The sequence below is a fragment of the Suncus etruscus genome, chromosome 6 (genome assembly GCF_024139225.1).
Source record: "Suncus etruscus isolate mSunEtr1 chromosome 6, mSunEtr1.pri.cur, whole genome shotgun sequence".
Lineage (NCBI taxonomy): Eukaryota > Metazoa > Chordata > Mammalia > Eulipotyphla > Soricidae > Suncus > Suncus etruscus.
The window spans coordinates 110,377,202-110,449,290 of record NC_064853.1 but is presented as its reverse complement, the minus strand read 5'-3'; the positions used below and the strand labels follow the sequence as shown (position 1 = coordinate 110,449,290).

Sequence of the window (72,089 nt, the reverse complement as noted above, 5' to 3'; positions counted from 1 at the left end):
AGAGTGATTACTGAGTACAGACACAGAAGTATTTCTGAAACACAGGTGGATGTGGCCCAATGCTAGCCTCCAAACAAATAAAATGTTCTATCTTAGAAATCAATTATACTGTTTAAAATATTTAATTTAATTTTCTAAATTGTGTTAGTGATTTAGCAGTGTTGAATTCTTTAAAATACACTAACTTGACTATATCTTTATTCAAAAACTATGAATGAAATATGTGTATACTACCGACTAAAATTTTCCTTTTATAGTATTGAAAAATAATTAGTTATATATCTATATTACTGTTTCTCTCTTTATGTAATCTATAAACTTAAATTTTGTTTAAGAAATTCTATCAGATTTTTTGTAGCTTGTTGAAGATGTAATATTTATTAAAATTCTATTTTTAGTTGGTTCAATTCCTGGAAATTGTATAATTTTCAGTATCAATTACACTATTAAATCGCTCAATCATTTATTTATCTTTCCTATTTTTCAATGATATTATTGTTAAGCACCAGAAATATTATAATAAGTATATTCCTTTGGAGGGAATAACCTGACAGGCCATGATAAAACTTTATGGAAATTTCTATTAAAAGTGTAGGTAGTTCTAATGAAACTAAAGTGAAAGAATATCTAAAATTTGAGAGAAAAAAAGAGATAAGTGTTGCCATTAAAAAGAGGTTATTGAAACTACATCATGATGAACATAAATGTTACTGATTATTTTTCCATCATTCTTTTATTGCCACATTGCACAACATGTAAAAAGAAATCCATATAATTTTCAGGTATTTAAAATATATTTGAGAAATAGACAAAAATAACTTTAAGACAGCTGGTTGTTTGGATACTGTTCTGTATGAACTGTATACATATACACATATATAATATAGAGAAACTACAGTCTAGTGGTAGGAAAATGTGTGGAAATTATGGAAAATATACAAAGCAGGAAAAAAGTGTTTTAAAAATGAAAGACTGGGCAATGGCCAATATATACAGAAAGTTTCAAGTGAGGAGCCGTTAAATGTGAAGCATCATTCAGACTTCTGGGGAATTTGGGCTCTGTATCTTTTAAATTACTTGAAAAGCCTGAATGATTCCATCTAGAATCATTGAACCTTTCCTGTGTGCTCTTCCATATCATTCTACAGTCACCATCAATCTGCTTTGTGCCACAGTTCAGTTGCAAGAGTGATCATCCATGTCCTTTGGCTTTGACCAAAGAAAAGTAGAGGTATAGGTGAAAGTAAGTCTCATACATGTTATTTATGTTTTATCCTAATCTTCTTGAATGAAGAGTAAACTTATCACCTAGGTGCAAAAATTGTTGACTACAAAAAATGCTTATATTTATCTTCAATGACATCATTGACTAGGAACAACTGAGGATTATCTTACCCGAGGACAATTCTAAGGCAAAGGTTTGAAGAGGATAACAATCCAATATGATTTATATCTTGGTAGTAAACAATCCAATATAATTTATATATTTGTAAACATTTGAGACTATAGGGCTTTTTGTGGGGTGACTGAAGATTAACTTCTGAAAACTAATCCTCAACTAGTTTCCTTCCTCTTCTTACCCTGATTTAATTGCCCCCTTAATCCTGATACTATTACCTGAATAAGTCTCTTGAATTAGATTATTTGCCCTAGAATCTGCTTTTTGTGTACTTCATTAAAAGTAGTTGGTTCAAGAAGTAATCTTGCAAACCAAACTTTAAAGAATTAATCCTGGATCATATACCAGATGAATGGCAATAAACAATCTATTTCTAGTGGTTAAAAGAGTTGTGATAGTTCTTTGTATGCTGTAGTCATGCAATTGCCTGGTGATGGTCATAAATCAGCATTATTACATTTCTGACATTTGAGAAATATAAGGAAAACTATAACATTAAGGAATTCTGACTATGGTGGCTACTGCTCATTTGTTTAAAAGACGAATGATTAAACAGCTATTTAAAACTAAATGTGGAAAGCAAAAATATTCATTCTCTTTAAAGAAATTCTTCTCTTCACCTGAATCTAGTGAACATACTGAACTGGTGAAGAGGCCCAGGGCTGAAGTGTGAAACTAGCAGAACATTGGAGATTTCATAACTGATTTAAGACTATGATCTCAAGATAAGATAGGTAGGATTTTTAGAGAGTGAGAGAGTTAAGTCATACAAAGGTTCAGTGGCCTGTCACATCTGTGAGATGTTTAATATTCTTTAGTGTAGGGTCATACTGGGATTTCTCCTGCAGTTAAAGAGACAAGTATTATATTTTGGGCAACTTACCATTAAAAGTGCAGTGCAATTCAGAAAATGTCACACTTAGAATTGGGGCAGTAAATGATGTAGGAAGTTATGCAAGCTAGTTTTCAGTGGAAGGCTTGCATAAGGGAGGGCATGTGTAGATTATAGTACAATCAGTTCTTTTGTTTATTTGTTTGTTTTTGGGACACATCCAGCGGCACTCAGGAATTACATTCTTGCTCTTCATTCAGAAATCGCTCCTGGCAGGCTTGAGGAATGGAATGCTGGAAACCGAACCCACCAGTTCTGTCCTGGGTGCATGCAAGGCAAACACCCTACCACTGTGTTATCACTCCAGCCCCCTGTACAAGCAGGTCTACCACTTGAGTCATCTGACTTAGAATCTAGTACAATGAAGCAAAATTTATCTGTAGAAGATAAATATGCACGTGGAATCTCTGACATGGTCTCAACAGAAAGTTTCAAATAAGGCTGAGATTCTAAATTAAAATAATCCTATAGGCAGCAGAGAACACAATTGGAAATGTAGCTGCTGTGATCTGGAGAGATATAAGGTAGAGTGCTTCCCTATATTCAGTTGACCTGGTTCAATCCCAGGATCCTATATGTTCCCCTAACCAGTTTTTCTCAAATAGTGGGGCGCGCCTCCAGGGTGGGTGCGAGGCTCCGTAAAGGGGAGCGTGTTTGACCCCGGCAAACACTGTCATATCTAGCTAAGCCCCGTGCTTCTGTCTCTGTATGTCTCTGGAGCTGAGAGTTGCCGTGTCCTGCTTCAAACCCTGCTTTGAAAAGCTATGCATTGCAAAATGTGCTCATTATAGCCATGAATCCAGACATCACCTCTGATTAAAAAGTCAGCTCAAATTATTCTATATATTTTTGTTTTTCAGGTTAAAGTTATTTTTTTTAATAAAGATACTATTTACAGTCACACGGGGGGCATGAAAATTGTTTTCTTCTTCCTGGGGGGGGGCATGACAGAAAATAATTGAGAAGAACTGCCTTAAACCTTACAAGGAGTTAATCCTGAACACAAAGCTAGGAGTAATTCCAGAGCATCAGTTGGTGTGCCCATCAAAGAAAAACAAACCAGATAACTTCTGGTTTGCTACTACACATGATGTAGTTCTCAGGATTCTCCAATGAATAGAACTAATATTATACATATAAATAAAACACATAATTATATGTTGCATCTATATATAGCAATTTAAGGTATATGATAAATAGGGAATAAGAGAAGAGGGAAAACAAGAATATATATTCAAGACATGCATAAAACTGAATGGTGATAAAATTAAAGAGAAATATTCAGGACTATTGGATTCTATTTTTCTATAAATGGCTACCTTATCATCAATAGTATTTATAACTTATTTTTTAGCATTCTGATTTATTTTGAATTTAGCAAATGTCTTTGTGATTCATTAATCTTTACCTGACAGGTTCTCCTAAACCTTTTTTTCTGAAGATTTAATTTTATAGTTTTCTCTTGATGTTAATCACAGCATTTGATATAAGGCAGGATTTCCAATAAATATATATACTCTTTCTTATCATATTTGTAAATAACAGTCCAATTTTTCTGTTATATTACAGATAGAGTAATATCAAGATGCCAAGCAACATAATTGCTCATGGTATGGTTAGTGGCTGTCAGACCAGCTCATAAACTTCAGTAGCCCTAGCAACAGCTATGTATAAAATATAAATGTCATATCTTGAATCAACTTAAAGCATAGAAAAGCAGATGAACAAATATTCTTCACTTCCTAAATATCTCAGGCACAGACACACACAAACACACACACACACACACACACACACACACACACACACACCAAAAAAAAAAAACTTCCACCTCTATAACCACAGTTCACATGTCTGGAAGTTTCAGCATGAGTCATTTAATTGTGAAAGAAAATCTCCCTCTCTTAGTTCATGGATTATTCATCTCATGTCATCTAATTGTGACAAAATAGCGCAACTCAGTGGTATAATTGAAAGATAGAAATAATTAAAAAAATAAAGCCATTAGAATTCTGGTTAATATTATTCAATCATTGTTGCAAATTTCTCACTTGTTGATTGGGTCAAATAAGGTTTCATATAATTGCATAGATAGTGGTAAATGACTTAGAACTTTGATTGTGTGCCAGAGCAGTGGCATAAGCCATAAGGCATGCCTTGCATATGCTAGCCTAAGATGGACTGTGGTTCGATCTTCCAGGGTCCCATCTGGTCCCCCAAGGCAGGAGTGTTTTCTGAGAGAATAGCCTGGAGTTACCCCTGAGGATTGACGGGTGTGGCCCCAAAACAAAACAAAACAAAACAAAAGAACTTTGATGGTTGAAGAAAAATGGTTAGATTATGATCAAAGTGATCTGTCAATGAATATATGGGAATGTGGCGAACATATAAAAGAGTTCCCGGGTCAGAGAAATAGCATGGAGATAGGGTATTTGCCTTGCATGCAGAGGGACGGTGGTTTGAATCCCGACATCCCATATGGTCCCTGGAGACTGCCAGGAGCAATTTCTGAGTGTAGACCCAGGAGTAACCCCTAAGCGCTGCTGGGTGTGATGGAAAAACCAATAACCAAAAACCAAAAATAAAAAAGGCTCCAAATAAAAAATATTTACTAACATATGTTATCATTTATCAGAGAGCAGTCAATGTTAAAAGCATATAAAACAATTGAAGAAATGATTTAATATAAATGAATGATTTAATATAAAGAATGATTTAATATAAAGAATGATTGGTTTATAAAGATAAATTGAAATTACTATAGTTAGAAGAAAAGAGGAAAATAAGAGTAATCACTCAATAAATAGGATGTGTTCTAACTAACTAATGCAATAGCTAATATCCAATTTACCCCGAAATTGAATTTTAACACTGAGACTATGATACATTGTAGTTTTACCTTTACAAAAACAAACACAAAAGTCAGAGGTATTTTTTTCACAAATTAATCTCATTACTTATAGTAATTTGTACTTGGCATCAGTAAAATGCCAAGTGTGTGTGTGTGTGTGTGTGTGTGTGTGTGTGTGTGTGTATATCTTTCAACTTTATAAACATTAGATATAAATAGTGACCTATTCGGGGATTTTTTCATACTGTATCACAGAAGAGGTCATCATTATTTTAAGAAGTATGGTAGTGGTGATACAATAAAGAAATCCTCAGATTCTACCATTCTATCATATATTGAATTATTTGGAGGTTCTGGCCTGATAGAGTATGGAGATATTTTTTTTCAGCTTGTTGCAGTACTATCTTAGGAAAAATACTAAGTAATATAGACACAATCCTTTACTAACAAATCAACGCCCCTAACCAATAACCATTGTATGTTGTGATGTGTAGTGTGTATATAAAACTATTGAATTCAAAAAACAGTAGATGGAGTAAGTGGTCTTACTCTATCATTATTGTATAGTTCATTGAGAGAATTTTTGTTTTATACCTTATTAACTATAAATCCTGTGATAACAATAGATCATATTTTTCAGAATAATGATTTTTTTCATTCAAAGATACTGCGAGGTTTTCGTAAAATTTAAGTCTTGTATGATCATTCTGATTTCTTCAAATTGGTTAATAACCAAAGGAAGGAGATTCCATACTGAAACAATAGTATAAATTAATTTATATTAATATTACTAGGATATTTTAGAGCTTGATACTAATAAGAATTATTTCTATTTAATAAAGTAGTGGTGAGTAATATCAGGTGAACAGCAAGAAATTTCAATATAATTTCTGATATAACATTAATTTTGAATGAGTAAGAACAGGAAGCATTTACCTTAAAGTGTGTGATTGAAAGGAAATAAAACTTTTGAAAGAATGGCAGTCTGATACATCTCAGCAAACTAGCAAGCTAGATCTTTAAATTTCCAAGGTAAGAATAACAGAGATCTGGAAAGATAAAAAAAAAGAAAAGAAGAGAAATATGTTAGAAAAATGGCTATAATTTACCCTACTGCTATGCCTCTTACAAAGTGTACACTGAGATTCACATAGGAATAGTTTCTCTGATTATGGTAGGTGGAATCTGAGACCATTCCCCCAAGCTGTGCTCAGTGGATTTAGGGTAGGCATTCCTTCAATTCCTGGCCAATTGAGCAGAGTAATAATGGTCAAGGTTTGAATACCCCTGGTACTCGAGTCCTGACCTAAAGGGAAAAGCTGAGATCTTCCACAGGTGCTCAGAAGCCTCCAGTGCTACAGCAGCAGTGCTCAAGACCTATGTAATATAAGAGATCAAACCAGGGTCAGGGATCAAATTGGGTAGGATACAAAAAGGCATATTCCCTAATCTATATACAATGTTCCTGACCATTAGATGAGAAGGTCATTATTAGAAGTAAGTGAAAGGAAAGTAATGAACTGTAGCTTAAGCTATTGAGTTTTGTACAAATCCTCTTTGCTGAACTAATGCACAATTTCCCAGTTGTTGCAAATCATACTGAAAACTACCTGAACTGACAAATTGACGTTATCATACCCAGAGATTTAAAAAAAAAATGAAGCCTTCTGCCACAAGAGTCAGTCAGAAGCCACTGACACTCTCTCTCTCTCTCTCTCTCTCTCTCTCTCTCTCTCTCTCTCTCTGTCTCTCTCTGTCTCTCTCTCTCCTCTCCTCTCCTCTTCTCTCTCACTCTCTCTTTCTCTCACACACACGTATAAAACAGTGAAATCCTCCTTTCTCTAGGAAGAAAAGCGCTGGCTATAATCTATGGTCTAGAGCATTCGGAAGATTACATGTATTGAAACTAATTCCGTAATCACATTTTGCTTTTACTTATTAGTACAGATTTCAATTTAGTGGACTCCATCATAAAATGCTTTCACAGAAAAATAAAAACTGCCATGTATTTTTTAGAGGATCTAGCTTTTATCATTTGGGTACAGCAATGACTGTTTCTGGAGCCCAACTTATTATCTAGAAATTATTTATTGTAGTTATAAATTTCTTGCTGGGTTTCCGGTAAATGCTTTCCCTACATGTTCACCAAAAGTGCTTTAGTTTTGGTGGCTTTCTTCTCTTTACAGTCTTAAAGCAACTACCATTTATTCAATCTTGCTCAAATCTCTAAATATAGTTTCTTCTCAATTTTTTCAACTCTTTCATTTTTTTACTCTTCAAAAATGTTCCTTTTTTGGGCATGTGATCCTGATTTCCTATCGTAAGTCTGGCTATTATGTAGGAAAAAATAGGGAGTCACAAGTCAAATTTACAATGAGAAAGATCAACTTGGCTGTGGAGTGGAAAATAGGTTATAATTATAATCATACTAATAGTTAATATTATCTTTTGTTGGGTTTAGGGTCAAACTCCATGGTGCTCAGGGCTTTTTTCTGTACCTGTACTCAGTGATAATTTCTAATGGTATTTAGGAGTCATATATGGTGCCTGGGGATGGTGGACAATGTACAAAAAAATTCTTAAACTCTGTACTATTTTCAGAGCCCTGAAAAACTATAAAATTGATAAGTCTAGGCCAGTTAATAGGCTATTAAATTTTTTTAAAATATTAACTTTAAACATCAGTATATATAGAAATAGCATGGTGGCTAACGTAGGCAGGCAAAAATTCTCTTAATGATTATTGTTCTCTAATAAATTAAGAGTACTAAAACCATAGAGCTTAGCTTATAAAAAATTCATTAATAGATACTATGGGGGGCCAGAGATATAGCATGGAGGTAAGGCATTTGCCTTGCATGCCGAAGGACAGTGGTTCAAATTCTGGCATCCCATATGGTCCCCTGAGCCTGCCAGGAGCAATTTCTGAGCATAGAGCCAGGAGTAATCCCTGAGCCTTGCCGGGTGTGATCCAAAAAAACCAACATTGATACTATGGCAAGTAATGGAATAGTGGCACTTTGATAGTGAGGGTGTTGTATACCATCCACTATACACCATAACCACAAACATATACATTGTACACAATACATTGTACACCATAACCCCAAACATATACATTTGTACTCTTGTAGCTATTGTTACCTTAATAAACTAAATACAAAAAAAAATAAAATTTTAAAATATGTTTTAGATATTAAATAAATTTATACCTACTTTTCAGGAGATTGTTTTTTTTCGGGGGGCCACACCCGTTTGATGCTCAGGGGTTACTCCTGGCTAAGCGCTCAGAAATCACCCCTGGCTTGGGGGGGCCATATGGGATGCTAGGGGATCGAACCGCGGTCCTTCCTTGGCAGCACTTGCAAGGCAGACACCTTACCTCTAGCGCCACCTCACTGGCCCCTTTCCAGGAGATTGTGATCTGAGTGGAAAATTATGTCTGTTTTACTAGGTATTATAGAAAAATAAAAACAAAAAAATTTATACAATAACTATAAGCAGATCATGAAAGCATATAGTATTGAATTGCCAACATTTGAGGATTATAGAGTATAACATTGTCCAACTTTTTTAAGTGAATACATGTATTCAAAGATATTACTATGATACAACAGAGTCTCTTAGTAACTTCTTTGTAAATTCCCTCAAAGGCAATTTTTTGTGAATTTTTTGATATTTATTTCCCAAGATCTCTGTTTAATTATCTCAATTATATTCACTACTGTTATTAAAAGAATTACAAAGAAATTGCCATTAAATATTATTTAGAAATTCATTAGCACTTGAGAATATAAATGCATATAAATTACTAATTAAATTTATATATAAAATAGCAGAGTAATGCATAATATTACTTTGTGTATATAAATTTTATATTTTTAAATGTTGCACACTTTATTATTATATATACTCTACATGTAAAAACAAATTAGGATTATATGTTACAATGAAATTGTCAATGGATTTATGATGCTAACACTAATTTTTATTTTGATAAAACATTTATAATTAAATAACATGCTTTGGTAGTTGTTAGTAATCATTAGTATTGTTCAACATGTAGATTTATCATTCAGTCTCTGCTTATATATTCACATGACATTCTTTCTGTGAATGACATCTTCTTTCTCTGTTTCCAACATTTTCCTCCATTTAGGAGGATTATAGTCATAAGCTTAGTCTGCACTCTAATCTCTACAATGACCTTATCCCAAGATACACACATTCTTACTAATCTATCCTTTTCTCTACTGGAGATGAATAATGGGAAAATATAGGGAAATTCTAAAACAAAATCTTAAATATTTTCAGAAAACAGTACGAGTAGAGTATCAACTAAGCATTAACAATTTTGTAATCATAATACCTTAACCATGATAATAATAACAATAATAACAAGGAGTATCATTATGGATTCTATTTCTAAATGTGTATTAGATGAGACCAATGTCTTATTGGTGGAGATTGTTATATGTGATGAGATCTGTAACTTGGTGGTGGATGATTTTGAAGGATGGATGATTTTAATCCAAACAACTGAAGAATGGAGTTGCCATCCACCAAGATAAACTAAAAATTGAACTATATTGAAAAATAAATATTTTGGTGGAGAAATTTGTTAATATTAGTGGATTCAGGTTCTATAATGTCCTTTATGGTAGAAATTGGGGGAGAACAACTGGCAGTAAATAGGGTCTTACTTTTGTCTCTGAATTTGGGGAACACTTCTCACACATTCAGAGGACCTTATGGTGAGCCAGAGATACAACACAAATAGGCAACATGCTAGGTAAGTGCCCATACTATGGTGTTCTGGAATCTAGTGATGCCATTAGATATTGTCAGAGGATATCAGTAAAATTGGTTTTTCCAAACTGGTAAACTGAATGAATATTATTGTATTTGCCCAAATGTATAAGTAGAGGGTTTAGACTAGTCTATTACTCAAAAATATGTGAGGAAGTAATTTACAGAATTTGAGATGAGAGGAAGTGTCCGCAGCAGTCTTAACACTGAAAATCCACTAAAATTGTTCTTTCCACTGTAATTCACACAAATGTTGCTATGTTGTCTTTAACTGTTTCATTGGGTACTATTTTTGTCTTACATGCTTCAACTGCAATGAGGGAAATTGAAAGATGGCAAGAGCACCTTGGATATGTAAGAAGATAGGATTTGGGCTTGGATAGGTACAACAGATAACAGTCTTTTCATAAATTTGGTTTTCTTTGTCGTTTATCTCAATTTTAGTAAACCTCTTCTTTTCTCAGTTCACACACCCACTGATTTTCAGGAATTTAAGTTAACCTCCCTTAGTTACACATTCTCTAGTTGCGTTTAAGGAATTTGAGTTTCTTTTTTTTTTTAATATCAGTTTTGAATCATTCTACTTGGCAATCCTGGAATCATTTTAACATAGTTTCATTGCTGTTTATGTTTACTTCTTTAATGAGTACAGCTTTTATTTTCTGGATATTTCCATGAGGTTTTTTTTTTTTTATATCTACTCTTCATTTACTTTGTAATATTTCTGGATCCATGTCCTTAGTATCATGGACTCCTTGATGAGGAAAGGAGATTTAGTTATAGTTTTGTCACTGGTGATACTTTTGTTTTATAAAAGTGTTTTGTCACATTGTGTTTCTAATTCCTCATTCATAAAATACAGGAAGGAACTAAATCAAGGGCTCCTTAATAACTTTTTCTTGTCATAAAATTATGTGCCTTTTAGTTTGTCCCAAATGGTCTGCCAGCATTTCCATCTGTTCTCACAAGAAGTCATGATTTTATCCTACTTACTGTATTTATTATGCTATATTTGCATAAGTTAATTCATTAATTTATGTGACAGGTATATTTAATTTACTGTTAATTAAGTTTATGTTGGACACTAAGAAATTACAAAGAATAGAGCAGTCGTAGTTAACACTTTTAGAACTCAGTACAGTTCAAGTACTGATGATAATAAAGAATGTAAGATAAAATATTTTTTTTCTAATTAGGAAAGCCTCATTTAAAGGATTTTACATACCGTATTATCCGGTGTATAAGACGAATTTTGAAACAAAAAAAAAGTCAATCGAAAATCGGGGGTCCTCTTATACACCGAGTATATCCCGAAAAATGTTTCAATATGCCACTAAACGAAAATTGTCTGAATATTGCCACAAAACGAATTTTCCTACTCGACCTACACCAATCACTGCAAGGCTGCTCGGACTGTCTCTCTAACTCAGCCAATCCAAGCATGCTTTTTATGCATGCAAATTAGACAGTGTGCTGGACCCGAATCTACACTGTAAAAAGCCTGCTCAGATTGGTCAGAGTCAGAGAGGACGTCTATTACAGTATAACCTTTGGACCTTTGCTTGTTGTGATTGGCTCACTGTGGAAGATACAGTTGCAGCACAGGAACATTTTGTCTTATACAGCAAATATAGGCCTAAACCTATGTTATAACTGTAAAATTAGGGGGTCGTCTTATACGCCGGAAAATATGAAAGATATCTAAGGAATGAGAATCCCCTGGAAAGGAAAAGAAGATAGCTTCAAGGAGCATAAGCAGCATGTTAGAAAGTTAATAAATGGGAAACACTGAATATTTGAAAGGTCTGTAAAGCTGGAGAAGAAGTCTTGAGTAGAAAAATATACATATATACAAGATATGTAGTAAGATTTTGCTCATGATATATGTATTATATAATATATTGGATATATTTTGGCAATAACAATCCTCTGAAAAGTCTTAAATATGAGACTGGAGTTATAATAATAAGAAGGGGATGTACCTTAATTACATACGACCCTGCTTTGATCCCCAGTAGTCTATCTAGTATCCCAAGCCTTGCCAGTAGTGATCACTTAGCACAGAGGGTGAAGTAAGCCCTGAGCACCCTTGTGTAGGGGCCAAAAACAAACAATAAAATGATGAAACTAAAAAAAGTCTTAAGTATGTACACAACTTGATTGCATTTACAGTGTAATTGTTTCCATCCAGACTGATAATAATAAAAATAAATTAAATTGTATTGAATACTAACTATAGACACAACTGTAACTTTTCCCCATAAAGTATTCTATTTAATTTATGAAAATGACCATATTCCTTTTCAATGACTGCTCTAACAAAATGCTTTAAAATGAATGATTCAGAGAAATAGAGATACATTTTTTACACAGCTCAGTACAAAAAGTCTGAAAAAAAAATTTTTTGCCATATCAGGTGACACTCAGGGGTAACTCCTGGTTATGCGCTCAGAAATTGCTCCTGGCTTGGGGGACCATATGGGACAGCGGGGATTTAACCAGGTCCATCCTGGATCTGTCTTGTGCAAGGTAAACACCCTACGCTGTGCTATTGCTCTAGTCCCAAAAGTCTGGAATTAAGTTTAGACAGTCTTGCTTTTTATGTGAGTTGTAAAGAGAAGCCTTACTTCTTAATTTTGGTAGTTAATGGCAATCAACTTGCTTTATAAATTCATCTCTATTCTCTGCTTTCTGAGACATTTCACTGTCTTGCATGTTCATGTCTTTATCTCTGAGTCCAAATTTAATCTTTTATTTGGGTATGGCCTATTCTTATTCATTCTGATGTCTTCTTAAAGCCATTATATCTGCAGTCTCATTTTCAAAATCACCTGCTTAGGGAATACATGAATTATGTGAAGAGACTGTTTAAGTTAACCTTAAGAGGTTAACCCAATTCAAGAGATAAAGAATAGTAGGGACTGTGAGATTAAAAATATATCTGAGGGCCAGAGTGATAGCACAGACCTGCGTCGATCCCCTACGTCTCATATGTTCCCTGAGTTAGGAGCGATTTCTGAGCACATAGCCAGGAGTAACCCCTGAGCATCACCTGGTGTGGCTCAAACCCCCCTCCCCAAATCTGAAGTCACAAAATTAATTTGTGGCCAAGATAGATCGGCGATAATCTATCATGAAACTATTTCAAATCAGTGATGGTAGTGGCAGTGAGTACAAAACAAAGATCTGATAAATATCAAGTCATAAAATAGTGGAATAGGAGCATTTCATAAATATTTTGATAAATATTGTTAAAGTAGATTCAACAACATTTATTAAAGCTGTGATTTAAAGAGGGAATAAATGAAAGAAGTGAAGATAAAAATACCAGCTTTCTGACATGAGCAATCGGATGTCAGTTCTCCAATTTAAAATAATAGAGAGCATTGAGCAGAGGGCAAGCGTAGTGAAAGAGAATATATTTCGAGTTACAGTTATTGAATCTGAGGTGATCGTGAACTAGCTCATTGAATTTGAATAAAATAATCTAGATTAATGGAATAAACTTTGGGTTATGTTACCAGAAAGTTCAATCATTTATTATAATTCACCAAATATTTGATTGTTTACCAATATATATTAGTTACCATTATAGGCACCAAGTGTTCAGCTATGAACACAATAGGCCAAGTTCCTGTACACATGATTGATAGTTTATATTAAGCTAGAGAAATGGAAACACAGGGTATATCATGGAAACAGAGCATAGTGAGAAAAAATATCTTGTAGTTGCATATTTCTTCTTAAAATTTAAATCTCATGAAGTGATTCACTTAAAGAAAATAATATGCTTTTACGTTTGTTTTCCAACATACTCCATTAACTTTAAAGTAATTTTCTCACTGCCATGATGAGGGTTTTGAACAAAACTGTGTTAATAATTATTTGCAAAATTAATCCCAAAACCACTGAAATGCAATAGTAGGTATAATCCCCATTTATTTATGATATTTTCATCAGTAGTAGAGATTTCATTTGTTGTCATATCCTTTTTCTCTCATATCATTATTTAAGTACCATGATTACAAACATGTTTGTAATTGGTTTACAGTTATATACATAAATAAAAAAGAATACCCCACTCATTTTCCTCCTTTAACAATAGTGCAAACCATAGTTTCAAAAAGGAAAGGGAGAGAGAGAAAGAAACAAAGAGAGAGACAGAGAGAGACAGTGAGAGACTAAGAGACAGAAAGAGTACAGCTGATCTATGTTCAATTCATCATCACTCCATATGGTCCATCGAACTCCATGTAAACCCTGAGCACAGTTGAGTGTATCTACACACACACACACACACACACACACACACACACACACACACACACACACACACACACACACAAGCTCATAAGAAAAGCCATACTTCTTTAAAGAGAGGAGAGAATCTGAGGAACCAACAGAAAGGAGTTACCCTAAATTGGGATGTGGGCTATTAAATGCTTACTTATTTCTAAATCAAAAACATGGGACACAAAATATGTGTAAAATAGAAGAAAAATAAGAAAGTCGGGATATATCAGTATAATCAATATATAATATTATTATACAAAATATACAATCAATGTAAATATAAGTATTTGAAAAAGTTAGACATGTCTGAAAATTTTTAAATCTGATAGACATGAAATTGAATGGTATTTAACTAATTTAAGGTGAAATGACCTGGTATTGTGTTATCTGGTCATTGAGCACTAATTTCTCTTTTGGTTATGAAAAAATTAAAGAGCTTTAGATTAAACTAGGCTAACTTCTCTCAAATACAAGTAAAATTGTAAGGGAGAGGTCCAGCATATACAGCCCAATGTTTTTCCTGGCTTGAATTACAGCAGTAATTACATACTTTCTATATTTTGCTTAGGCTGAGAGCACAGAGGTAATTAATGGTCTTCATTTGATAGTGCTTACAATTTGGGATCATGCTTTACCCAACATTATTTGTCTGAAACTGAAATTGGAGGGCAACTGAATTTGTAAGATTATTTCTTTTGGGGGCAGAGGGGCAATGACTTAATTAAATTTAATAAATGAGAAATAGAGATTAGCATTTTTTAACATCAAGCATAATTAAATTTTTAAGAATAAGGATTACCTATGGAATCTAATTTATCCTTTTCCAGACATTGTGCTTAGTATTCAATTTCAATTCACTTGTTACATTTACTAAGATTTAAATATTTTTATAATAGGATATAGTTTGTAATCACTTTCATGTTGATTTACCCAGCAGATCTACAATAGAAAAATGTAACTAGATGAATAAATGAGATGACATTCAAGGTCATTTCCAACTTTAGCAACATTTATGAAACTATTTAGGAATATATAATCCAATACAAAATTTCATTTTCTGTATCAGAGTGCAAATTTAAATTACTTATTCCAGACAGAGCTAAGCAGGATAGTTTCTAATCATGTAATTAGAAATCAAATTAGCTTTGGTTGAGAAAAGTTGCATAGAAAACCGCTGCATTAGAATTTGATGATTTTCTTTTTTAAGTGGATCATTAGTTAAACAAAAACTATAATCTGGACATCAAAAGAACCTTGAAATGCTGCCATTGCTCTCAAAATAGTTTGGCACCTCCAGGTAAGGGTTTATTCTAAAAGCATATGAGAATTCAGTTGCTTTTCTTGAGATAGCTGCCTCCAAGTATTAAATAGGTTCCTTGTTTTAAGAAATAATGATAGTGATAGATAATTTCATGTTTTGTTCTTGCCTCTTTTAATCTCAAGAAATAGATGTCAACTTGATATGAATGTGCTAACAGGTTAGTATCTAGAATTTATATAACCTCAGAAGGACCTTTCAACTTCATTTAATAACTATTTACAATTTTATATGGCATAGATTTCAATAATATCCTGTCTGTATTTTACAGTTGAGGTTCTGCTAAACAATACCTCCAACACTGTTTTAAAATCTTTCCATTGTTGTGACCCATGATCCCTTCATTCCTCTACCTCTCAATTCCTTATTTTGTCAATCATATCTCTGAGTATGTTTTCCATTAGAGTTCATCTAATCTCTTCCTTTGTTACTTTATACAGCACAGATAAACAAAATCATACACTTTTTTTTTCTGACTCACTTCACTTGTTGTGATACTCCCAGTGATATCCAAATTAGTACAAACTGCACATTTTTCCCTCATGGCAGAGTAATATTCCACTCACTCTTTATTCATTTATTTGTTATTGAGCAATAAGGTTATTTCCAGATATTAGCTATAATAAAAATTCTGTGATATATATAGATAGACATATATTTTTATAATAAAGATTTACATTCATAGAGTTTATGTCCAAGACTAGAATTGCAAGGTCATATAAAAATTTTATCAATAATGTTCTTAAGTCTCCAAACTTTTCCAGAGGCAAAACCAAGTAACTGTCTCATCAACTTAATGTTTTCAGTCTTTTTTTAAAAATAAATTATATAAACATTCTTTTGAAGTGAGATTAAATATCTCATTGCTTTGGATTGTGTTTATCTGATAATCAATGATGATAGATATATTTTCATATAACTGCTTGTCAGTTATATGTCTTTTTTGATATGTCTGTTTATCTCCTCTCTCCATGTTTGATGGGATTTTTTTGCTTATTTTGTTATTAAGCTTTGAAATGCTGTATATACTTTAGATCTTAGTCTTATTTTTCATCCTTTCTGGTGAGGAAATGTTTTCTACCAATCAGCAAGTGATCTTTTAATTTAAGGCCTTATTTCTTTCACAGTATTTTTATATAAATCTCTTGCTTATTATTTTTTTCTTGCTTATTTCTTCTTTTGTTTTCTTTACAAATAAGATCATCTAAAGATTCTTCTGAGTTTGAGCTCTTAGAGAGTACTGTTTTCCTTTACGTATTTTTATAGAGGCTTTTTTATATAATACATTTTGAATTAACCATTGTGTATTGTGTAAGATAGGAGTCTAGTTTCATTTACATTGATTTAGTCATAATTTCTTCAGCAATCCCTAACTCAGCTTTACATTTATTGTAAATTATCAATATTATTTGTTGAATAAATGGTCTTGTAAACTAGAATTGAAATATTATATTCCCCCAAATGTAAGATGAGGCCAATAAAAAGTCACAAGACTGCCACACAATGCACAGTCTTGAATGCTGTCAGACAATAAAATTTCATTCTGCCTTCCTGAACAATCTATTCATCTTAAGACCTATGATCTTTAATTTCTAAAAAGTACTTTATATTATATAAGATAGTGGTAAAATGTTTTATAAATTACATTTAGTTTAATTTTACTTTGATATGGTTTTCATAATTCCAACTAATATACATGCATTTATCAGCTTTTCCTTTGTGTTTATTAACATAAATAATTAGTGGTAAATAAATTTTGAAGTTATAATAAAAATTCCAACTCAATTTATTTTAAGATAATAAAAATGGAGGTTATCTGGATATGCTCTTTACAGTGAACATATATGAAGCATAAAGAATGTTTCTCTCTTGCTGGTATTTGAAATAGAACCAATGTGAGTTTTGTAGTCAAAAGGAAAGAATTATGCCAACATTTTGGATGAGTCTGGGAAAAGATGACTAGTTTCATATGTAATGAAAGTTCTAGTCACCACTTTGATATCATTCATAAACCATAAGATATCATCCATGCAATGCATAAGGCAATGAATAGAGATAACATATAGATTGATAATTTGTAAAAATGTGAGATAATAGTTGAGTAATTTTAAGACACCTAGTTTGTAGAACATTATTAATTAGTAACAGAAAAAATAACGATATTGATACAAAAAAACTCCATCTTTTGTAGAAATAGGCTAGTTAAACCTATACAAAATTGTACGTTGATAGTACATGCAGACTACTATAATTTCCATTTATAATAAGAGAGGTAGTAGCACTATTAAGTATTCAGTTTTGTGAGAGACCAAGTTTATTATTTTAAGATACCTAATGTCTGACATATAAAAAAGTTGTCCTAAAGTTATGATGCCTGACTTGTCTAAAAATATCTTAAACCATTACTAAGATTTATGGATATAAAACTGTGATTTCTTGTTCTTTTATATATAAAAATTATTTTATCTCAAGATCATGTGTCAAATAATTATACATATTTTGTTATATTTAGTTAAATATAAACTAAAATAATAAAGTAAAATAAAATATATAAACTAAAATATATTATATTCAGTTATATTATATTCTTTGTTATAGTTAATATTTATCACAATACATTGTTTTCATGGCACTCTGCCTTGCATGCGGCTGACCCAGGACAGACCTGAGTCAATCCCCAGAGTCCCATATGGTCCCCCAATCCCTGAGCATCACTGGGTGTGACCCCAAAACAAACAATATAATAATAATATATTGTTTTCATATAAGTAAAAGGAAATTATTAAAAATAGAAAAAAAAGAAATCAGGAAAAATTAAGAATAAAAGAGTACAAAACAAGAAAATTTGTGAAAATTATTGTATATTGAAATGAGTTCTGTAGGTCATTGTCAAAAGGTTTATGAAACTCTTGTTGGTAATTGATTATTCTGTTGCTTTTTGTTTCTGAACAGTAAGTACATTCAGATGTAGATTGATTTCTAAATAGGTAAGTTCCTACATAAATGACAGTATATAAAAGATCAGAGTTGGGACCTGAGAGATAGCATGGAGATAATGTATTTGCCTTGCGTGCAGAAGGTCGGTGGTTGGATTCCTGGCATCCCAGGAGCGATTTCTGAGCATAGAGCCATGAGTAACCCCTGAGCGCTGCCGGGTGTGACCCAAAAACAAAAACAAAAAAAGAAAAAAAAGATCAGAGTTGTTGCATAGTTGCAAATGCTGCCTCACCATCAAAAAAAAAATTATAAGCACTATTGCTGATACAGAAGTTTTTGTGGACTGTTTTATAAGCTTCCAGGGCTTTCAGAAGTATGAGAAAGTAAGAGGAGGTAGCCATATTTACTCCAATAAAGTCCTGATGACATCAGTTCAAATACCAAAATACCTGGAGTTTTGGTAAAATTGGTGTATCTGCAGAGAGCAGAAGATGAGTGGGGAAACTGGATAATTGTTGAAACAGCATTTGTGGGATGTGGATGCAGCTGCCATGACTTCCATAGGGCAGAGACTAAACTCTCCCGATAATTCCATTTTCAGCTGGGTGGCCAGTGTACTTATGATTTTTAATGGCTTCGTGTATGTTGCTTTCAAAAATATTATTTGGAGTTGGCTGAGTGCAGACATAGTGCCTACATTTGTCCACACTGTAATTCAGTAATGTTTTTCTCTTTTATATATATGAAGCAAAGATACAATTATATTCTGTTTTTAAATTTTATTTTGTCTTTTAATTCCACTTAGACAGCTGTCCTAAAAATAACTTTATTTAAACTTTATTCTGAATTCTATTTTTAAGATTTCTTTGGCAATTATTTCTACCCAATTACCTTGAAATTAAAATGTTTGTACAATCGCTACATTTGTTGTCATATCTGGGTCCATTCAATTTCTGTACATAGCTTAATATAACACGTATACCACAGTATTGTGGAAATATCTGATACCGTGGCTATACTCTTTGATGACATATGATTTAAAAATACTCAGTTTTTCCTTTGTTCTACTTTCTAATAATGATGTCAGTTGGAAAGTTCTGTCATTTAAAGAATGTCAATCTTTTACAAGTACATGAAATAATAAGTTAGGCCTTTTGGGATTTTTGTTATTAAAGAATGAAACTAATTTGCCTGGAGCCTAGAATTGGTCTTATGCCAGGAAACTTCAGGGGTAGGGGTCTCCTTGTATTTAGACCAAGGCTTTTCCTTTCCATGTCCCCCATATTTTTGTGAGCCTTTGCAAACAATGTTTGCCACTCTAACACCGTTTTTACTGTGCTCCTTTGACTCTAACCCCCCCCCCCAAAAAAAACCCTCTTAAACTTTTGATGTTAACTTAAACCAATAAGCATGTGCATGAAAATATAAAAAAAAAACACTATGCCTTCAATGTTTAAGGAGTCACATAAATTTCATGGCTTTAGATTGCTTTGTGTACTGCTAAGAAATGTTATAATGTACTACAATCTGGGGACTTGTGGACAAAGTAATTGTACATGGGTTCTGCCTTATTTTTCTTAATGTTCTTTGACTGTAAGTTCAATATTTAGGCATCATCAAGGGAATTTCTTCTGAGAACTCTGTTTATGGGCGATTGTTCTTCCACTGTAACTTTACCTTGTCCTCTTTGCATCATTATTCTCATAATTAAAAATAAAAAATTAAAATAAAAGAATGAAACTAATTTGTACAAAGAATTAAGTTAGAGAAACAGAGTGCAACTTTAAGTCCTAAAAGGTTTAATACACTGGACTTGAATGTCTCTGACCAGTATATCCAGCCTTACTCTGTTTGAATACTCTTTTATTTTCATATGAGCTGTTTTTATTTTTCAATTTTCTTAGGGTGATCTACTTAAAATACTCAGTAAAAGTGCATATATTAGATTTTCTAACAAGTAATTTTGTTCACAGAAGCTGCCTACAATTGTTGTTCACTAAGTAGAACTTAATTTGGTAGTAGGAGACATCAGATTTAGCCAAACAAAAGAAACCAAAGGTGTATGAAAATACAAAATATTTGTAAGTGACTATGAGTTGTTTTGATTTGTTCCTTAGAATTCCTCTGTGTTAGATTCACATAAAAAAATGGAGTGATATGACTTCTTTTTCTAACACCATCATTAAACACTTACCAAGATAATTGAATGTCTATGATAAATAGGGTTTACCATGGCTAGACTTAGACTCATTTGCTTTTGACTTGTTGACAACTTAACTTTGTTGGTTTTTTATTTTCATTTCTAGAAACATACTAATTCTGATGAACTTTCTTTACCCCAGTTTAGCTAAACACTTAAGCATTACTGGTGTTGAAAAAAAAAGTTCTAATTCAGTATTTTATCCTTTAATTTGTGAATACAAAAATAATATGCTGCATACTTTAATTTATTGTTTCTAGAAAACATTCTAATTAAAAACTACTCAATAAGTTTGTAAGAATCTATAAGGGTGATTTAAACTTAAAAAATAAATATAAATACAATGTTGGAAAATCAGATTTAGATAACTAGAAAATACTTAATTTATTATCTTTCTCTAGGAAATTTAATCATTTTTATGTTATTATTTGTAAAGAAAACTATTTTTCCTTGTACTTGGAGAACAGCATGGCACACTAATTAAATATTTACATTCACTAGCATCTCAATAACATACTTATAGTCAAGAGGAAACAAAAATTAAAGGAAAATACTGCTATATAGCTATTCCAATAGCTTATAATAGCTTTCTATATAAAATGAAATATAATATATTTATAGTTTTTTCTGACTTATCTTTGATGAAATCTTCATTTTTTATGTATTGCCTTTCACATTATGAACTTTCAAATTATTTAAAATTAAGAAATCAAAAGAAAAACTGGGGCCAGCAAGATAGAACATTGCATAGTTTGTCTTGCATGCAGTTGAATCCAGTTTGATCCCTGGCATCCATATGGTCCCACATGCCTGTTAGGGGTGATTTCTGAGTGCACAGCCATTAGTAACCCCTGAATACCATTGGGTGTGACCCTCAAACAAAACAAAATGGAAGTTATTTGAAAAAATAATGAAAATAGCCATTTTGAAATTAACATATTAAATCATTTTTTATCAGATACCATATCTAAAAACATAAATAATTTAGTAATTATTTATGTAATTTTATAGCTTACATTATAAAATTAATAAATGATTTATATTTTTCTTTCTTTTAAGAAAATTGATCTATTTACTACAATAAAGTTAGAGTAAGCACCTTATGGTCAGAAGACAACTTGTAACATATATTTTTCTTATTGAAAACAAAATGTCTATAAAGGAAGCATATCTATGCTTTCTGAACTAATCATTAGATTTTCAGACTAATGTGCCTGTTGACAAAAAATATTTGAGCTGCCTGGCATAATAACACAGTAGCAAATTACTATCTGTGGTAGACCAAAGATATTTTTATTCAACATGATTATATAACCCTCTCTTAGTCTCATTTAAAATTCAATTCTATTTATATTCATATATATAAACTTATTCACTGAAATAAAATTGAAGTTTTTAAAAAATTTAAAAAAGAATTAGAATTTAAAAGAGGGAAGATGCAGAACTTTTTCTGGGAAAAGACCTTGGGGTTGGACAACCAACATGTTTGGAGCCTGTAGTCAGTATGCTTTATTGGTAGATAAATCCTGTATCTCTTAGGCCAAAGCAATTTCCTTTCTAATTTGTCAAATGTTTACTGCAAGTATACAAAACAAACAAAAAAACATTTCCACATCTGCCCCACTCTCTTTTATTCCTTCTTTTAATTCTATTTATATCTTCTCGATATGGATTCCTGCCTTTTCATAGAACCTTAGAATTTGAATCATTTTGTTCTGACTCATATGACTATGTCTTCCTAAAAATTGAGTAAAGAAAAAATAAGTGGATGGGACCCAGGGTCAAGTGGTCTCAGGAGCATTGAGAGGGAGAAAAGAAAAGGTCCAGATCTAAATACCCAAGCCAAAATCAACAGTAGAATTAAGAGACCCAAACTATAACAAGCTAAACACAAAATGGACCTATTACACTGGAAGTCCAGGGGACTATGGATAGAGGTATAAGATGAATGCTGGGAACTATGGTGGAGGGAGGTCAACATTGGTGGTGGAAATGCTTTAATTCACTGTCACTATCTGCCTAAATACAACTATGAAAGACTTGTAATTCACAATGGTCTCAATAAAAAATAAAAAAAAAAAGAGGGAAGATGATATTCTTTCAGGCACCTTTGAAATTCCATATGCATTTTCAGATTTTTTTTTTCACTTTCATTTCTAAGTTAAAGAGACATTAAATTTTTTTGTTGTTTTTGGGTCAAACCTGGTGTTCTTAGAGATTACTCCTGGCTCTGTGCTTAGGAAGTATTTGTGAAACCATATGGGATGCCGAAGATTGAACCAGGGTCATCCCCATTCAAGACAAATTACCTACCTGCTGTACTATTGTTCTGGCCCCAATCTTACATTTTATTGACTCAACAAGAGTCTGGAGATTGATTTTGGTTGTTTTGACATTTAAAACATATTAAATGTTTCAATTCATAAAAACTAAAGTTTATCTCTTGTACCCTTCATTTTAAGTCTTTACCTACTTTAATAAAATAAAATAATATTTAGATTTTATAAATGTTTATAAAAATTCTCAAGCCTTTAATCTTTTTTACTTTCATATATTGAAATATTTTTGTAATTTTCTTTTCAGGAAGACTAAATTACAGTTTTTTTAGTAGTCAACTGAAAATGATATTCAACCAAGAAAAGTTTAATTTAGAATTAAAACTTCTTCACAAACATGATTTGAACTTAGATTTTTGACTTTTATCTCATAATTTTTAATATATGGATAACATTTTACATTTTCTCATTTTGGTGATTTAATTCATTTTCTATAATTTCATATAGCATATCAACCTCCAAGCATGTACCATTTCCTTAAAAACAAATAATTCATTCTGTTTAAAACCATCTCTAATATGCTGTCAATTTAATTTATTTTCATCCTGCCAATCACCTAGTACTTTATTCTATTATCATAACTCATTACTATTCACTTAATATCTGCATTAGATATCTTATGACAATTTTAAGCTTTTAAGGGAAATTATTATATAATTATATATATTGCTTCTTCACCATGTTCTAATAACAAAGAGATAAATAAGTAGAAAATGCTCAGATCAATAACTGTATGAAACTAAAACACACTTCTGGTAGAGAATTATTATTAAATAATAATAATCTGATTTTTCTTAACATTCTTATGGGGGTTACCTCCTTTATTTTTTCTAGAAGTGTGACTGGATTTTCTTTGTAATGAGAGAAAAAAAATTTATTCTTGCCTCAAGTTTCTATGCCCAGAATGAGTGTCTATAACTTTTATGTTAGACCAAAAACAATTTAGAGATACTATAAGGTAACATTGAAATAAAATATGGTTTGTAAAATATATTTTATTTTACTACTACAATGTAAGAAGTATGTCTAAGCATCAATGAACTTATTTTCCCAATTCAGCAACTTTCAAAGTAAAATTTTACATCAGAGTGAATATGTAAAAAGATTTTAAAAATAACATGAATCTCTCCTGAGTACAAACAAATATATCAGTCACATACAGAAATTAACTATAAATTCTGTAACACACAGATGAAGATTATAAAATAAGAGAAGCAATGCTTAGAGGATTATTATAGATTGTGTGAGACTTTGAGATGGAAACTAGCTGCTTAATCCCATATGGCATAATTAATCTCCACAGTTTGTTTTGTTTTGGTTTTTGGTTTTTGGGTCACACCTGGCAGCACTCAGGGGTTCCTCCTGGCTCTATGCTCAGAAATCACCACTGGCAAGCACAGGGGACCATATGGGATGCTGGGATTTGAACCACTGACCTTTGGCATAAAAGACAAATGCTTTACCTCCATGCTATCTCTCCAGCCCCTCTTTTTTTCTTTTTTTTTAACTGAAAAATTTTAATGTAAGTTCATTGATTGAGAGGGATTTCAATAAGCCAAGACAATATAAGAAAAGAAACTATGGGAGAGCCTAAATTGAGATCCAATATTCATAGTACTTTAATTCAATTCAATTTTATTATAGAAAATGTTTCTTTCTTCCAGGTGTCATTCTTGGAGGAAATTCAACAATTATTGAAAGATAACAGGTAATAATAAATTTATCTTCATATAAAGTATATGACTTTTCTCAAAATATATTGATGATGCAAAAATTACCCCAACCTATTCTATTACTGTTAGTTAAAAAATAAAATTTCATTAATCTTTAACAAATTTTCTAATACTCTGATGTTTTGATACATATAATTAATTGCATCATAAATTGTGGTTTAATATTTGAATTTTTCTTAAAAAATATGATTTGTAATCAAGACATTATCTTTGTATGTTATTGAATACTCAGAAAATGCTTACATATGGTCACTGAACTGTTTTAAACACTTCCTTGCAATCTTATTTGTAGAAATATATGTTCTATTTCTTTTTTCTTTTTAATTTTTATTGAAACCATTGTGAATTATAAGCCCTTCATAGTTGTATTTCAGGCATATAGTGACAATGAATTAGGGCCATTCCCACCATCAGTGTTGACCTCCCACCAACAAAGTTCACAGCATACACCCGCTTTTAGCCCCCTAGTTTACCAGTGTAAAGGGGCCGTTTTATGTTTAGATTGTTGTAGTTTGGATCTCTTGATTCTATTATTATATTCTATTGTAGCTGAATTTGGCTTGGATCTTTAATTCTAACCTTTTTTTCCCACCCAATGCACCTGAGATCACTTGGCCCTGGGCCTCATCCAATTTTTTTTCTTTCCTCAATTTGTAGAAAGATATAGAAATATGAGGTAAAATAAGCATTTCATGTTCCTAAATCCTATGAAAAAGGTGGGAGCCCCTATCAAGAAGATATAAAAAATTATTAAATGTGGAGGAGGGCAGCTTTTATGTTTTAATTGTATAGGCACAGTAATTTTTAGGGAAATTAGAAAGAAAATACCCTTAGCCTATAAAAAGGGTTTCTCTACCATGTAGCATGGCATCATCAGATCGACTACAGTCCCTAAGAATACTAATTGTCCAACTCCAAGGTCTTTCTTTATGGTCCCAGGAAAAATTCTACTCAATCTCAGTAGTAAGAGTCAGGTTTTTGTAATTAGAAATCTTGGTTTTTGCACAGATCTTATGTGGAAGCCAGGGTGTCAAGGAAAATCTTCTGATTTCATTACTGATAGGTGGCGAAGCAGGGAAACCTAGCCTTAGAGCAAGTGGCTGTTTTCTCATCATCAGGAAACTACCCTGGAGCAAGTGTCATTAAGGCCTCCCCCAGGGAGAGTTTGATATTCTTGGTACTGATGCTGGTTTTCTGGATCCAAGGGATCCAAGGGAATCCAAGGTTCAGGATTGAATGGTCAATATCTGATCAACTGAGGCCTAAGTCGAGTCCCTATGACAAATGTTCATGGTGAAAGACAGCCCTGCATTATAAAATTTATGAGTTCCTATTCCTATTAAATAAGAACTTCTTTCTGTACTTAAGTTTTCCCCATTTCAGTGTGCCTATGCAAAAAGGAACAATGCCACATGCTACTACTGGTGCATATGGGGGTAAAAAGAACAAGCTAAATAATGTCTTTAGCCAGGATCTAACAGGAATTATGATCCCAAGCGAGACGATCTACTATAATTTCCTAAGGAGATCTAAAAAATGATGGCGGAAGCACCTCTATATATGAAAATAAACACTAAGAATTTGCAGAAGCACCTCTATATATGGAAATAAACACTAAGAATTTTAAGTATTAAGGACAAGTGTTTACAAAAACATACAAAAGAAATATAGATATCCCCTTTTAAGTCTTTTGAGATGGTATATGGGGGGGGGGATAAAATCCATGCTAATATGTACCAAAAATACTACTGTGAAAGATATGTAAGCCAATATGGCCAAAATAAAAATTAAAAAAAAAGATCCAGGGAACAGTTCCATTTCACACCATGGACTTGTGGATTCTGTAATATGGTTCCCAGACATCAGGGAGCAGATAATGTTCTTCGAGCTGAGGGACTCTCTGGAGCTGAATCCAGTAGCAAGGAACAGTCCACAGTGAGGGGAAGTGAAAGAAGCCACATTGAATGAGTCAGCAGGAGCCGTGGCTGCAGCTTCTTCCCAGGCGAGACAAGGTGGGCTGGAAGGTCGTTCTTTCACTTTGGGAGCTGGCTGGAACTTGTGGGTAAAAGGGTTAAATAGGGAGAGATAATGAATCAGGGTTGAGAAGATGAGAGGATAGAAGAGGATTTGGAAGATGGTAAACAGGGGAAGGGGGAGGGTGGGGTTATATATAACAAGAACTATATATAACATTGGCAGGCATTATGTACAAAACAGATTATACATACATAGAGATGTCCACCATGTGCACACTCACTCTCCTACATAGACAGACATTGTAGATCTATTCATAGATATTCATAGATTGCATTTGAAAAACTAACACGATGGAATGGGTCAGAGCACTAAATAAATATGAGATTGGCACATGGGGTATTTCTTTTTTTCTTTTATTACAGTTTGATTTATTTTTTAAGTGATATCTTTACTTAAGCATGATGATTACAAAAATGCTTGTAGTTGCGTTTCAGTCATAAAAAGAACATCCTCTTTTATCAGTGCAACATTCCCACCACCAATGCCCCCAACTTCTTCCTCGCCAACTTCCTGCATGTATTCAAGATAGGCATTCTACTTTTCTCACTTATTAACATTGTCATGATAGTTATTAGTGTAGTTATTTCTCTAACTTCACTCACCACTCTCTGTTGTGAGCTTCATATGATGAGCCAGTTCTTTTGGCCCTCCTCTCTATTGTCTATGGGTATTATTACAATAATATCTTTTATTTTTCTTAAAAGCCATACATGGGTGATACTATTCTGTGTCCATCTTTCTCCCTATGACTTATTTCACTCAGTATAATATCTCCATGTTCATTCATGCATAGGAAAATTTCATTACTTCATCTCTCCTGATGGCTGCATAATATTCCATTGGTGTATGTACCACAGTTTCTTTAAGCATTCATCTGTTGAAGGGCATCTTGTTTGTTGCCAGAGTCTGGCTATTGTAAATAGCACTGCAATGAATATAGGTGTGCATAAGATATTTTTGTATTGTGTTTTTGTGTTCCTTAGGTATATTCCTAGGAGTGGTATAGCTAGATCATATGGGAACTCAATGTCCAGATTTTGAGGAATCTCCATATTGTTTTCCATAAAAAAAGCTGGACTAGACAGCATTCCCACCAGCAGAAAGTTCCTTTCTCTCCACATCCCCTCCAGCACTTATTGTTCTTGTTCTTTGTTATGTGTGCCAGTCACAGAGTGACGTGAGATGCTACCTCATTGTTTATTTGATTCTTATCTCCCTAATGATTAGTGATGTGGAGCATTTTTTCATGTGCCTTTTGGCCATTTGTATTTCTTCTTTGAGGAAGTGTCTATTCATTTTTTTCTTCCCATTTTTTGATGGGGTTAGATGATTTTTCTGGTTAAATTCTGACAGTATCTTGTATATCTTCGGTATTAGTATTATAGGTATTGGGGGAATAGTTTCTCTCATCTGTGAGTGGCTTTGTATCCTTGTCACTATTTCCTTTGAGGTGCAGAAGCTTCTCAGCTTAATATTGTCCCATCTGTTTATCTCTGCTTCCACTTGTATGGAGAGTGCTGTTTCTTCCTTGAAGATGCCTTCAGTCTCAATGTCATGGGGGAGGTATTTCTATAAAAATACTTAATGAATATTTTTTATCTGAAAAGTAGCCTTGACATTTAAATTTTAATTTCATGAAGTTGAGAGATAGCACAGCAGTAGGCATTGCCTTGCATGCAGCTGATCCAGGACGGACAGTGGTTCAAATCCCAGTATCCCTTTTGGTCCCCTGTGCTTGCCAGGAGTGATTTCTTAGCACAGAGCCAGGAGTAACCCCTGAACGCCACCAGGTGTAGCCCAAAAACCAAAAAATAATTTAATTTCAAAATTCACACAGTTTTTATAATGTGAATTTGACCTTTTATCTACCTATTTAGTATTATTAATACAATATTTTCTTCCACATATGTTGTTATAAATGTATATATAATAATAAGCCCTCAATGAATAAAATAATGAATGAACAAGCGCATTGCAGTCTAATAGTTGATACTAACCAATTAATTTATATAGTTCTTCATTCTATTTTTTAATTGAATGCAATGCGATTTACAAACTACTCACAGCTGAGTTTCAGGTAAACAATTTTACAGCAATGATCCCATCACCAGAGTCAAATTTTTCCTACCTATATCACCAGTTTCCCTTCTTGACATACATAAAAATTTCATTGTAGTTTTGATAGATTTCTTGTTATGGATTTAACAATCTATGTTTTCAGTCAGTTATCTATAAAATATGTCAGATGGTTACTTGGTGGTGGGAGGATGGTTTGGGGCCATATCCAGCAGTGCTCAAAGGCTATTTCTGATTCTGTGCTTAGTGGTGATCCCTGACAGCGACTGCTCCTGTAACAACGCATGGTGTCTGGGATTAAATATAATCAATCCATATGCAAATATCTTACATATTCCCAATCCTTAAATATTTCACCATGTCTCTGGCTACTTTGAAAATCATTAAAATATTAGTGGTAATACTTTAAGAGTAGCACTTTAAAAGCAGTACTTTAAAGCAGTACTTTATAATATTAGCAGCAGTACTTACTGTAAAGAAAATACAAATGGTAACATTTGGTTCCTTGGGTCAGTGTTCGGATCAGCAGCGAATACTAAAAATTCAATGTGAAATCTGTTGGTTCAAATTACCACTGAGGCACTGAAGATTAAAAAGCAGGCTAAGGCTGCTGATGAAACTTTGTAGAGAGTATGAGTGAGATTTTAATTTGATTTTAAAGAATGATAATTCTCATTACAAATAAAAAGTTTAGTGTATTATTAGTGAATAGGAGGGAGCATAGAGAAATATATCAGATAACGTCATATCCCAGGAATTTCAGAATTATTTTGAAGTATCATCTACAACCAGGGAAACTTCTGGGATTTGATGTGAAGGAAACGGAACTCTAGTTTTGCAATTGCAGAGCTCTTGATCATTATCCCTGGTTAAGGGGGTGCTCTTGACATGGGCTGGATTCTTAATTGGGAAGGACTGGTAGATACTGGGTTTGGCAGAAGTAGGATTGCACTATAGCTGACCTCTAGCCTCTAAAATACAATCCAAAAAGAAACGGACTTCAATGTTTACTTTATTTTCTGCTTTGTCTTTACAAAACAGAAACAAAACAACGAAACCTCGTAAACCCAGTAAGATGCTAAAAAAACTTATGGCAGTCATAAATCTAGCCCAGCAAAAAGAGAATGAAAAATTTTTATAAAGGTGTACTTTGTTCCCATGAAGGACAAACGGGACATTTCCTCAGGTTCCCGTACGCAGATCCAAACACTCCCCCGCCTGTTTTTATTGAGGTACTGTGATTTACTGCTCCGACCAGACACAGTTTTATAAATAGCACATGCAATCTCGCATCTGGAAAAGAACTGGCAAGGCAATAAGGAGAACTCTGCCAGGAGAATTCCTTGACAAGTTTTGACAAGGCACGAAAATCATTTTGGGATGCTTTCTCAATCCCCAGAATAGGGTTGATAAGAAACTGAAATATTTCAGTATCCCGAAATAGTGGAAATAGAAAATGAAGTGATAGGTAAGAATATCTGGGTAGGGTAATTTTCAGTCCATGTCTATGTAATTTTTTTTTTACTAATTTGATTGAACTTGTTTATTATATTGTTTGTTTTTGTTCCTTTCTGCTTTATAGTTTGTTGACCCTCTTTTTCCTTTATCCTTTAGATTAATTTTATCCCCCCCCCAGCCTGTTTTAATTTCTTCCGAGCCATTTTAACTATCTTCCTTTCATTATTTTCTTTCTTTCTTTTTTTTTTTCAGTGATTGCTCTAGAGATTAAAAGATGCATTCTTAAGCAATCATAGTCTATCTTGGAATAATGAAATACTTCATTATTTAGGGGTAATTTCCAGTGAAATGCACAAAGAGGCCTGACTACTTTCAGCCATTAAAATGCTGTCCATCAATTGGGATCTGGGTTCAGCCCTAGGTCCAGTCTATGCTTTCTCCTTGGAATCAGTTTTACTGGGATACATTAGAGCCACTCAGGGGAATATTTGGAATCAGGATTCAGTACATGAAAGGCCTGAGCTCTATCTCTCTGAGCGAATATCCTGGACTTTAAAAGTATTTTTTATAATATATATGCACATTTATAGCTCTATGTAAGTATTTGTATATTCTTTGTGCATTTTAAATGAATTAAATGCAATAAATTCATTACTACTGTGACTCTTATGAACGACCAAATGATTTTAAATTGATAACTGAAATAAATGATGGAATTACATTCATTGAAGAATTTGCCAACAGAAATTAATGATCCTGAGATTGTGGAATGTCCAACAAAGTAAAAGTTCCTGAAAAGACACTAAGAGCTCAAATCCTGAATATTTTCTATGGTGGGCACCAACATAGGATTCAATCATCACACTTTGTGTTGAGTCTTATTAATTTATTCACATACCTCTTTCCTAAGTCTCATTTTGCTAAATGGCATATCCTTAATTCTTCTGGTCAACTCATTGCCACTGTATTTTACTTTATTTTTATACTTCTTACCAGATGTCCTCCCTCCCTCCCTCCCTCCCTCCCTCCCTCCCTCCCTCCTTCTCTCTCTCTCTCTCTCTCTCTCTCTCTCTCTCTTGCTTTATCTCTCTTGCTCCTCTTCACTTGTTTTTGTCAAGGCTTCATGCCAGAAATCATGCCTGGATGAGCACAGGAAACCATATATGGTGCCAAGGATGGATTGGACCCCAGTCAGCCAGTCAGTAACATCCAAAGCAAACACTATACCCAAATGCACTATCTTTCCTTATAATTCTCTTATTACCTTTCTTCCTCCCTCCTTATTCTTTCTTTATACTTCTCTTTTAATACATGATATGATCTGAAATTCTACCTACTAGGTGGATTTCTTCTTACTGCTATATTTTCATGCCATTCTATGTGAGGCTCTGATTATATAATTGTCTTCCACTGACTTCTTACACAAATATTAAGTTATCTATAAATCAAGCTTTTCTCAGATTTTATTTCATTCAGCAAGCTATGATAGTCCCCTAAGTAAACACAATTATGTATGAAAGTCTAATTATTTAGTGGTGTACAACTTGGGAATAAAGTTATCTGGTTTTTTTGTTTGTTTGTTTGTTTGTTTATGTTTTTCAGCCACACCCAGTTACTCTCAGGGGTTACTCCTTGTTATGTGCTCAGAAATCACTCCTGGCTTGGGGAACCATATGGGACACTGGGGGGATCGAACTGTGGTCCTTCCTTGGCTAGCGTACACAAGGCAGAGATCTTATGCCCTTCACCACTGTTCTGGCCCCAAGTTATCTGTCTTTATAGGTCTGATATTTTCGAAAATACCATCCTGGATGTTCTATTGCAATGGACATACCTAATTTTTATGGATTTATAAACAAGATAGAATGCAGAGCTTACTTTTACCACAGAGAGATATATTATTTTGTCACAACCAGTAGTACTCAATAGTTACTTTCGTTGAAGTAAAAATAACCATAAAAATAAATTTTATTAGCAGGTGGTTCCATTTCAAAATTCTACTTTGGGATAGATAGTACAAGAAACCCAGAATTTATTGGTTTGTTGATGTGGTTGACTAGTTAGTTCTCAGGTACAATATATGAATATTTTATAAAAACTACATGAAACTCGTCTTTCATTTAAGGTAATGCTTTCATAAATATTCCAAATTTGGGAAAGTGGCCATGATTTTTGTTATATTGGTTACATATGTTATTCTTTGTTATATTTTTTTTAATTATGACAACAAAGATGTAAAGAAGAGGACAGGGTAAAGTTACAGTGGAAGCCCAATCACCCATAAACAGAATTCTCGGTAGTCCCATCGATGATGTCCCAGCCTTGAACTTTCAGCCAAAGAGCATTTAGAAAAACAAAACTGAACCCATGTACAGTACAATTACTTGTCCCTCAGATCCCCAGTTGTAGTACATACTATTTCTTAGCAGCACACAATATAATCTAAAGACATTATACTTATGTAGCTCCTTAAACATTGAGGGCAAAGTACATTTCTCTAGTTCCATGCACATACTAACTAGTTTAAGTTAACCTCAAAAGTTTTAGTGACTTGTTTTTCTTAAGGGTTGGAGTCAAGGGAACATAGTAAAAAATGGTATTCAAGTGGCATTTGTTTGCATAGGCCCACCAAAACATAAGGGACATGGAAAGACAAATTATGGTCTAAATACAAGGAGACCCTAACCCTGAAGTTTCCTGGCACAGGATTGACTCTAGGCTCCAGGCAAATTAGTTTGTTCAATTCAAGTCATCCTCTGTAGTGGCAATACACCTCCATTCCTCACATAGTCTCTGTTGTTGGTATCATGCTTCTGTATTAAAGATCCTGGAGTCTGCATGTCCCATATTGCAGTCAGGATGGTGCATGGCATCCTCTCGTTTCACCTCCCACTTAAGGGGCACTAGAGAGAACCATGTTATTCTTTGTTATATTTTTATACTTCCTAATAGAAAGTGAATACTTGGGTGAGAAACTTTATAATATCTGTAAGAAGATCTCAACTGTTATGATAAGCACCCAATGTTTCTAAAACCTCGGTGAAAGGAATATCTTATTTCTTGGTATACTTGAGCAACATAAAACAACTTTCTGTATATTTTTTTTTTAATTTTTTTTTATTTAAACACCTTGATTACATACATGATTGTGTTTGGGTTTCAGTCATAAAAGGAACACCACCCATCACCAGTGCAACATTCCCATCACCCAAGTCCCAAATCACCCTCCTCCCCACCCAACCCCCGCCTGTACCCTAAACAGGCTCTACATTTCCCTCATACATTCTCAATATTAGGACAGTTCAAAATGTAGTTATTTCTCTAACTAAACTCATCACTCTTTGTGGTGAGCTTCCTGAGGTGAGCTGGAACTTCCAGCTCTTTTCTCTTTTGTGTCTGAAAATTATTATTACAAGGGTGTCTTTCATTTTTCTTAAAACTCATAGATGAGTGAGACCATTCTGCGTTTTTCTCTCTCTCTCTGACTTATTTCACTCAGCATAATAGATTCCATGTACATCCATGTATAGGAAAATTTCATGACTTCATCTCTCCTGACAGCTGCATAATATTCCATTGTGTATATGTACCACAGTTTCTTTAGCCATTCATCTGTTGAAGGGCATCTTGGTTGTTTCCAGAGTCTTGCTATGGTAAATAGAGCTGCAATGAATATAGGTGTAAGGAAGGGGTTTTTGTATTGTATTTTTGTGTTCCTAGGGTATATTCCTAGGAGTGGTATAGCTGGATCGTATGGGAGCTCGATTTCCAGTTTTTGGAGGAATCTCCATATCGCTTTCCATAAAGGTTGAACTAGACAGCATTCCCACCAGCAGTGGATAAGAGTTCCTTTCTCTCCACATCCCCGCCAACACTGTTTATTCTCATTCTTTGTGATGTGTGCCATTCTCTGGGGTGTGAGGTGGTATCTCATCGTTGTTTTGATTTGCATCTCCCTGATGATTAGTGATGTGGAACATTTTTTCATGTGTCTTTTGGCCATGCGTATTTCTTCTTTGTCAAAGTGTCTGTTCATTTCTTCTCCCCATTTTTTGATGGGGTTAGATGTTTTTTTCTTGTAAAGTTCTGTCAGTGCCTTGTATATTTTGGAGATTAGCCCCTTATCTGATGGGTATTGGGTGAATAGTTTCTCCCACTCAGTGGGTGGCTCTTGTATCCTGGGCACTATTTCCTTTGAGGTGCAGAAGCTTCTCAGCTTAATATATTCCCATCTGTTAATCTCTGCTTTCACTTGCTTGGAGAGTGCAGTTTCCTCCTTGAAGATGCCTGTAATGTCCTGTAGTGTTTTGCCTATGTGCTGTTCTATATATCTTATGGTTTTGGGGCTGATATCGAGGTCTTTAATCCATTTGGATTTTACCTTTGTACATGATGTTAGCTGGGGGTCTAAGTTTAATTTTTTGCAAGTGGCTATCCAATTGTGCCAACACCACTTGTTGAAGAGGCTTTCCCTGCTCCATTTAGGATTTCCTGCTCCTTTATCAAAAATTAGATGGTTGTATCTCTGGGGAACATTTTCTGAGTATTCAAGCCTATTCCACTGATCTGAGGACCTATCCTTATTCCAATACCATGCTGTTTTGATAACTGTTGCTTTGTAGTACAGTTTAAAGTTGGGAAAAGTAATTCCTCCCATATTCTTTTTCCCAATGATTGCTTTAGCTATTCGAGGGTGTTTATTGTTCCAAATGAATTTCAAAAGTGTCTGATCCACTTCTTTGAAGAATGTCATGGGTATCTTTAGAGGGATGGCATTAAATCTGTATAATGCCTTGGGGAGTATTGACATTTTGATGATGTTAATCCTGCCAATCCATGAGCAGGGTATGTGTTTCCATTTCCGTGTGTCCTCTCTTATTTCTTGGAGCAGAGTTTTATAGTTTTCTTTGTATAGGTCCTTCACATATTTAGTCAAGTTGATTCCAAGATATTTGAGTTTGTGTGGTACTATTGTGAATGGGGTTGTTTTCTTAATGTCCATTTCTTCTTTATTACTGTTGGTGTATAGAAAGGCCATTGATTTTTGTGTGTTAATTTTGTAGCCTGCCACCTTGCTATATGAGTCTATTGTTTCTAGAAGCTTTTTGATAGAGTCTTTAGGGTTTTCTAAGTAGAGTATCATGTCATCTGCAAACAGTGAGAGCTTGACTTCTTCCTTTCCTATCTGGATTCCCTTGATATCCTTTTCTTGCCTAATCGCTATAGCAAGTACTTCCAGTGCTATGTTGAATAGGAGTGGTGAGAGAGGACAGCCTTGTCTTGTGCCAGAATTTAGAGGGAAGGCTTTCAGTTTTTCTCCATTGAGGATAATATTTGCCACTGGCTTGTGGTAGATGGCCTTCACTATATTGAGAAAGGTTCCCTCCATTCCCATCTTGCTGAGAGTTTTGATCAAGAATGGGTGTTGGACCTTATCAAATGCTTTCTCTGCATCTATTGATATGATCATGTGGTTTTTATTTTTCTTGTTATTGATGTTGTGTATTATGTTGATAGATTTACGGATGTTAAACCAGCCTTGCATTCCTGGGATGAAACCTACTTGATCGTAGTGGATGATCTTCTTAATGAGGCATTGAATCCTATTTGCCAGGATTTTGTTGAGGATCTTTGCATCTGCATTCATCAGTGATATTGGTCTGTAATTTTCTTTTTTGGTAGCGTCTCTGTCTGGTTTAGGTATCAAGGTGATGTTGGCTTCATAAAAGCTATTTGGAAGTGTTTCTGTTTGTTCAATTTCATGAAAGAGTCTTGCCAAGATTGGCAGTAGTTCCTCTTGGAAAGTTTGATAGAATTCATTAGTGAATCCATCTGGACCTGGGCTTTTGTTTTTCGGCAGACATTTGATTACTGTTTTAATTTCATCAATGGTGATGGGGGTGTTTAGATATGCTACATCCTCTTCCTTCAACCGTGGAAGATTATAAGAGTCCAAGAATTTATCCATTTCTTCCAGGTTCTCATTTTTAGTGGCGTAGAGTTTTTCAAAGTAGTTTCTGATTACCCTTTGAATCTCTGTCATATCAGTAGTGATCTCTCCTTTTTCATTCCTGATACGAGTTATCAAGTTTCTCTCTCTCTCTTTCTTTGTTAGGTTTGTCAGTGGTCTATCAATCTTGTTTATTTTTTCAAAGAACCAACTTCTGCTTTCGTTGATCTTTCGGATTGTTTTTTGAGTTTCCACTTCGTTGATTTCTGCTCTCAGCTTTGTTATTTCCTTCTGTCTTCCTGTTCTTGGGTCCTTTTGTTGAGCATTTTCTAGTTCTATTAGCTGTGTCATTAAGCTACTCAGGTAAGCTCCTTCTTCCTTCCTGATGTGTGCTTGCAAAGCTATAAATTTTCCTCTCAGTACTGCTTTTGCTGTGTCCCATAAGTTCTGAGAGTTTGTGTCTTTATTGTCATTTGTTTCCAGGAACCTTTTTATTTCCTCCTTGATTTCATCTCGGACCCACTGGTTATTGAGCATGAGGCTGTTTAACTTCCAGGTGTTAAAGTGTTTCTTCTGAGTCCCTTTGGAGTTCACAAATAATTTCAGAGCCTTGTGGTCAGCGAAGGTAGTCTGCAAAATTTCTATCCTCTTGATCTTATGGAGGTATGTTTTATGTGCCAGCATGTAGTCTATCCTGGAGAATGTCCCATGTACATTGGAGAAGAATGTGTATCCAGGTTTCTGGGGATGGAGTGTCCTATATATATCCACTAGGCCTCTTTCTTCCATTTCTCTCCTCAGGTCTAGTATATTCTTGTTGGGTTTCAGTCTGGTTGACCTGTCCAGTGTTGACAAAGCCGTGTTTAGGTCCCCCACAATTATTGTGTTGTTGTTGATATTATTTTTCAGATTTGTCAGCAGTTGTATTAAATATTTTGCTGGCCCCTCATTCGGTGCATATATGTTTAGGAGAGTGAATTCTTCCTGCTCTACGTACCCCTTGATTAATATAAAATGTCCGTCTTTGTCCCTTACAACCTTCCTGAGTATAAAGTTTGCATTATCTGATATTAGTATGGCCACTCCAGCTTTTTTATGGGTGTTGTTTGCTTGGATAACTTTTCTCCAGCCTTTTATTTTGAGTCTATGTTTGTTCTGACTATTCAGGTGCGTTTCTTGTAGGCAGCAGAAGGTTGGATTGAGTTTTTTGATCCATTTAGCCACTCTGTGTCTCTTAACTGGTGCATTTAGTCCATTGACGTTGAGAGAAAGAATTGTCCTGGGATTTAACGCCATCTTTATTTCAAAATTTGGTGTGTCTTTTGGGTAGTCTTGTCTTAGATTAGGTCTTTCAGTTTTTCTCTTAAGACTGGTTTTGTGTCTGTGAAGTTTCTGAGCTGTTTTTTGTCTGTGAAACCATGTATTCTTCCATCAAACCGGAAAGTGAGTTTTGCTGGGTATAGTATTCTGGGTGAAGCATTCATTTCATTCAGTCTTGTCACAATATCCCACCACTGCTTTCTGGCATTGAGCGTTTCTGGTGACAGGTCTGCTGTAAATCTCAGGGAAGCTTGCTTGAACATGATTTCCCCTTTTGATCTTGCTGTTTTCAGAATTCTGTCTCTATCTGTGGGATTTGTCATTGTGACTAGGATGTGTCTTGGGGTGGTTTTTCTGGGGTCTCTTTTGGTTGGTACTCTTCGGGCATGCAGGATTTGATCACATATATTCTTTAGCTCTGGGAGTTTCTCTTTAATGATGTTCTTGACCATTGATTCTTCCTGGAAATTTTCTTCCTGGGTCTCTGGGACTCCAATGATTCTTAAGTTGTTTCTGTTGATCTTATCATAGACTTCTATTTTCGTCTGTTCCCATTCTTTGACTAATTTTTCCATTGTCTGCTCATTTGCTTTAAGTTTTTTGTCCAATCTCTCCTGCTGTATGGAATTGTTATGTATCTCATCTTCCACAGCACCAAGTCTATTCTCAGCTTCTGATACCCTGTCCCAGAGCTTATCCATTTTGTCATTCACTTCGTTTACTGAGTTTTTCAGGCCTGTTAGTTGACATGTTATTTCAGTTTGGAGTTTTGTCATTTCTGCCTTCATATTTTCTTGGTTCTTATTAGTGTTCTGTTCAACTCGATCCATGGTTTCTTGGAGTCTGTTGAGCACCTTCCATATTGCTAGTCTAAAGTCCTTATCTGAGAGGTTGATTAGTTGTTCAGTCATTATCTGGTCCTCAGAATTGTCATCTTCATTCTCTATGTCTGATGCTGGCCTGCGCTGTTTCCCCATTGTCACATTTGTATTGTGGGTTTTTCTACGTGTTGTAGTGGTATTCATTGTCTATATGATGTAGGCAGCACACTCCTCTGGCTCCTCCCTTTCTGGATGGGCTGACTTGCCTCTAAGGGAGGGGAGTCCTCCGTGGATGAAGCCTCACACTGGGTCAAATCTTAGGCCCGAGCATGTAACAGAGAAGACAGTCCAGAGAGAAATGTTTGCTTCTGTGATATAGCGCCGTTCTTAGTGTGATTTTTCCTTCTTGTTGCAATGGAGTTCTTTCCTTAGAAAGAGTGCACGGCCGCGTAGCGAAGCGGAGCGGCCGTGCTCCTCTGAGCCTCTTTTTGCCCCACTCGCAAGAGTTTCACGCAAGAGGACAGTAGACAGACATAGACAGGTCACACTCACAGTCTTTCACAGCTGAGCCCCACTGGGCCGGTGTACTTTCGCGGATTTTCCCCGCCTGGTGTCACACACAGGGAGCCAGCTTTTGCAAAGGATAGCCGGTTTTTATGCTCTGAAGTCCCTCCCTGAAAATGGCGTCTGGGCGAGCGAGGTTTCTGGAGGCTCTTTTTGCCCCACTCGCAAGAGTTTCACGCAAGAGGACAGTAGACAGACATAGACAGGTCACACTCACAGTCTTTCACAGCTGAGCCCCACTGGGCCGGTGTACTTTCGCGGATTTTCCCCGCCTGGTGTCACACACAGGGAGCCAGCTTTTGCAAAGGATAGCCGGCTTTTATGCTCTGAAGTCCCTCCCTGAAAATGGCGTCTGGGCGAGCGAGGTTTCTGGAGGCTCTTTTTGCCCCACTCGCAAGAGTTTCACGCAAGAGGACAGTAGACAGACATAGACAGGTCACACTCACAGTCTTTCACAGCTGAGCCCCACTGGGCCGGTGTACTTTCGCGGATTTTCCCCGCCTGGTGTCACACACAGGGAGCCAGCTTTTGCAAAGGATAGCCGGTTTTTATCCTTTCTGTATATTTTATAATATTAGTTAGGATCTCCTAAAATAAGAATGTCTGTGGATTGTTAATATCTTAAAATAATTAAGGGTCAGAATGTTATAGGAATCAATAAAAAGATAAACCAAATATTCAAGACATCTTTTTGACATAAAATTTTAAACCATGAGCTATTTTGTAATTTATCATATCTTCGTGTGAAGGCTATCTTTCATAACCTGCTTCATTTTGAGTAGGGAAATTCATTTGTCATTCTGAAAGAAAAGGCATTCCCCTCTCTATTTTATAATAGAAAAATCATATTTTTATCCTGCTAACTGCAAATGTTTGTATTTGATGATGGTATAAGAGTGAAAAAATATAATATTATTTATTATAATATATTGTAGACTATATTGTAGAATATTATAGCATTGTATAATATAACAGTATTACTTCCATAAAACAATATTTCTATCCTGTGAGTTTTAGGGAAGTTGATAAATAAAACATAAAATATTGGCATTAATTCTCTTTTCTTGAGAAGTGAGTCACACTCTGATGAAACCTATTGAATTGTGAAATTTGACCTGCCAACTTTAGACTCAGCATTTAGACCAGACATTTCCTTATTCTAGAGGTGCAGCATTGAACTGCTCAGCACAGATGAATGAGTATCTGGGAATGACCTCAGATTCTCCTAAACACTACTACTGAGATACTTGAGATAATAAAGAAAAGCTTCTATAGGGAAAAAAATTAAACTGTTATTTTCTTCTTGTTGCCTGAACTTTACTGGACACAGAGCTCTCTTTATTGCAGTACTCTTCATAATTTGTTAAAATTTGTGTAGCATGGTACACAGTGGGAGCTAGTTTGTATTGAATCCTGTGTTAGGAAAGCTGATAGTTCTTTTGGCTGCAAAGTAGAGAGTATTAATCATATTATAGAACAATTATCAATGATTTCTATTCTCTAGATATTCAGACCTGCTTTATTTTCTCCCACATTCTATTGGTATTATTGCTCTGATGACGCATAGGATTTGGCAGAATTAACAGCATATTATTTTAAAATTAGGTAACAAACTTAGATTCTGACGTACTTCATTGGAACACACACCCTTTTTTCTCTTTCACTGATTACTCATCATATGAAAAACCAGCTTCCATGTCATGAGAACACAATATAGTTCGAATTGAAAATACAGATTGGAGGTGAGCAGTCAATAACCAAAGTTGTGCTTTCATCTGCGATTGCAATTCCTGTTGACAGACCTCATGAGGAATCTTTAGAAACATACAAAGTGACCTCTTTTTCTGACACATGAAAATGAGTATTTGTTGTATAAAATTGCTAGTCTGTGAATAATACACAAAATTTGATACCTAATGAAGTAATATAAACCAAGTCAACTGGTACATGTCACACTTCTTGGCAAAATGTCAGGCAGAGTGGTCAACATTGATTCAAATAATTCAAATGTGTTTCATTCAGAATGATTATAGGTATTTTAGTAGAAATTCTACTACATGGACAGTATCTTACCACTTGGATATTGAAAAGCATATAAATAGTTGAACCATTTTCCAGTATAAGAAGAGATAACTGGAAGACAAACTATAGTTCTGAGTAAATCCTAAAAGAATTGTGGAAACAGAGAACACAAATTTATAAGAAAATTACAAATTTTATTTCTACTCAATCAGATAAAACTAATTTTGGTTTTCTATGAATTGCTACCAAAAGACAAGATATATTGATTTATAGATAGATATAGTTATATAGATAGAGATACAATTTCCTGAAACTTTAGTCAACATCTTAGCTTTTATTGTATACTTGTGTTGAATTATTATATCACAAATTGTATTCTTACATCACTAATTTTAGAGTCTCAATCTCTTGGCCAAAAATCTTGTTTGTTTCTCCTTTCCTTTTCTAGATTCTACAGTCTTGATTCTCATTTCTTGAACATATGAATTACCTTCAACATGTGAACTACCTTCAACACTAAATTGATGTTCACCTCATTTAGTTGTCCCTAATGAGCAAAAAATCCTGCTGCTATGTGTCACTTTTTCAGATTCCATCTCTAGATAGTAATTGCCTGAGATGAATCACTCTTAAATTTAGATTGTTTCCCTTAGTCCATTCTATCCAATTATGTCTGATCATTTCTCCATAATGTTTATTACTAAGGTCATCATTACAGCATATAATTTAACTGATTCACTTAAAAATATGATTAGGTTTGAATAAAGTTGTTTTACATGTCATTTTATATATGTTTATTAATTTATATGTTTACTAATAAACATGTATGGAAAAATGAATATTCATTTTGGGGAAAGGAATTTGAGACATACCTAATAGTGTTTTTATGCTCAGGACTTACTCTTGACTCTGTGGTCAAAAATTCCTCCAGGATGTCATTATGTAGTTTGAGGTATGGAGTCAGCCATGTAAAAGGAAAGTGTGGGGCCAGCAAAGTGGAGCTAGAGGTAAGATGTCTGCCTTGCAAGCTCTAGCCAAGGAAGGACCGCGGTTCAATCCCCGGGCGTCCCATATGGTTCCCCCAAGCCAGGGGCAACTTCTGAGCACTTAGCCAGGAGTAACCCCTGAGCATCAAATGGGTGTGGCCCGAAAAACCAAAAAAAAATAAAATAAAATAAAAGGAAAGTGTGTTACACCAATACTTATTATCTAATCCCAATAAATGTATTCTTTAATTTTGAGTGTTAAGTGCTAATTAATTAACTAAAATTTGTCATAATTTGTCATTTTATTTTATTAAATAGTTATTAAAATATAAATCTAAGCAAGCAAGCTACTCTCCCATTAAAATATAAGATATAACCATCAAAATAATTATTTGCTTTAAACTTAGGTATAGATTAAATAAAACATTTCCCTAATAAAAATTCTATGGGGGTGGAAGTATTAATACAGAGAGTCAAGACAAGATAGAATCTAACCTAGATTCTATATTAGCAGCAAATAATGGTTCCCAAAGACTGCCAACTGAAATCTTTGAAAAGAATGTGGCCTCAAAAAATCAAAACTATCATGTCCAGGAGATAGACCAAGTGGTAGAGAATGTTCCTAGTATGTGCGGATCCATAAGTTTGACCCCCAAAACTGCATAGTTTCCTAACACTGCAAGAAACAATCACCACCATGATGAGCATCTTTAGAAGTTAACCCCCAGGACACCCTAACCCCTTACTCCATACAGATGAGTATAGTAGACTCTACTTAAATATAAATTGGTTATTTTTACTTTTTTTTCCTTTTACTTAAACACCATAATTAGAAAGTTGTTCATGAGAGGCCTAAGCAATAGTACAGTTGTAGGGCTTATGTCTGGCACATAGTCAGCCCTGGACAGACTCTGTTTAGATTCCCAGTATCCGGTATGATCCCAAGCCATTTCTGAGCACAGAGCCATGAGTATAATTCCTGAGCACCGAGGATGTGACCCAAATATCAAAAAAAAAAAAAAATAGTTGTTCATGATTGAGTTTCAGTCCTACAACATACACCATCCTTCCCCTCTGAACATTTCCTGCCACGAATGTTTCAAAATTCCTTCCTCCCTGCCTGCCTCTGGGCAGCCATTTAACTTATACTTCTCTCTCTCTGTCCCTCTCTCTCTATCTCCACACACTCAAACTCACAGGAGCGCGTGCACGCGCACACACGCACGCACACACACACACACACACACACACACTCACATTCTCCTCTCACTTGTGATTCCTTTTGATATTGTGGTTTGCACTATTGTTAATAGTTATTGTTAAGGGTGCAATGCATATCACTTTATCTCCACTTAACAGTAAATTATTGTCCAGAGTGATCAGTTTCAACTATCACTTTCATAGTGGTCCTTTTCCTACCCTAACTGCACTCTTACAATATTTGTTGCAAATTTTCTACCATGGATTTATCCTCTTGGCCCTCAGCTCTTTTGTCTCTGAATATTATTACCATATTATTTTTTATTTTCTATTAAATGGATATCCCTCTCTATCTGACTCATTTCACTCAGCATAATAGTATAAACAAACTTTATTTTTTCCAAACAGCTACTTGTTGTTCCATTGAGTACATGTACCACAATTTCTTTAACCACTCATCTGTTCTTGGGTACCTGGATTGTTTCCACATTCTAGCTATTGTAAATAGTGCTGGATTAAACAAAGTTCAGAGGGCTTTTCTAAATTATGTTTTTGTGTTCCTAGGATAAATCCCTAGGAGTGTTATTGCTGGATCATATGGGAGCTCAATTTTCTTGGTTTTTTTTTGTTTGTTTGTTTTTGTTTTTAGCAATATACATACTTTTTTCCAAAAAAGATTGACTAGTCAGCATTCTCACTAAGATTCTCCCTGCATCTGCATTGGTTGTTCTTGTTCTTTGTGATGTGTTCCAGTTTCTGTGGAGTGTGATGTTATCTCATCATATTGATTTGTATATCCCTGATGGTCAGTGAAATGTCACAGTTTTTTATGTGCCTTTTTTTTTTCATTGTGTATTTCTTCTTTGAGGAAATGTCTATTCATTTATTCACCTCATTTTTGAATGAAGTTAGATTTTTTTTATTTTTTGAGGAGTTCTACCAGTGCCTTGTATACTTAGATATTAACCCATTATGAGATGAGTAGACTCTACTTTACAAAGTTATACAAGCTTTTACAAACGCAAACCTAGTTTTAATTCTCTATCATTGAAGACTTTCCTCTTAAACATTTTTCTATGCCCCCAAATATCAATATATTTATTGATTTATATTGCAACAATCCTTTTACCATTTATTTTTTCCTATCTACCTTAAACAAAACATCGATGTGCTCATTTATGATAGGTAAAGTCTTAATAGAATGCCTGAACATAAGTGTGACTAAACCAGCTTAACTTTGTTGTGACTTGTTTTTGGAAGAAAGAACTAAATGTTTTTTTTTCGCTTGCTAAAATAGAAGTAGGTGTGGGTAGATGAAACCAGCAAAGGTTCTGTGAAATGAGTCAGAATAAGCATAAAGTCTGAAAGTAAATTTTATATTCTGCTATAACATGAAGCCTATAAGATTTTCTTTCATCTAAATCAGTTGTCTTTCATGTAAAAACATGTGTTCCAAATCTAGAAATGTCATTTGAATGTATGTAACGTCAAATAGATCTTTTCTTTTTCCAGAAATATCTTTGAGGTATTTTAAGTCTGCTATTTTACAAATCCTTAAGATTAAACTGAATTATGCAGATATCTAAAAATCATGCAGAGAATCTCTTTAGTAGTGGTCATTGCTTTTTCAGTTATCTTTAATTTGAACGTTTCCTTCTTTTGCTTGAAGAGAGATGAAGAAATATAAAATTTCTTCAAGTAATCTTTAACAACATAATTTTGAAGTGACTAATTGAAATAGATTACTTTAACATAGTATTTTGGAAACTAATATTAATAAATTATTTGGTATTATACATCTTGTTGAATACCCTTCTGATTAAGATAAGCCAATTACAACTCTCAAGATGGCCATTCAAGGATGTGAGGGCGATCTGCCTGCGACATCTGTCACCCCATTGATCGCCAGGGTTGATTCGGCTGATCTGGCTGGCTAGGTGGGTGTTCCCTTCCTCCCTCACCGCTCCAGGCGCGACCCTCCCAGAGCTGAGCGCTCGGTCGAAGAGGATGGCCTTCTCCGAATAGAGACGGACCGTTCTTCGGTGGAGGGTATACCAGTAGCTGTGCTCCCCTCCAAACAAGCTCTCAAGATGGCCATTCAATTTGTGTATTTCATATCTGCAAGATACACGGCAACTCAAATGAATTATAGCCTGTATCATGAATCAGATTTGTGGAATATGCAACCTACATTAATTTCTGTTGTGATTGTGAGTGTTCTCAGGATTGCTCATTTCCTATTTCAGGTAGTCAGAAGAATATGAATAAATTATAAGTGAATGAGTTTGCCTCAGTCTTCAATAGTTTCCTTTTAATAAAAGGAACTGATAACAATAATGACTTTTCTTTCACCCAACCCTCCAAACTCCACACTTCGCAAATTCAGTGCCACTCTAAGTTTTGATATTATCTGTATTCCTACTAAGAAAGGAACTTTATGACTCAAATATTAATAGTTTAGGCTCAATGAATTGAGTTACAATCTCTGATGTTCTCTATTTAACCACTAATAAATGTCTTAGTAATTATGGTCTGCTTTTTTTGTGTGTGAAACTAAAAGTATTCTCTGTTTACTTTTAACAAAGAAGGTAAGTTCTATAAAAGTGTCCCTTTTAACAGGTGGGATGAGATCTTTTCTCACTAAATATAATTTCAAGGTAATACATACCTTGAATGCAGTAACTATAAAATAAATATTGTGGGGGCTGGAGCAGTGGCGCAAGCAGTAGGGTGTCTACATGCACGTGCTAACCTAGGACGGACCATGGTTTGATCCCCTAGCATCATATATGGTCCACCAAGTCAGGAGCGATTTCTGAGCACATAGCCAGGAGTAACCCCTGAGGGTCACTGTGTGTGGCCCCAAAACAAAGACAAAACAAAAATATTATGATTTTCCATCAGTGGGTGGGATTAGGTATTTTTCTGTTTTTATTCAACCACTGGTAAGATTTTGATCCCTACTGAAATCTAAGTTAGGCCTGAATATCTGTCATTGTCACAGTCATGGTACACAGATGTACACAGCTCTAGTGTGAAATTTGGGTACATGTAGTGTTGTCTCTCATTTCTTTGATTCCTTAAAAGAGAAATTTCATGGAGAACAGAGCATGTTTAAAGCAGTGATTATTTAAGAAAATAAAGAAAACATATCCTTACAAGAGTTTGAAGTGTTTAAGGAAAAGAGAAAATGTAAGGAGACTCCTAGAAGTGCAGTGAGTGGGGTTTGATAGCCTTGCTGTTTCTTTTCATTTTTTTTCTATGATTTTAAATGTATTAACTTTCCCATTTCCTCCCGCTCTCTGCCCAGAAAACATGGGGAAGATGAGTTTGGAGATCCTAACCTTAATTGTTCTCTTCCATAGGTTAGCACAGAAACGAAAAGATTTTTCTGTGCTCGCTTCTGCAGCACATATACTAAAATTAGAAAGATACAGAGCAGAAGAATAATATACAAGAATAATATGCAAATTCATGAAGCATTCCATATTTTTGGGAGATTTGGAACAGTGATGATGGGAATGTTACACTGGTGATGAGGGGGGTGTTCTTTACATGTCAGAAACCCAACCACAATCATGTTTGTAATCAAGGTGTTTAAATAAAATATTATTTTAAAAAAAGATTTTTTGGGCCCGGAGAGATAGCACAGCGGTTTGCCTTGCAAGCAGCTGATGCAGGACCAAAGGTGGTTGGTTTGAATCCCGATGTCCCATATGGTCCCCCGTGCCTGCCAGGAGGTATTTCTGAGCAGACAGTCAGGAGTAACCCCTGAGCACTGCTGGGTGTGACCAAAACAAACAAAACTAAAAAAAAAAATAGAAAAAAAAAGATTTTTCTAATGCTGGCGTGTATGACTTTTACAAAATTTTATAATGTTTTGCTCTCCAGCAAAAAGAAAAATGAGAAGTAAAATGAGAAGAAGGAGAAATTAATTTGGGGGATGAAGTTCAGCTCAACACTCTATCTAGAACATATATTTTGCATGTATGAGGTCCAGGTTCAACCCTCAATATCACTTGGTCCCCCCATAGCACCACCAGTTTCAATTCCAGAGTGAAAAAGGGGTAGCCTTTGAGTACTCTGGGTGTGGCCAAACAAACAAACAACAACAAGGCATTAAAATTATAGGAAAATTTCATTTTTTGTTTGTTTTGTTTTGGGGCCACACCCAGTGACTTTCAGGATATTCCTGGCTATGCACTCAGAAATGGCTCCTGGTTTGGAGGACCATATGGGACACCAGGGATCAAACCCAAATCAGTCCTGGGTCAGCCTGCAAGACAAATACCCTACCACTGCAATATCGCTCCTCTCAGTGGTCACTTAGGGATTGCCAAATGGCAGCAAAAGGAGAGGCCTTCAGAGTGTTATAAAATTTGAGTAAATTTTTACTACCATAAATTAAGACAATACCTGTTTTGAAGCATCAGTATCAGGTAGTTGATTAACTTTGCTTGTCCTATTCTATTATTCTATTCTATTCTATTCTATTCTATTCTATTCTATTCTATTCTATTCTATTCTATACTATTCTATTCTATTCTCTAATATACTCATGATCATAAATACTCCATCTGCTGTCTTCTTAATGACACCATTTTATTTAATTCCATATGTTGCCACTGTCTCTCACTCTCTCTCTTTCTCTTTCTCACTCTCTCTCTCTCTCTCTCTCTCTCACACACACACACACACACACACACACACACACACACACCAGACTTATATAAGAACTTAGGGGTTATCTGCTTGATGAGACTGGACATTTATTTGACTGATTGGAATGCTGCTTGTACATGGCCAATAAAATACTTTATTTCAATGTCTTGTCTTTCAATTTACCTTCTGTCCTATCTCAAAAATCTTAGTCTGGCTTCAGAAATTTTTTTCAGTGTGAAATTCAAGTATGCTCAATGAAGTAGTTCATCACCAGATACTTTCAGGATAAATACCTAACTCATCCCTGTTACCTGAGGTTTGGACAAGTTACTAACAGTCTCCAAACTTCTATTTACTCAAAAGCAACGTGGAATTAAAGAAAGAAAGAACATTGTAGAAGTGCATGTATGCACAAATGGCCCTTGGGACTTGGTCATTATGTGAAAATTAACTTGCACTCATTCCTTTAATAGATTAGTTCAAAGGCTGATGGTACAATGACATGCTTCCTAATATATGTGTCTTGCATCTAATCTGTTTACCAGGATATACATCTTTGATTCATTTGACTCTGAGATAAGCCTTTGAACACCATCTCTTGTGCCCAGGACTTATTCTGTACTGTATGTAATGACTGTATCTCCTTTGTTCTGCCCTCTAATCATTAACAAAATAGTCCAACTCTTTCACCATTCATTTTCTTTTGATAAAATGAGGTCTTAAAATACAATTTAAATTAAGACTTGGAATAATGGTATAGCTGGTAAGGTGTTTACCTTGCATGAAGTAGACCCATATTCAATTCTAAAGACCTCATATAGTCCTTCCAACTCTATCAGAACAGAGCCAGGAGTAATTCCTTAATACTAGATTTTACTCCCTAAGTCTTTGAAGGGGCTGCACTGAGGACTCTTCTTTTCTTGAAAATAAAACTCAAGATAGTGAAGTATTTTTCCTTTTAAAAAAACTGGTTGGCTAGAGATATGGTTCAGTAGCAAAATACCTACCTTGGGTTGTATCTTCACCACCACTAAAAAAAATGAAACTATGATTAAAAAAATTAATACAAATGTGAGTTGAAGCTGAAATTTGTGTCCTCCAAAGCCTTAGTCTATGTTTATTTGATTACTTATGTCTTGATATTCATCTATAAAGTTCCTCCAGAAATTTCTCACTTTATATGTGTGAAAATAGAAGTATTTTACTGCATGATTTCATAAATATTCAAAGGAAGAAATTTTTTAGTTTTTATTTTGAAGGGGGGGCGGAATGTGATATATACTTTGTGGTTCTTAGGATTTACTTCTGTCTCTGTGCTTTGGGATTATACCTGGTTGTAAATTTAGGAGACTGAATTTGGGTTAGCTGTGTACAAAGCAAGTACTTTACCCAATCTACCATATCCCAGTTATATTTTATACTTTCTTTTGATTTATATTTTATAAAAACATATAATCTTAAATTAAAGATCCTTGGAATATCCAAAATAAATGGAATCATTCTATTTACTAATAATCAGAATGATATATTCATTAAAAGGTTAAGTCATCAACCACTCGGATTTCTCTATTTACTGTCTCCAAACACAGCTCAGGTATTCGAGTTGTCAGCATATCTCATCAGTTACTCTAACCTAAAAAAGTTCTCATCTAATGAATGATACTATCTAAAGAGTAGCAAGCTGAATGTGGATGGACCTGAAGAGTATCATGACAAGTGAAGTTATTCAGGACAGGTACATATCTCCTATGAGGGGTATAAAGAAACATAGTAGGGGAATAACAAAAGCCCCAAAGCAATAGAAACAATGAGGATTGGTATTCATAGGAAGGTTGCCACTTGGGGCATAGATGCAGTGGTGAGGGTATGGGGGCTCATGGGAATAGGTCAGGGAAAGAAACAATGGTGGAAGAAGACATGTTGCTGAAAGGACATAAAGTTAAATGCATGCTGCCCAATTAGTAATAGTATTTTAAATTACAGTGCCTAAAATGAAAAAAAAAAAAAAAAGGAAAGAAGTCTATCATAGAGGCAAGAGAGAAACTGTGGTCAGTGGTGGGAAAAAGTAGGCACTTATGTAGGTTGGTGTTATGACACTGGATACTTTAAACCCAATCATGAAGAACTTTGAAACTTTGTAAGTTATGGTGATTTAATATAAAAAAAAAACTAAGAAAAAAGGACTAACTACTTTTTTTTTTGGACCACACCCGTTTGATGCTCAGGGGTTACTCCTGGCTAAGAGCTCAGAAATCGCCCCTGGCTTGGGGGGACCATATGGGACGCCGGGGGATCGAACCACGGTCTTTCCTTGGCTAGTGCTTGCAAGGCAGACACCTTACCTTTAGCGCCACCTCGCGGGCCCCGACTAATTACTTTTGTGCCCATAAAAATTGTTATCTTCCCATTAAAAAAAAATAAATAAAACGGAGGAGTTTGAAGCTAATAATCTCCTTCTCTCGCCTCCTTTGTTTGAATATATGGAATGTGAGTGCCTACCTACAGGACTGGACTTGTTTTTTGGGGTATCAGGGAAACAATCCTCTGTGGTTTACTTGAAACACACAATACACGGAAGTGAGCTTGCAAGATTTGAGAGTTTTGCTTAAAAATCAGTCTTCAACTTTCTAGCTGGCTGTTGGCAATAGCTCATCATAATTAAATATATACTTACTTTTAATACTATACCAGCTCTAACATTAAAAATAATTGATAAGGATATAATGAAATTATAATAGGCCTATCATCCTTATTAGTAGAATGTAGAGGAACATTTAGTAAATTGAATAATATTACATCTATAGGTATAAGAATGTTTGCAGATTAAATAATTTGTTATTATAAGGTCATTTCTTTACAAAATTTTCAAAAATACCTTTCATGTTATCATGAAATATTTCTGTTTTTATTTTGTACAATTATACTGTATTGAAAAAATGTTCAAGCTCAAGCTAGTGAGATACACTTTAAGATAAATAATAAGCAGTCCTACATTTTTCTTCCACAAACAACTCCTGAATATCAAACAAAAGTATTTGATTAATAACTAACTGACAGAATTTTTGCAAATGTTAACTGACCAAGGGATTTATTCTGTTTTCATTTTGTTTTGCAAAGTTGGCATTTAATTTTGCTTTAGCTATAGGCTCTTGGGAATGTTAAAATTATGTCTTTTGCTGTCTGAGTTGGATTATACCCAAGAAAGCCATTGTCATCACAGTAACTCAGCTTACAGGAAAGCAACATGAGAGAAGTATGAAGAAACATTTCAGGCATAAACATGTTTTAAAAAATGAGAAATTAGTTTGTTTTAAAGCCTATTTACAATAGAATTATTTAGACATTTTAAGTAAGAGTATATCAAAGTGCTTAAAGAATAAGCCATGCTAATATAACATTATTTGGAGACAAATTAAACCTGATATCCCTTCATGCATTGATTCATCTTTTATATGTTTTGCAGCATTTGCAGTTGATTACAGATTTTGTCTCTTCCCAGTGAAGCATTTGTGGGTTAAATATTTTCCCAAAGGTTTTATGTTTTTTAACATTTTTGTTACTTTAACTCAATGCTTGACTAACTCTGATCACATTTTCTTCTATCCTTATTCATTTTCCCCTTTGCCATGATTTAGTACTTCCTTTTATCATCTCTAATTAGTTACTTAGCTCTGAATTTATTTCTCCATAATTGCATTATATTGATTTTATTTATTTATGTATGTATATATTTACTTATGTATTTAGTTATTTATTTTTAAAGCTGAACAAAACTTTAATCCAACTACTAACACCTCCAAACAAATGGGTACCAACCTATGATACTTTCTAGCTGGATATTGGTAATAACTGTGTATTTAAATATATACTTACTTTTAATACTATCATAGCTTTAATATTAAGAATAATTAATAAGCTTATAATTAAATGACAATTGGTCTATCATCCTTAAATTAGTAGAACATCATGGAACATTTAGTAAATATTACATCTAAATATATAGTATTATACATATATATACAATTATATATACATTATATATGTGTATATACATTATTTTCTTATATCAAATATATTTTTATCATGTTGCTTTCCTTTAAGCTGAGTTACTGTAATAGACAATGGCTTTCTTGAGTATAATCCAACTCAGATATATAAGCAAATGTCATAATTTTTACATTTCCAAGAGCTTATGGGTAAAGCAAAATTAAATGCCAACTTTGCAAAATAAAATAAAAGAAAGCAGTATAAATCCCTTAGTCAGATAACATTTGCTGGAAAGTCAGAGTTGTCTCTCACAGAAAATGAGTGAACAATGAACGATACAATTTATGAATTGAATTAGATAGGGAGGGGATCTTCTAGCTTTTTGATGATCATTAGAATAGCTGTAGTCTAATGTACTTTCCTACAGCTCCCTTGTGTTTTCCCCAATAGGCTACCTGGTATGAACAGGAATCTTGAGCAGTGTTCATGGAGATAGGCTTGACAAACCTAACAACATGTGGCTTACAACATGTGGCCTTTAAAAAAATGGTGTCCCTTTTTACTTAGACCCAGGACCCCCCCCCCCCCATTTCTTCTTCTACTCATGAACTTGAGTCAAATCCTTGACTCTCCTGAGGTTCCTTGTCTCAGTCCCTGCTTAAGGGTACATACTGGGGTCTTAGTGCAAGCATCTTAACAGCACATATGTTTGCTGAATAAAGTGGGTGAGAAAATTGATTTTGCAAGGACCTATTGAGAGAATCACTAAAAGAATAAACTGTGGCCTACACAGGGCAGTTATCCAGGGTGATTGAGTGAAACATTGCTCATACTGGGAGGCAGAATCTTCACTTCTGCTGCAAATTGGCCTCCACATGCTGCAGCATCCCCCAGATAACCCCTGAACTGTTCCCTTTGAACCATACACAGTCCACCTTGTTTTTAAGAACCTTAGATACAAATTCCTCCTGTTTTGTAGGCTAACTTCTGTTAGGGAGTCAAGAGTACTCCTGATGTATGCTGGCAATTTCTAGGGAAGTCTGATACTTGGCTCTCTTCTATTCCAGGCTTGATGGTGGAGCTTACACTGGCACATTAAGGCAGTGTTAAACTACTGGTTCCCTTCTCCTTCTTATTTGCCTTCATTGATGCTTTCCTGCTAGGAAGTTAGTCTGGGCACATTCTCTTGAAGGCCTTACTGATATTTGGGCTGGACATCTCTGGTTAACAGCACTCCCCAAACTGCTTGAGCCTCCAGCCTTAGCTACAGGGTCTGGCTCCCTTTTTGGTGCCAGGTGGCTTCCATGACACATTTGTATACCTTGAAGAGAAAGACCCCCCTCTCCCTCACATTTTGGACGAGTCTATTCTAGAGAAGCATAAAATAAGAATGCTCTCAGAACAACTTTCTTATCCAGGCACGTGAACTCAGGATTGGTACCCAATTCATTTTAACACACCTCAGTGGCAGGAGATAAACCCCAAACAATTTGCATAAATCAAAGTTTAAGGAAGAGATCCCCAGGGTGGCAGTTTGAACCACAAACATTTGATCCACAGTCTGGGGAAGAGGATGTTCATTCTTGCTGGTTGTCCTGCAGTCACTGCCATCAGCAGGAGCACCAGGAATATTTGCGTCCTGGTCCTGAGAGCTGAGTCAGCTGGATATGCAGGGGGTCGTTCTCATTCAGCTTGTGACTCCCCCAAGGTGAAGAGAAAGGAGGTTCCCATCTTCTTCAATCTTGCAACTTAAACATCTCTTGAGGGTCTTATAATCCAGTTGCTTTTCTTGCAGTGTGTCAGAAAGAAATGCCTCCCATACCTGGTGCTAATTATATTACCTTTCCCCCTTTTAATGATATCTTTATTTAGAACCATTATTACAAACATGTGTTTCAGTGAGTTCAGTTAAAGGAATAACTACATTAACAACAATCATGACAATGGTAGTGAGAGAGAGAAATAGAATGCCAGTCGAATATAAGCAGAAGGTGGGGAGCAGGGAGATGGGGAGCATTGGTGGTGGAAAGATTGAACTGCTAAAGGGGGTATTCTTTTATGTTGTTTTACCCTTAAAATTATCAGAAGAAGTTACAATCTTTGCTCCTTTCTTTACACTGCCCATCCTCTTTAAATGTTAGTGTTTGTTAATTCTTTCTACTTGCTCCGACCTCTTGGATAGATAATCATACTGTAATTTTCATTGATGTCAATAACCTTAGTTAGTTGAGTTCTTGTGGCCTTTCTTGCCCTTATTCCCCTGGCAGATTTCCTGAAAATTTTCCTGTTTCACGTTTTTCTAAAGACTTCACCACCTTAGAAACCATTAAAGGAAAATGTAGGCAAAAGTTCATCATCTGTAGCTTCTTTGGGCTGACAAAGGACTGTAGACTCTACCTATAAGAAGGGCTGAAATTTCATTCTACGTCTGCTCTTAATGAGGCAATTGGCTGGTTTAGTTCTGCAGCTTCAACATCTGTAAAATATCAAATAAATTACACAAGGTAATATTACTTAAATTGATCAGGCACTGAAGCAGTAAATGGTCCTCTCTATGCTTGGGAGGACAGAGTAGTAGAGTATGCTCCTTTGGGGATGATGACACAGAAGTTAAGTAACAGAAACCAAAACATCATAGCATTATACCTGTTTCCTGACTATTATTGGCATCTGTATGAGGTCACACTGCCAGTCTTTCTTAGGATATGCTCTCTAGTGTTACAGATGTTGCCTGGAGAGGAGGTCTAGGACTCTCACTAGGTTCAGTAACAGCAATTAAAACAATACTCTTAAGTTACATCTCCCATCCTTTACAGCATAATTCTTCCTGGATAAGTTCTATTCAGATGAGTGATTGCATTTACAGCTTTCATTCCTTATGACCAGTCTATGACAACCAATAAATACTATTCCATTTGGGTTACCAAGAGGAGTGAGCTTTAAGTTAAGCCCCTAGGATACATTTAATTCAAGCAGCTACAGAAAAAGTTTTTCTTCACATCGAACCTTGCCAAATAGCTAAATAAACTTGGTTTGTTTCTTTGCATAAACCAAGTAAGACTGGAGAAATCTCCACTTGGGACACCAATTATTTACAGAGAATATCTGGAGATTGATAAATAACAGAGTAGGTGGTTTACCAATAAAGGTATTCATACTTAACTGTTGTGTCAGGGTTCCTCAGGCTTGGCCAATGTAAAAATGAGGAAGTCAGATAACCATAAGTATGGCCTAAGCCTAGGGCATCTCATCCTCTACAGTAGTGTCCTGGAGGGAGTCTGTCCTGCCTTTCTCTCCAGGTTTGGGAAGAATTGACTAAGGCTATTGACATCAAGCATGTTCAATGTTTACTCCAGAACTTTTGTCAATGCTGAGTGCAGGACCCAGGCCTTAGCCAGCTTGTGCAGATTTCAAATTTTCCTAGGCCACTATGACTCTATGGTCTTACTAAGATCAATAGAGTGCTTAACAGTATGGGACTTGTTTGTGACTTAAACTCAACCCCTTTCAACTCTGTTACCCTGAAGAGGATTCTGGGGTCCCCTAGCTAAATTTTAAAATTCTCTGCATGAGAATACCCACTACAGAGGGAAAAAATTCAAGCTTCTTTTTATGCAAACCAACATAATGCCATGAAACAACAAAAATACTTAAGGTACCAAGAAAAGAGAAAAAGCAATGTTTCTTAATTTATAGAACATATTGAGCAACTGTTATGCATATAATTTTAAATCCAATTTGAATAACCTTTGTTTTCTGTAATTTCTAATGGTCTAATTTTATAAGAGCACTCTAAAATGAGTCTAAAGCATCTAAGCTTCCTTTTTTATAATAATTTCTATACAAACACATTAGGTCATTTCTAATTTAGAGACATAGTAATAACAATAATGTTTGACATACAGTTTTTTTAAACACAACAGTCAAAATATTTGCACATTACTTTTAACTTTCCTCCATTCAATTTGCAATCAACTGATTACATGTTCACAAAATTACATCTGGTTTTATTTTTAATAACTTCACTCATTATATTTTCTGCATAAGACAATTAACTACATTGCTTTTTCGAACCTTTTCTTCTTTCCATTTTCTGATTGGTCATCTTGCTGCCCTGCCTGACTCAGGCAACCACATGCACCCAGCTTACAGCACTGGAGAAAGCCTGTCAATAGGTCCTTGCATATTTATTTCTTCACCCACTTTATTTAGGCATGCATAGATGCAGTTAAAATGCACTCTGGACTCTTCCCAGGGCACATCAACTTTGTAAGTTAGAAGCCTAGAGCACAGCACTAAAGTTCTAGAACAAGCTAAAACTCTATACCATTGAAGTTTCCATACTTAAAGCTATCTTCAGCTAAACATTAAGTTTGATGTGACAAGATTGATATGAAATTGAGTTACCTTAACAATATCATGCACTCACAAAATTAAAAACGTTGTCTAGAAAAGCAAACTACAATTATGCAATTGCAAATTGCAATTTGCAACATTTTTGTCCCATTCTTCATTCCTGTCCACAGGACCTAGGCAACTTTATTGGCAACTTAGTCATTTGTTTCAATCCTGGACAAGCCCCAAGTGGTAAGGTCCAGAGTCGAAGAATGAGAACACACAATTGGAGTAAAGCTAAATGAAAGTTTAATCTGTTTACTAACAGAACCAAACTCATCAGGGTTGTCTCTTGCAGAAAATGAACACGTTATATTAATTTTAGATGTTTCTATCTAGAACAATATTTCCAGTACATACTACCTTCATTTTGCCAAACATAGCAATCTTTATTAGGTACTTCTTTTATTAATAGATCCTACTAAACTTAGGTTAGAGTTGAAGGAACCTAAAGAGCAAAGTTCACTTTACAAAGTATAGATCCAAATTTCAATGATACCAGTTAGTTTCTGATTTTATTATGGAGCAAGAAAAATATGCATTGGGTAGAAATTATTTTTGAATTTTGATATTTTTGTGAGCTTGCACAATATTATCTTGTATAATGAACAACAATTAGACAAGTGATTATGAGTGTAAACAACGTGCACTCTTCAGAAGGCCTTAATTTGTTCCAATTTGCAACCCATTTTCATTTTTATATTTATTTTGTGGTTCTTTAGAGTCCACCCTCATAAATATTCAATGTTTATTCCTAACTCTGTGCTCAAGAATTACTTCAGGTGCTGCTCAGGGGACCATATGTAGTATGGGGATTAGACATGGTCTTCAAGGCAAGTATTTTTTTTTTTTTTTTGGTTTTTTGGGTCACACCCGGCGGTGCTCAGGGGTTTCTCCTGGCTGTCTGCTCAGAAATAGCTCCTGGCAGGCACAGGGGACCATATGGGACACCGGGATTCGAACCAACCACCTTTGGTCCTGGATCGGCTGCTTGCAAGGCAAACACCGCTGTGCTATCTCTCCGGGCCCAAGGCAAGTATTTTAATCTCCAATTTTCTCTTTGGTCTATAATCTTTGTGTCTGAAAAATTTTACATACCCTAATATAAAATAATATAAAATTAAAACTTTTACTAAGAATATCTCAAGAAATTTATAGAGCATACCATGCTTTATGGTTTGTACTTGATTTCTATAGTGATAGGAATCTTTCTTATTTATTTATTTATTTATTTAGTTAGTTAGTTAGTTAGTTAGTTAGTTAGTTCTTGAGCTACACCTGGTGGTCTTCAAGTGTTCTTCCTGGCTCTTGGCTCAGAAATCTCTCCTGGCAGGCTTGAGGGGAACTATATGATATGCTGGGAATTGAACCTTGGTCTGTCCCAGGCTGGCCACATGCAAGGCAAATGCCCTTCCACTGTACTATCGCTCCAGTCCCAAATTCTATTGTTTTAAACTTTATAAAATTGAATAAAATTCTGTGATTTATAGTTATATGAATGAGCGTTTCATGCACATAATTTCAACAAACCTATCACCAGTGTATCCACCTTTTTACCTGAATTCCCTTACACACAGGATCCCCCATAATTTAGTTGTGTGGATCAGTTCTCCTTTGGAAATGTGTTGTTACCTGACTGTGTATCTTTACTTCCACATATGGGAGAGAAAGTAAATGGCAGTGGAGAGCAATGAGGTAAAAGATACACCAAAACATATTAGATAATTTATTTTATTTCAAAAGCATTTTTTTTCCAAAGGCCAGAGAGAAAGCATCTGTTTGTGTACAGTCAACAGGGCTTGATTCCCAGCATTCATACAATCCCATAAACATCCAAGAATGATTCCTATATGCAGAGTAAGGAGAAACCCTTGTGTATCACTGGGTATGGCAACCCCCAAAAAGAAAGAAAAACTTTTTAAATTGATTTTTAAATTTTATATTGGAATACTTCACTAAAATTAAAGAGCTTATATGATTGTTTTGTTTTTAAAAAAATGACTTTCAATCTTAAAAGTTCCACTTTAAGCTTTATCATATTTACTACATATTGTCTCTGTTTATTCATTAAGCTTGGAGGAACTTATATAGTTTCTGGTTTTAAAAACAAAACTGAAATAGAATGTTTTGATCTTTGGCCTAAAGTTTTCTTAGATCCAGTACTTCGACTACTAGGTATCTACTCGAGGGTAGATGATTCCAAAGACACATTTGTGTCCATATGTTTATTACAGCTATATTCTCAATAGTCAATATCTGGATGCAATACAAATGCTGAAGAAAAGATGACTGATAAAATAGCAGCCCTAGGGGTGAGGGAAGATGATATGGGTGGTAGGACAAAAAGGGAGGAGTAGGGAAGACAAACCGGTGATGGGAATCCCCTTTGATCTTATGTAAATATGTAACTAAGATATTATTGTCAACAATATGTAAGCCACCATGATCAAAATAAAAATTATGTTAAAAAAATAAATGATGGTGAATATACATAATGGAATACTTTTCAGTTGGAGGAAATGAAAATTCATGCAATTTCTATTATAAGAATGGAACCAGGGAGTATTATGGTAAGTGAAGTCCTATATGAGATTATAGAGACAAAACAAATATTACCTCTTTCATCTGTGAATATAAAGAAATTAAGTGTGGAGCCAATGCGGTGGCGATAGAGGTAAGGTATCTGCCTTGCCAGCGCTAGCCTAGGACGGACTGCGGTTCGATCTCCCGGTATCCCATATGGTCCCCCAAGCCAGGAGCGACTTCTGAACACATGGCCAGGAGTAACCACTGAGAGTCACTGGGTGTGGCCCAAAAACCCAAAAAAAAAAAAAAAAAAGAAATTAAGTAAACGGGTAGGTAGTATTGGAGAGTCAGTCTCCAGAACTAAGCTCACCAGGCAAGTAAACTAAGATAACAGTAAGAACAAGGATACATTCAGTGGTGGTATTAGAGTGATGCATCATAAAATTATTGTTAACATTATTCTCATCTGTGTCATCACAAAAATTTTAATAGAAATCAATTTGTAAACTTTATGCAAGATGTGTGTGTAATATATATTTGTGGCAAGAAGATAAGAAAGTGAGCTCCCTCATCATTTGAATCACACAGGAAGTCAGAGGTGTAGAACAGTTTTAAATATTTTTGTATCACTAAACATTTTATCATCTTGGTCACAGTTTCAGTTCCTTCACTTGAAAATAAAATAGAATTAAATAGCAAGATAATTTCTAAGGTGCTTTCTATGGATTCAATCTTAAGATGGCTTTCCAATAACGTAGTAGAAAAATATATGGTCATAAAGCAAGGTTGAAGTGTACACCATCTAGTTACACTAAAATCACATTCTTTGGAATCTGTGAGACCTCTGTTTAAATTTTAATTCTATCATTTACTAGCTGTGAAAACTAAAAATTTTGAAACCATCACCTTAATTAACATGATAATGAAAACATTATGTTTCACATCCATAAATTGTATGCTATAATAGTAATTAATTCAAACTATTAGAAAAATGAAGTGTTGTATTAATAAGATCAGGCTAGTGGTTTTGTGGTGGGTTGCCTGAAGAAATTGAAATCACTTCTCCTTTTCTGAAAAAAAAAACAAAACAAAACTAAAACGTAAAAAATATTTTTTTGGTTGAATAAAAATATGGGGAAGAATTCCAATGTCCCTCGTCACAAGGGATCACAGTTTTACTGAGAAGTTAACAGTGAGACTCAAAAATCAGCCATTTGTGGAGAGAGAAACTGGCTTTCTGTTGATTCAACAGATTAAACTCCGGTTGATTCTTTGCTTTCTGTTGATTCATCTGCTGATGTTCCAGTGGATCTATTTTTGTTTGGATTTGTTTTGTTATATATATGTATATGGATCAGGGTGTGCAGTTTACATAAGGTTTGGAAAATCTGGTTAAAAAAAATAAACCCTCGCTTCTGTTAATTTATCTCAATAAAAGCCCACTAAAATTCCCCACAAAAAGGAAAAGAGAAAAAAAAAAAACAGTTCAGCCTATGACATGAAATAAGCCCTCAGGAAAGGTTTGTTGTTCTTATTTTATTGCAATAAAACACTACTAATATTTATAAAAAGATTACATGTACATAGAGACTTCAGAGTTCACTTGAAGGAAGATAACGTTTGAAAAGTTTCTTTAAAGGAGAAAGATCTTAGCACGTAGGTTGGGTAATTGAAGAAGACAGATAAGTAGTAAAAGCTCTTTCTGAGGGAGAGTAGAACGTCACAACATTTCAACATAGTTGAGAAACAAGTCCTAGATTTTTGTAAATGATGTCATTAAATTTCACTGCCTCCCTGAAGGTAGATTGGATGAAACAATTTCATTGATAAATTCAACAATGACTCAGTTATACTTTCAATAGAGAGCCAGCCTTAGTTTCAGAATTTTATGCAAACTCTAAGTTCTAGGTCCTGATTCCACTTTATTTATTTGTGATGATGAATCATCTTATGAATCCTTATGGTTCAAGATTTAAAAACTTAAACTAGAATTTGGAGCAGATAACAGTGTGAATAAAAGCATGTTCATAAATGTTTGCTAACTTCAAGTAGATCTTGTACTTGGCAAGACTTTGATTTCTCTGTCACACCTACATTAGCTTTCCTGGTTTCCATTGGATGCTTGTTTGTGTTCTAAACTTGGATTGTCTTGGATTAAACTCTGATCCTGCTACTTTTCTTTATCAAGTTAAGTAAATCACTTAAGAACTGGTATTCTCTAGGTTCTGAGATAGTACCTTGGGCAGGGTGTTTGCCTTGCATGTGACCAACCAAGGTTCAATCCCTAGCATCCCATATGGTCACCTGAGCCTGCCAGGAGTTATTTTTGAGCTCAGAGCCATGAGTAACCCTGATAACCACCACACGTGGTCCAAAACCAAAACAACAAAAAATGGTAATTTGTAAAATAATGATACAATATATTTACATTTTTCCCTTTAAAATAAAAGAAATACCACAAATGTGAATGGACTCCACTAAAAAATTGTTATATAGAACTTTAAAACATCTGGGGCATAAGTTATTTACTTAAAATATTTGTTTATGCCTTGGTTATATTAACTATATTTAAATTACTAGACATTTGTTAAAGTTCTGTTAACCAATACAATTTAAAGGTATCAGGACCCTGGAGATTCTACAGGGGTTAACTCCCATGGTGGTGTGCTGCTATTTAGCATTAAATCCCCAGCGCCACATAGTCTCCTGAGTTTCACCAGACATGGTTTACAAGATGTTCCCATGTCCCTCAGGGTCTCTCATAAAGTGGTCCTCACAATGTAAGGCCTAAGTAGTAGCACTTCCTCTAACCTTAACAGTGAATCACCATACCAGTTGGATGATTCTAGTCGAATGTAAGTGACCCATTGGTTGTATGTATACCACTTAGGATGACCAGATCCAATCCAATGTATGTGTGTATATGCACATGTGCATGTGTGTGTACATGTGTGTGTAACTTGTAATAGAGCTAAATATTCCAACCCCATATTTTATAAAAAAAAGTCTCCTACCTATTAGGTATAAAATAAAAATAAAATTTACAATAATATTATTTCTTATAAATGTCACAACAAACTTAAATATTATCTGACAGAAACAGAAAATAACTATTAAGTATTATTATACAATATTATTAAAATTCTTTCTTGACTAGAATTTTTTTCTTTGATTTTTTTCTTAGCTGCCTTGCAAACAGAACTAATTAAACAATTCACTGATTTATTTACATAATATATAGTTATTAAAATTCAGTGTTAAATAAAGCTGGTTAGTCTCTGCATGGGGCTGAAAGTACTTTTTCTTTTTATGGATAAGATGGAGGCTTGCCCATGCTTATCTATGCTCAAAGTAAATTCCTTAGAGATCATGCCTGGCATATCCAGTGCCCAAGGTGGAATTATGGTCAGTAATATGCAAGACAATGATTTTACCCTTGAACTATCTTTCCAAGGTTTCCTGCTTTGCTCCTTGCCTGGTATCTGCTTTGTTTCCTGCCTGGTTTCTTGCTTTGCTTCCTGCTTGGTTTCCTGCTTTTCTGCATGAGGCAGTCAAGAAAGGCCCCAGCAGACATAACCTCTTCAGGGCCCAGAACAACTCCCCCCCCCAAAAAAAAAATATACCAGCAGACATAATCTTTTCAGTGCTGTGCACAGGTAGGCTGACTCTGCCCACGAAAGGCAGAGGCAGATTCCTGTTGTGTGTTTGGGCACAAAAATAACATCAAAGTACACTGCTGCATGGGGCCAGCGTGATAGCACAGTGGTAGGGCATTTGCCTTGTGCGTCCTAGCCTAGGATGAACTATTGTTCCATCCCCCTAGCGTCCCATATGTTCCCCCAAGCCAGAAGCAATTTCTGAGCACATAACCAGGAGTAACCCCTGAGCGTCACTGAGTGTTGCTCCCAAACCAAAAACAACAACAATAACAAAGGCCACTGCTTTGTTCCCTGCCTGTTATCCTGCTATGCTCTTGCCTTGCTTCCTGCTTTGATCCTTGCATAGTTTCCTGCTTTCCTGCTTGAGGCCACTAAGAAAAGTCCCAGAAGACATAATCTTTTTAGGGCACAAGCCAAGAAAGATCCCAGTGGGCATAATTTCTTCAGGGCTCTGTATAAAAGATCTGACTCCAAAAACAAAAGGAGGAGCCAGAGGTGCACTATGCTTCACTTCACGGACACACACATCTTCTAACCCATGACCCCACCAGAACACGTAGTAAAATCCACTCTAGAAGTGTGTCAGTGGGAAAACAAAACAGGCCAACACCATGCATAGATAATGAATATGGCAGCTTTGAAAACCTGAAAATAACCTAGATAGCCTCACAGATAAAAAGTTTAGAGTAGAAATATGAAGAATGTTCATAGAACTCAAAGAACGCATAGATTGAGCTGAAAAAACCACTAAGATAGAAATTAAAAAACTCCAAACTGAAATAATAGGACTGATAAACTCAGTAGATGAAATAAAACTTCAACAGAACAGAGTAATAGCTGCTGAGGGTAGAATCAGCAAGCTGGAGATGAGATGCAAAACAATTCCATACAGCAGAAGGATTGTAAAAGAAACTTAAAAAAAATGATCAGACAATAAAAAAACATACTGAAAGAATCTGAATAGATGAAAATAGAAGTTTTTGATAAACTCAACAGAAATAGCATAAGAATCATTGGAGTCCCAGAGATCCAGGAAGATAATTCCCATGAAGAATCAATAGTCAAGGACATCATTACAGAGAAACTCCCAGAGATAAGGCGGCATGCAATGATATCATGATTGCCCAAAGAGTATCAGCTTAAATAGACCCAAAGAAAAGCATTCCAAGACACATTCTAGCACATCAATGAACCCAACAGATTGGGATACAGTACTAAAAGAAGAAGATCAAAAAGAGAGATTACATTCAAAGGAGCATTCTTAAGATTTACAGCAGACCTAGGACTGGAGGATATAATAGAGGTAGGGTTATGATAGAGGTAGGTTTGCCTTGTACACAGCTGACCCAGGATGAACCTCAGTTCAATCTGGCATTCCACATGGTTCATGAAGCCAGGAGCAATTTCTAAGTGCATAGCTAGGAATAACCCCTGAGAATCACTCCTGAATAGCACCAAAACAACAACAAAAACAACAACAAAACAAAACAAAAATATGCAAGACAAAATAAAAAGATTATAGCAGACCTATCATAAGAAACCCTCAAGACCAGAATGCAGCGGTGGGATATAGTGAGAAACTCAATGAAATGATGCTTATCTTAGAATACTACACCCAGCCAGACTCATTTTCAGATTTGAAGGAAATATATGAAGCTTCACGAATAAATAACAGCTCAGAAAATTTACAGAATCAAAACTAGCCTTAATAGAAAAACTGAAAGGTCTAATTTAAGACAAGACAAACAAACAAACACCAAAATTTTAACAAATATGACACTAAATACCATGACAATTATCTCTTCAATGGACTAAATGCACCTATTAAGAGACACAGAATGGCAAAATAGATCAAAAAGTTGAATCCAACACTCTGCTGCCTATAAGTAATACATCTTATAGTCAGAGCATAGACTCAAAAGCAAAGACTGGAGGAAAAGCATTCAAGCAAACAACTCCCTTAAGAAAGCTGCAGTGGCCACATAGATAACAGATAGCACAAACTTTAGCCTCAGAAAAGTTATGAGGGACAAAGATGGACATTTTGTATTAATCAAATAATATGTATAACAGGAAGAAATCACACTCCTAAACATATACACACCCAATGAGGGAACAAAAATATTTAATATAATTTTGGACAAATCTGAAAGAAGATATTAATAGCAACATAATAATAGTGGGCTATCTCAACACTACCCTGTCAATCCTTGATAGGTCAAACAGGTGAAACCCAACAAGAATATACTAGCTCTGAAAAGAGAAATGGAAGAAAGTGCACTTGTGTGTGTATATATATATATACATATATATTTCTATATAGAATATATATGTATGCATATGTATATATGTATACCTATGTCTGTATATATGTATACATATATATGCATGTATATATACATGCATTTTTCTCCAATGTCCATGATACATCATATGAAGCCCCATAAAGTTAAGAGAATAGAAATTGTACAGACTACCTTTTCAGATCACAAAGCACTAAAATTAGCAGTAAACAGCAAAGGGACACAGAAGAAAAACTTCAACACCTGGAAATTAAACAGTTCACTACTGAACATCTAGTTGATCAGAGATGAAATAAAGAGTAAATCAAAACTTTCTGTAAACAAATGAAAATTAAGACACAAATTACCAGAATTTAAGGGACACAGCAAAAGCAGTACTGGGAGGAAAATATATTGCTTTGCAAGCACACATAGGAAAGGAAAAAAGGAGGCATCATCATCAGAGATTCAGCATTAGCAATTGAGCATCATCAAAGAAGCAGCAGCAGCAGCATCACCAAAGGGAATTATTCAACCTAGAAACCAGTTAAGAAGCCTGGAAAAAGCAGCTGAAAGGGAGACAAGGGCGAGAGAGCCACAAGGAGTAGAGAAGTAGCTGATAGAAAAAGGCTTAACAAAATATAAATAAAAGAAATAAGAAAGAAAGAAGGGGCCTATATTGAAAGCTTAATGATGCAGATTAAACATTAGAAAATGAGGAGACAGAGAGGAATTGTGTTAAATTTGTACAATGCTTTGGGGAATATAGCTATTTTAATGATGTTAATCCTCCCAAGCTATGAGTTGGATATGTCCCTCCATTTCCTTGTGTTCTTTTTTATTTTTTGAAGCAGGGTTTTGTAGTTTCCTTTGTATAGATCCTTCACCTCTTTAATTAAGTGGACACCAAGATAGTTGAATTAGTGTGACATTAATATGAATGGAATTCTTTAAATGTTCACTTCTTCTTTATTATTATTAATGCACAAGAAGGTCATTGATATTTGTGTGTAAATTTGAAACCTGCCACATTGCTACCTGATTCTATTGTTTCTATAAGCTTTTTGATAGGGCATTTAGGGATTTCTAAATAGAGTATGATGTCATCTGCAAAACATGAGAGCTTGATTTCTTCCTTTCCTATCTGGATGCCCTTGATATCATTTACTTGCCTAATCGCTATGGCAAAAACTTCCAGCACTATCTTGAATAGGAGTGGTGAGAGTAGCAACCTGGTCTTGTACCAGTTTTTAGAGGAAAGGATTATAGTTTATCTACATTGAGAATAATATTTGCCATTGAATTGTGGTAGATTGACTATATTGAGAAAAGTTCCTTCCATTTCTGTCTTTATGAGTGTTTATTTTTTATCAAGAATGGGTGTTAGAACTTATCAAATGCTTTCTCTGCATCTATTGATATGATCATATGGTTATTATTTATCTTTTTGTTGATATGAATAAATACTTGGACACTTATAACATTCCACATTTAAGTAAGGAGGATGTAGCATATCTAAACACCCTCATCACTACTGAGGAAATTGAAACTGTAATCAAACATCTGTCCCAAAAGAAAAGCCCAGGCCCAGATGGATTTCCTAATGATTTTTTTTCAAATCTTTCAAGAGGAGCTACTACCAATCCAACCAGGCTCATCCATGAAATTGAAAAACGGAAACACTCCCAAACAGCTTTTATGAAGCGAACATCACCTCGATACCAAAACCAGACAGAGATACTGCCAGAAAAGAAAATGACAGACCAATATCCTTGATGAATGCTGATGCAAAGATCTTCAACAAAATCCTGGCAAATAGGATCCAATGCATCATCAAGAAGATCATGCACTATGACCAAGTAGGTTTTATCCCAGGAATGCAAGGATGGTTTAACATATGGAAATCTATCAACATCATACACAACATCAACAAGAATAATAAAAATCACATGATCATATCAGTAAATGCAGAGAAAGCATTTGATAAGGTCCAACATAAATTCTTGATCAATACTCACAGCAAGAAGGGAATAAAAATCCTTTCTCAATCTAGTTAAAGCCATCAACCACAAGCCAATGGCAAATATTATCCTCAATGGAGAAAGACTGAAAAACTTTCCTCTAAATTCTGGTACAAGACAAGGCTGTCCGCTCTCACCACTCCTCTTCAACATAGTACTGGAAGTGCTTGCTATAGCAATCAGGCAAGAAAAAGATATTAAGGGAATCCAGATAGGAAAGGAAGAAGTCAAGCTCTCATTGTTTGCAGACGACATGATACTCTACTTAGAAAACCCTAAAGATTCTACCAAAAAGCTTCTAGAAACAATAGACTCATATAGCAAGGTGGCAGGCTACAAAATTCACACACAGAAATTAATGGCCTTTTTATACACCAATAATGATAGGGAAGAGAAGGAAGTCAAGATGGCAATCCCATTCACATTAGTACCACACAAAGTCAAATATCTTGAAGTCAACTTGACCAAAGATGTGAAGGACCTATACAAAGAAAACTATAAATCCCTGCTCCTAGAAATAAGAGAGGACACATGGAAATGGAAACACATACCCTGCTCGTGGATTAGCAGGATTAACATCATTAAAATGGCAATACTCCCCAAAGCATTATACAGATTTAATGCGATACCCTTAAAAATACCCATGATATTCTTCAAAGAAGTGGATCAAACACTTATGAAGTTCATCTGGAACAATAAACAGCTTTGAATAGCTAAAGCACTCCTAGGGAAAAGGAAAATGGGAGGCATTACTTTCCCCAACTTTAAACTGTACTACAAAGCAATAGTTATCAAAACAGCATGGTATTAAAATAAAGACAGACCCTCAGATCAGTGGAATAGGCTTGAGTTCTCAGACAATGTTCCCCAGACATACAAGCACCTAATTTTTGACAAAGGAGCAAGAAATCCTAAGTGGAGCAGGGAAAACCTCTTCAACAAGTGGTACTGGCAGAACTGGTAAGACATTTGCAAAAATGTGAACAAAGACCCCCAGTTAACATCATGTAAGAAGGTAAAATCCAAATGGGTTAAAGACCTGATATCAGACCTGATACAATAAGGTATATAGAACAACACGTCAGTAAAACACTCCATGACATTGAGACTAAAGGCATCTTCAAGGAGGAAACTGCACTTTCCAAAGAAGTGGAAGCAGAGATCAACAGATGGAAATACATTAAACTGAGAAACTTCTGCACCTCAAAAGAAATAGTGCCCAGGATACAAGAGCCACCCACCATGTGGGAGAAACTACTCACCCAACACCCATCAGATAAGGGACTAATATCCAAAATATACAGGGCACTGACAGAACTTTACAAGAAAAAACATCTAATCCCATCAAAAAATGGTGAGAAGAAATGAACAAATGCTTTGATAAAAAAGAAATACTAATGACCAAAAGGCTCATGAAAAAATGCTCCTCATCATTAATCATCAGGGAGTTGCAAATCAAAAGAACGATGAAATAGGAGTGAGTGAGAAATGGCTGCATGTGGGGGTTTCCAGGCAGAGTGCTGATTGCTCTACCTGCAGAGTCTCCACCGGGCTGTGCTTCTTCTGAGGAACTGAGCACCGGAAGGGAGCCCTGTCCTACCCTTCTCTGTCTTTCCTGAACTCTGGAAGCTCTCCTCAGAGCCCTGGGAAGCGAACCCCAAAGAAACTACATTAAGAAGCTACCCAGCGAGCCAGTGAGTGAGTGAGAAATGGCTGCATGTGGGGGTTTCCAGGCAGAGTGCTGATTGCTCTACCTGCAGAGTCTCCACCTGGCTGTGCTTCTTCTGAGGAAACTGAGCACCAGAAGGGAGCCCTGTTCTACTCTTCTCTGTCTTTCCTGAACTCTGGAAGCTCTCCTCAGAGCCCTGGGAAGCGAACCCCAAAGAAAATACATTCGGGAGCTACCCAGCGAGCCAGTGAGTGAGTAAGAAATGGCTGGATGTGGGGGTTTCCAGGCAGAGTGCTGATTGCTCTACCTGCAGAGTCTCCACCCGGCTGTGCTTCTTCTGAGGAAACTGAGCACCGGAAGGGAGCCCTGTCCTACCCTTCTCTGTCTTTCCTGAACTCTGGAAGCTCTCCTCAGAGCCCTGGGAAGCGAACCCCAAAGAAACTACATTCGGAAGCTACCCAGCGAGCCAGTGACTCTCCTCAGAGTCCTGGGAAGTGAACCCCAAAAATACAGCATTCTGAAGCTGCCCAGCGAGCGAGTGAAAACTACGCCTGACCAGTGGGGCCTGACTGTGAAAAACTGTGAGTGCTGCCTGTGTGTGTCTCTGCTATCCTGTTGCGTGAACCTACTGAGAGTGGGCTGAAAAGAGGCTCCAGAAGGCACTTAGCTCCACTTCGCTACGCAGCCATGCGCTCTTTCTAAAAAAAGAACACCATCACAAGAAGAAAAAAAACACACTAAGAACTGTGCTGGATCACAGAAGCAAGAATTTCTCTCCAGACTGTCTTCTCTGCTGCGTGCTTGGGCCTAAGATTTGATCCTGTGTGAGGCTTCATCCACGGAGGACTCCCCTACCTTGGAATCAAGTCGGCCCATCCAGAAAGGTCGGAGCCAGAGAAGTGTGTTGCCTGCATCATATAATCAATGAATACCACCACAACATGTAGAAAAACCCACAATACAAGTGTGACAATGGGGAAACAATGCAGGCCAGCATCAGACATAGAGAATGAAGATGACAATTCTGATGACCAGTTAACGGCCAACCAACTAATCAATCTCTCAGATAAGGACTTTAGAGTAGCAATATGGAATATACTCAAAGAACTCAAAGAAACCATGAATAGAATAGAACAGAACACTAATAAGAATCAAAAAAATATGAAGACAGAAATCACAAAACTCCAAACTAAAATAACATGTCAAATAACAGGCCTGAAAAAATCAGTAAACGAAGTGAATGACAAAATGGATAAGCTCTGGGACAGGGTATCAGAAGCTGAGAATAGACTTGGTGCTGTGGAAGATGAGATACATAACAATTCCATACAACAGGAGAGATTGGAAAAAAAACTTAAAACAAATGAACAGACAATGGAAAAATTAGTCAAAGAATGGGAACAGATGAAAATCGAAGTCTATGATAAGATCAAATGAAACAACTTAAGAATCATTGGAGTCCCAGAGTCCCAGGAAGAAAATTTCCAAGAAGAATCAACGGTCAAGTACATCATTAAAGAGAAATTCCCAGAGCTAAAGAATTTATGTGATCAAATCCTGCATGCTCGAAGAGTACCAACCAAAAGAGACCCAAGAAAAACCACCCCAAGACACATCCTAGTCACAATGACAAATCCCACAGATAGAGACAGAATTCTGAAAACAGCAAGATCAAAAGGGGAAATTACATTCAAGCAAGCATCCTTGAGATTTACAGCAGACCTGTCACCAGAAACACTAAATGAGAGAAAGCAGTGGTGGGATATTGTGACAAGACTGAATGAAATGAATGCTTCACCTAGAATACTGTGCCCAGCAAAACTCACTTTCCGATTTGACAGAAGAATACATGGTTTCACAGACAAAAAACAGCTCAGAAACTTTACAGACTCAAAACCAGTCTTAAGAGAAAAACTGAAAGACCTAATCTAAGACAAGACTGATCAAAAGATACACCAAATTTCGATATAAAGATGGCATTAAATCCGAGGACAATTCTTTCTCTCAACGTCAATGGACTAAATGCACCAGTTAAGAGACACAGAGTGGCTAAATGGATCAAAAAACTCAATCCAACCTTCTGCTGCCTACAAGAAACGCACCTGAATAGTCAGAACAAACATAGACTCAAAATAAAAGGCTGGAGAAAAGTTATCCAAGCAAACAACACCCATAAAAAAGCTGGAGTGGCCATACTAATATCAGATAATGCAAACTTTATACTCGGGAAGGTTGTAAGGGACAAAGATGGACATTTTATATTAATCAAGGGGTATGTAGAGCAGGAAGAAATAACTCTTCTAAACATATATGCACCGAATGAGGGGCCAGCAAAATATTTAAAACAACTGTTGACAAATCTGAAAAACAATATCAATAACAACACAATAATTGTGGGGGACCTCAACACTGCTTTGTCAACACTGGATAGGTCAACCAGACTGAAACCCAACAAGAATATACTAGACCTGAGGAGAGAAATGGAAGAAAGAGGCCTAGTGGATATATATAGGACACTCCATCCCCAGAAACCTGGATACACATTCTTCTCCAATGTACATGGGACATTCTCCAGGATAGAGTACATGCTGGCACATAAAACATACCTCCATAATATCAAGAGGATAGAAATTTTGCAAACTACCTTCGCTGACCACAAGGCTCTGAAATTATTTGTGAATTCCAAAGGGACTCAGAAGAAAAACTTTAACACCTGGAAGTTAAACAGCCTCATACTCAATAACCAGTGGGTCCGAGATGAAATCAAGAAGGAAATCAAAAGGTTCCTGGAAACAAATGACAATAAAGACACAAACTATCAGAACTTATGGGACACAGCAAAAGCAGTACTGAGAGGAAAATTTATAGCTTTGCAAGCACACATCAGGAAGGAAGAAGGAGCTTACCTGAGTAGCTTAATGACACAGCTAATAGAACTAGAAAGTACTCAACAAAAGGACCCAAGAATAGGAAGACAGAAGGAAATAACAAAGCTGAGAGCAGAAATCAACGAAGTGGAAACCCAAAAAACAATCCGAAAGACCAACGAAAGCAGAAGTTGGTTCTTCGAAAAAATAAACAAGATTGATAGACCACTGGCAAACCTAACAAAGAAAGAGAGAGAGAGAAACTTGATAACTCGTATTAGGAATGAAAAAGGAGAGATCACTACTGATATGACAGAGATTCAAAGGGTAATCAGAAACTACTTTGAAAAACTCTATGCCACTAAAAATGAGAACCTGGAAGAAATGGATAAATTCTTGGACTCTTATAATCTTCCACGGTTGAAAGAAGAGGATGTAGCATATCTAAACACCCCCATCACCATTGATGAAATAAAAATGGTAATCAAAAGTCTGCCCAAAAACAAAAGCCCAGGCCCAGATGGATTCCCTAATGAATTCTATCAAACTTTCCAAGAGGAACTACTACCAATCCTGGCAAGACTCTTTCATGAAATTGAACAAGTGGAAACACTCCCAAATAGCTTTTATGAAGCCAACATCACCTTGATACCTAAACCAGACAGAGATGCTACGAAAAAAGAAAATTACAGACCAATATTGCTGATGAATGCAGACGCAAAGATCCTCAACAAAATCCTGGCAAATAGGATTCAATACCTCATTAAGAAGATCATCCACTATGATCAAGTAGGTTTCATCCCAGGAATGCAAGAATGG

At 35.3% G+C, this 72,089-nt stretch overlaps 1 pseudogene; it reads left to right on the top strand.

Moving 5' to 3' along the window:
• The first annotated feature begins 46,595 nt into the window (after positions 1 to 46,595).
• LOC126012424 (uncharacterized) lies at positions 46,596 to 46,696 on the top strand (annotated as a pseudogene).
• Positions 46,697 to 72,089: the final 25,393 nt, after the last annotated feature.